This window comes from Antechinus flavipes, chromosome 2, assembly GCF_016432865.1.
Source record: "Antechinus flavipes isolate AdamAnt ecotype Samford, QLD, Australia chromosome 2, AdamAnt_v2, whole genome shotgun sequence".
Classification (NCBI taxonomy): Eukaryota; Metazoa; Chordata; class Mammalia; order Dasyuromorphia; family Dasyuridae; genus Antechinus; species Antechinus flavipes.
Genome location: NC_067399.1, coordinates 400,761,210 through 400,833,298, shown reverse-complemented (window position 1 = coordinate 400,833,298; position 72,089 = coordinate 400,761,210). Strand labels below are relative to the sequence as shown.

Here is a 72,089-nt window from a genome sequence, read left to right as displayed (position 1 = left end):
TTTCCTTTGAGGGGGAAAATCAAGGTGTTCTCATACCCTCTCCCTACTATGAACCCCTGGCTCTGCTCTGGATTCATGAGCTGGCTGACCAAATTGAGTACTACAAGTCCAAAGAGATTGTTCAGAATTTGGAACTCATTGACATAGACATACACTCCAAGATCCTGAGAAGAATCACTTAAAATTTAGTTTTGGCTCCTGTGTGTCTAGGGCCTTTCCCAAAGGGCACAGTGGAAAGTTACCTGATGTACAAAGAAAATTATTCATTTCTCCACAAGAAGAACTGATTAACACAAGAGACATACCAGTGCTGAACAACAAAGACTTAAGCAAGCAGCATTATCTAACTACCGGTAATATTCTCCCAGGATATTGAGACTTAAAATGTCAAAACATATGAAGGAGATTGTGAGACTGCTAAATCAACATTTCATGTTTTATCTCATATTTGCATTGTCTAAGCAATACCTTCAAGGTCCATGTCTTCTGGCAAGCTCAGCCAGGGTTGGGCTCATCCTTCTATTGGAGATCATCTCTGAGAAGTGCTGAAGTAGTTGGCAGGGTGTTATCTGAAGTGCATCTGGCACTTGCAACCTTTCAAACTCAAAAGTCTGCCTTCAAAGTTGAAAACGTTCACTTTAGGATTACTGCTCAGTCACCTATGTTCAAGTAAGAAAGAAGAGATAAGCCTAAGACCCAGGCTAAGGGTCACCTAGACAGTTCATCCTCAGTTATGCACTTTGTAGCCATCATGCTGCTGGAGTGGGAGATATCCCAGAAAAAGGAGAGAGGAGGAGAGGATAAGAGGGAGAGGAAAAAGACCAGAGAGAAGAGAGGGTGGAAAAAGAAGACGGAGTAAAGGGAGGGAGAGATGAAGAGAGAGAAGAAAGGGGAAAGGGAAGAACTAGGAGAATGGAGAAGAGAGTAGGTAAAGGGAGAAAAGAGGAGAGAAACAGAGAGGGAGGAAGACAGAAAGGGGAAAGAGAGACACAGAGAGAGAGAGAGATATCACAGAATGAAGTTGTTTCTTTTCAGGTCCACATAATATATTTGCAATTTCCCATGCAATCATTTTTTAATTATACCATATCATAAAAATGCTTGTTTTATTTCATATATTTAAAATAATTTTTAAAAAAAATCCAGAGGGGCAGCTAGGTAGTACAGTGGATAGAACACCAGCCCTGAAGTCAGGAGGACCTGATTTCAAATCTCAGACATGTAACATGTCCTAGCTGTGTGACCCTGAGCAAGTCACTTAACCCCAATTGCCTCAGGAGGAAAAAAAGATCCATTGCGTGTTTACTGTGATATAGCCTTAACATAGTCTCCCCCACTTTAGTTAATATGGGGCAGTGACAACCCCTAGTCTGCTTCATCTTTCCAAAGTGACAAGCCCTTTATATCACTGGGAAGTTACCAGACTGCAGGCTCATCCCCATATTCCATGATCTATACTCTAATTCAGCCTCCAATACATTAATACTATCTTCTCCAATTTGGAAATGAGACTCTGAAGGATTGTTACTTGAGCTGTCACACAAGCAATAGTTACAGTGCAATTTAAGTGTTTTGACTTTAACTCCAAAACTTGACCTACTATACCAAGCTCAGATAGGGGCTGTGGTAGAGACCCACTAAGATCCCTAATAACTCTGAATTTAAGTGCCCAATAGGAGTACAAAATGTTATGAGGCCATATATGGAATCAAGAATGAAGAAAAGCTTCATTGAAGAGGTAGCATTTGAGATGGGCTTTACAAGATATGAGCAGGTTTCGTGATATCTAGAAATGAATGGGGATAGTGAGTAGGTATTTAAAATAAAAGAAGGAGATGGGAAGTCAATCCAATTTCCAAGGAAAAGAAAGATAGATATGGAGACTTTATCTCAGGATTTACTGAAAACAAGATATACTATGTCCATAACTTTCTCTTATCTACCAACATAGTAACCTAATCAAAGTGTTGGAGTCCAGCTCCAGTGAAAACCAAGAGTGTGAATCTGAAATGAATACCGGAGGCCAGGCAGAAAATATGCTTTGTAGTCTTTGTTTATTAATCGGAGTGCCAGGCTTAATATATCTTTTAGGCTAGTGTTATGACATTACTAGATACCTTTAGTTGACATCATATTCTTCCAGGGTTAATGCACATTCCATACTTTGACATTTCAGTATTCACCTCAACTATAAATGCCAAGATACTTATCAACACAGAACTGTAAGTAGCCTAATTGTGATGCTCATCAACATCAACAGAATTATAAATAATTGTGATGTTTTATCAATACCAAAGTACTTGTTGAAACAGAGTAATAAATAATAGAAATGATCATACTAATGTATTTGTTTCAAGTATGTCTTTAATTCATTGTTATAGGGGTAAATAGCATACTTAAAATGCCTTGTTCCTGTTGCATGCATTCTCCATCAAGATTATCCTGAATTTACCAAATAAGTCTCTACAATTATGAAAGAGATGGTGAGCCAATAATTTGAATCACTTCGCCCTAACAGAAAACAGGTGCCAAGTAACACTTGGACTGGATCCCAACTGTTCATGGACCCATTCAATACTGGCTCTCTACATCTCCCCCTTTGTTATTCAGAAGATGAAGTGTATGAACTTTAGTTCCCATAGCTGACAATGTTTTCAAGACACAAGGGGCTAAGCCAATGAGTATGAGAATAATGCTGGGATAGGGGAGAGGAAAGGAGGCAGCTAGGTGGCATAGTGGATAGAGCACCAGCCCTGAAGTTAGAAGGACCTGAGTTCAAATCTGACCTCAGACACTTAACACTTCCTAGCTATTGTGACCCAGGGCAAATCACTTGACCCCAATTACCTCAGAAAAAAAAAAAAAAGAATAATACGTGCAAGAGGAACAAAATGCAAAAGATTTACAGGATTTATCTGTTTTTAAAATTAAAGCTTTTTATTTTTCAAAACATATGGGTAGACAATTCTTCAACATTAGCCCTTGCAAAAACCTTGTGTTCTGATTTCCTCCCCTTTCCCCCACACCCTTCTCAGATGGCAAGTAATCCAATATATATTTAATATGGTAGAAATATATGTTAAATCCAATATATACATATATTTATACAATTATCATGCTGCACAAGAAAAATCAAATCAAACCAGAAAAAGAGAGAGAGAGAGAGAGAAAATCAAAATAAAATGCAAGTAAACAACAACAAAAAGAGTGAAAATGCTAGGTTGTGAACCACACTCAGCTCTCACAGTTCTCTCTCTGGGTGTAGATGGCTCTCTTCATCACTGAACAATTAGAATTGGTTTAAATAATCTCATTGTTGAAGAGAGCCACATCCCTCAGATTAATCTTTTTTTTTAAGGCTTTTTGCAAGTAACTGTTTTTATTTATTTATTTTTAATACCTTTTTATTGACAGATCTTGAGCCACAGTTTATTATTTTTATTATTTTTAATAATTATATGTTATATATATATTAACTATAATTATAATTTATAATTATAACTTTTTTTTTGACAGAACCCATGCCAAGGTAATTTTTTAACATTATCCCTTGCACTCATTTCTGTTCCGATTTTTCCCCTCCCTCCTTCCACCCCCTCCCCCAGATGGCAAGCAGTCCTATACACATTAAATAGGTCACAGTATATCCTAGATACAATATATATGTGCAGAACTGAACAGTTCTCTTGTTTTTTTTTTTTTTAATTTTTATTTAATAATTACTTTATATTGACACTCGTTTCTGTTCCAACAGTTCTCTTGTTGCACAGGGAGTGTGGTGATTTTCTTCTTTTTAATATAATAGTTCTCTCTGCAAGAGAAGGTTTCTCGAGGAGATTTTCTGGAGGCAGCCTTAGTATCAGTTCAGATCAATAATTACCCCAAATGCAGCCAGTTGGTAAAAGTTCAGGTCTTTTATTGTCTCCAATATAGCCCAGTTAGCTTAGAGGCCTATCCCTCTGCTTGGTTCCAAGAGCTCTTGCGGCTTTGTCCTTTGCTTCTGCCTCTGCTTTCTTCAGCCTCCAATCCAGCTCCAAGTTGAATCTGTCTTGCCTCCAAGAGAGGGCTTCTGGCTCTCAATCTCCCAAAGTGTTCTGTGTCTGCACCAGAGTGCTCCTCTCCAATCCAGCTGAACTCTCTTCCGCCACCAGCCAGCCAGTCAAGTAGAAAATATTGGAATGAATCTCTCTTCACTGGGCTTATATATGACTTTTCTGAGAGAATGGGATTATGGATTTTCTCCCATAGTGCTCTCTGGCCCTAAGAGCTTCAAGGGAGGTGTGAATTCAGATATCTCATACTAAACCCTGAAATCTCCCAAACGTGTAAACTCCAATGAGTAAAAGTGTGAACACAAGCATTGTATCAATTACATTGAGTTAACACTAGGATTCTAACATCTTCCTTGAGTTATCACCTTGTTTCAAGTTGAGTTAACACTAGGATTCCAACAAGGAAGAATTGGATTCAGAAGATAAAAATAACCCGGGAAGAAAAATAAAAATGCGAACAGTTTACATTCATTTCCCAGTGTTCTTTCTTTGGGTGTAGCTGCTTCTGTCCATCCTTGATCAATTGAAACTGAGTTAGATCTTCTCTTTGTCAAAGAAATCCACTTCCATCAGAATACATCCTCATATAATATCGTTGTCAAAGTGTATAATGATCTCCTGGTTCTGCTCATTTCACTTAGCATCAGTTCATGTAAGTCTCTCCCAACCTCTCTGTATTCATCCTGCTGGTCATTTCTTACAGAACAATAATATTCCATAACAGATCATCATAAAGTCTTGTTGTTGCCGTGTATAATGATCTCCTGGTTTTCACTTAACAACAATCTCTCCAGGCCTCTCTGAAATCATCCTGCTGGTCATTTCTTACAGAACAATAATATTCCATAGCATTCATATACCACAACTTATTCAGCCATTCTCTAATTAATGGGCATCCATTTAGTTTCCACTTTCTTGCTATTACAAAAAGGGCTGCCACAAACATTTTTGTACATGAGGATTTATCTTTTTTTTTACCATCCAAATATTTGGTTTGCTATGCTATCAGCATCAATTCCAAGGACACTACTTTTTGCCATGTTTTCTGCCAAGACAACTAATTCAGATATGATCTGTACATTCCAGGAGTTTGTACTCTATTTTGTGGCAAGAAGAAGTGGTGATGGGAGTGGGGGGTAGGGAGGGACATAGAATTTATGCCTAATTAGAGAATGAGACTCCATGTAGCACAGGAAATGGAGAGCTGGCCTTGGAGTCAATAATATTCAAACTCTGACTATTAGTAGTAACTATGAAACAATAACTTAATCCCTCAGTGCACCTAGACAACTCTAGATGCTGAAAAATTAGATCTATGATCTAATACAAAATTTATAATGTCAGGGTTCCACTCTGAGATTTTCTCCACATTGATGAACTTAAACATTCAGAAAATTACTCCTCCTTTCCCTTCTTTTAGCTTCCCCCATTCGCAACAAGGAAGGATAAGCTAAACTCCAAAGGGTGATGTAGATAACAAGTGCTATAAAAGATTTCAGAGAAAGGAGAAATATTAAGAATGATAGTGGTCAAAGAATGCTTCATTAAGGAGAGACTTAAGCTGAAGACCCAAAGAATGAGTGGTATTTGAATTGGCTTGAGATTGGGCAAAGATCGTATAAAAACAAAAGAAGCAAAGGTGGGGATAGAGGCTCAGTAGTATCTTCAAACCTGATAAGATCAGCTTAACTAAGAGCTTATATTGGGGAATGGTCGGTGAGAGATAGCATAATGGACTGGACTTTAGCGTGATAAGAGTTTTAGGTCCAACTCTATTGTTAACTTCTGACAGAGTGATCCTGAATAAGTCAGTTTCCTTCTTTCCTCTCCTAAAAAATAATTAAGATGCTTTATGGCCTCATTTGTCTTTCACTGATCAATAATTCCTTATGTGTTATTTCCCTTTTAATGAATGAAGGCTGTTTGAAAACAGAGATTATCTTTTATCTTTGGATATTCATTTCTTATCATAGTTCCTGGAATTTAGTTAAGTGCTTAATAAATTCAGAACTTGATCTCTCATTATTTATTCATTATTTTTAAGATCTTTTCCATCTCCATGATTCTATCAAAGTGCTCAGTAAACATTGGGATGAATGAGTAGGAAGGATAGATAGGTTTCCTTAGGGGATCTAGATACCAGGCTGAAAAGCTTGAACTTTATTCTATGAGCAATGAGGCATTATGTGCACAGATTTGAACAGGAAAATGATATAATAAAATGAGGGTGTATGGTGACTTAGGGAGATGGTCTAGGGGTTAGGAGACTATGTAGCCAGCTGTTGCAGGCTTGCAGTGATAAGCACCAGGATTAGGATGGAGGGAAAAGGAAGGGAGAGAAATGGACAGATATAAAAGATGGGGATGAAGGATCAAGAGATAGGATGTGACTGGGGGATATACAATGGAAGAAAAGAACATATTGAGGAACAGGTGGATAAGTGCAAAGGAGAAAAGATACCTGGGGAATGTATTTATAAAATTGTTCATTCAACAGATATTTATTGAATATGTGCAAGTCAATGAAGAATAAACCATGGTCTCTGCCCTTGAGTTCATAATAAGGAGGCCATATAGTATAACAAGCAAAAAATCAACTTGAGTTCAGGAGACCTGGTTCCACATCACAAAATTTCAGAGTTGGAAAGAACATCTAAGGTCATTTATTGCAATTTGTGGAAGGAGATAGTAAACTGAACAATACTCAACAAGTAGATCTCCAATTTTTGCTTGTCAACTTCTAGTGAGAGAGAACATCTTATACCCTAAATCAACTCATCCCACTTTTGGAAAGCTCTGGAACCATAAGAGAGCTCTAGGAATTTATCTTTCATATCAATCCTAAAATTTCCCCCTTTACAACTTCCTAGTTCTGCCCTCTGGAACCAAGAAGTATACATAAATCTATCTCTTCTCACTAGAGTCCCTCAGATACTTAGGCTCATAGAACTAGAAGAGAATTCAGAAGTCATCTAGAGCAATGATGTCAAACTCCAATAGAAAAGAAGTATTCAACCACATTCAAGCATCCCTGCAGCTGTATAGTGATTTGTAAAATTATCTATATTCTCCTATATTTTTCTTGTATTTTGTTAGTTTCCAATTATATTTTGATTCAAGTCATGCTAGGAGAGTTGCAGACTTCAGGTTGCCCATAGGCTTCATGTTTGACATTGCTGATCTAAACCATCCTCTTCGTGTAATTCATTCATTTATTTGTTTCTTCACTTCTGGATTGGGATTTTGTTTGGATATTTTTAGGGAGGTTTTGAGACTCTATCTTGCCATACTGGAAATGCAATGGCCATTCATGGTCCCAACCTTACTACAGGAGTTTTGATTTGATTCATTTTTCATTTGAATCTTTTTGTCTCTCTTTAGGCAGATTGCTGCCCCCTCCTCACAAACCTGAGTCCACAAATTAGTGCAAGAGAATGTTTTTCACCCACTGAAGCTCAAAACTCCTGAGCTCAATCAGTCTACCACTCTCAGCCTCCTTGGTAGCAGGTATTACTGATGTGCACAATTATGCCAGGTTCAACTTCAAACTGAGTCCCAAATAGGTGAGATATAGATTGTGTAGATAGCATAAGAGGAGAGATGGGAACTTAGATCTTCTGAACACATAGCCAGGTATCATTCCAGGGTACCTTATTGCTTCTTCCCTCAGTTGAAGATTAAATTTATGTCTTTTTCTCCAGTTCTCTAGTTCCTTCAACCAAAGATGAACTAAAGCATCAAACTGATTGACTGAACCTCATTTGTCTCTTCCCTGTTTAGAGAAGAATTTGCTAATGAAACTGGGAATAATTATATTTACACTAACTGCCTCTCAGAGTTGTAGTGAAAGAAAGTTCTTTAGTTACTATAGAAATATAAGCTATTATTTTTTAGGAGGGAGGAAGTACAGATGCTATCACAAGGACTCTACTCATATTAAGAATCTAATGGTGTCTTGAGGGTCTGCTGTCCAAAGACTAAGAGAAGAGAGTTCTTTGGCTACAAAAACTCATAAGGAACTGTCTATTAAGGCATGAAGGAATTTTAATTTGATTTGGTGGAGGAAAGTGACCACTTTGATTAAAATCACAAATCTTTTAAGTTTGAAAGAAAAGAAGCTATAAATAAATAAACATAAGTAAAAATAAAAGCAGGGTGCTATAAAAGCTAAAAGAGATATGATTCCCATTTGTACCACTTTTAGTTTTGCCAAGTGCCTAAACAACACTTTTTCATCAGCTGCTCACAAAAATTCCACCTTTTTGCTTGTTTTCTTTCTTGTGTTTTTTTTTTTATTTTGGTCTGATTTTTTCTTGTACAACATGACAAATATGGAAATCTATTTAAAAGGATAGCACATATTTAACTTGTATCAGATTGCTTGTTGAATTGGAGATGGGGGAGATAGGGGAAAGAGGGAGAAAAATTTGGAACACAAAGTTTTACAAAATGAATGTTGAAAACTATCTTTACATGTATTTGGAAAAATAAAATACTATTGAGGAAAAAAACACTACAAAATAGTCCATATGGTTAAATCATGAACAGGTAATATAAGATTAGCTCCAGAGTCAGAGGTCCTGAAAATCTCACCTCTAAAAGTTACTATTTAAGTGGCCAGATGACCAGATAACTAACCTCCCTGGACCTTAGTTTCCTCATCTGTCAAATGTGGAAGGTTCCCTAGAAAGCCTCTTAATCTTTTCTAGTTCTAAATCAATTAGCTTGCAGCCATTTTACAGTCAAAGAAACGGAAACTCAGATAATAATTTGTTCAAGATCATATAACTAATATTAGGTGCTGGTTTCAGAATTCAAACCCAGGCCTAAATCCAATGCTTTTTTTTCCCATTATTGCACAACTATGAATCATCTATCTTGCTCTCTACCCTATTCTTTCTCTGCTTTTCCCATTCTCCTCTTATTCTGCTCCACTTTATCCCTTCTCACCTAACCCACTCAAGTTTTCCACTTTGTTCTGGGCTCAATCATCAAATCAATACTACCTTATTATCTTTGTTTCTATTGAAAAGGCAAGCCAATTGATTGCTCTACTTATCAATTCACCATTCCCATGGCTCTCTAGAAATTTTTTTCTCTGGTCATCTTTACCATACTTGTGTTGTCCTCTCTCTAGACAAGAACTATTAGTTCAGTACCTGGGACATAGTAAGCACTTATTAAATGTCTCATTAGTTTATTAATTTTCTTTAGAGCTTATATGAGAACTCAGATTTCAACTCTGATGTGCTCCATACAATAGTTGGAGCCATGCCTGACACAAATTTATTAACTGACTGGGGTCAACTTAAACCAGCTTGTGAGCAATTTGTTAACTTTTTAGTGTGAGCATTTACCTTGGAAATTGGCAAATCTACAAATCAGGGCTTGATTGATTGTTTTGTTGATCATTTAGATTTAAAATAAAATGTTAATAATGAAAATTAAACAACCTGCTTGTTAAATATTTGCTAGTACACCATATCTTTCAATATCATAGTGATAAGAAATCTGAAGGAATTTTAGCAATAGCTCCAGTAATACCATTAGGAATATCACTTGGACCTTCACTGAGGTGAGGCAGAGGTTATAGAATTATTTTATCCCCTCTCTTCACTTGGTCCATAGCATTTCCACATCTGGTTGAAGAGTACTGCAGAAGAATGTTGGAGATGGGAAAAATACCATGAGGCAACTCAGACATGTATTTTGATTTTGAAAAAGAGAGAAATATGGGAGCCCATGCTTATAGATTGATGATAGAGCTAGAAAAAATGACAACAAAATTCATTTGGAAGAACAAAATGTGAAGAATATCAAGGGAATGGGCGGGGAGGGGAATTATAAAGAAAAGTGGCCTAGTAATACCAGACCTCAAACTATATTATAAAGCAGTAATTATCAGAACTATCTGGTGTGGTCCAAGAAAGAGAGTGGTGGATCAGTGGAATAGACTTGATACATAAAATACAGTAGTGAATGCTTATAATAACAGTATCTGATAAGCCCAAACTCCCCAACTTTGGGGATAAGATTCAGTATTTAACAAAAACTGTTTGGAAAACTGGAAATCAATAAGATATAAGTAGGTACAGACCTACTTATATAGGTACAGACTAATATGTAAACCAATATCTCACACCATATATCAAAATAAGTTCTAAATGGGTGCATGATTTAGACATAAAGGGTGACACTATAAGCAAATCAGAAGAGCAAGGAATAGTTTACCTGTAGATGTATGGGAACAAAACAAACAAAAGATAAAGAGCAAAACAAAATGCAAAACATATAATTTTGATTACATTAGATTAAAACAAAACCAATGCAACCAAGATTAAAAGGAAAGCAGAAAACTGGGAAATCATCTTACAAATGTCTCTGATAAAAACAATCACCCTGACTCAGAGATCTCTATATTAACTCTGACCAATCTTTCCAGCCTTCTTTTATAATATTCTCCTTGGTGCACTCTAAATTTTAATCCTACTAGACCATTCTAGGCCAATCAATTAATAAGCATTTATTAAGAACCTACAACATCCCACATACTGTGCTAAACACTGCTGGTATAAAAAGAGGCAAAAGACAGTTTCTAGTCTTAAGGAGCTCATGTTCTAAAGAGAGAGACAAGTGAGAAACTATATACCAACAAGCTATACACAGAACAAATGGGAAATTAAAAGAAGGAAGATATTAGAATTAAGAAGGGTTGGAAAAGGCTTCTTGTAAAAGACAGAATTTTAGTTAGAACTTAAAGGAAACCAGGAGGCAGAGATGCAGAGCAATAGCACTACAGACATGGAATGGATAGCTAGAGAAAATGACCAGACCCCAAAGATAGAACAATGGAAGGTCAGTGTCACTGGATCAAAGAGTATGTGTTGGAGAGTAAGATGTAAAAGAGTGGGTTACATTAGTAAGAACTTTGGCGGTTTTTTTTTTTTGTTTTGTTTTGTTTTGTTTTGTTTTTCTGTTTGCTGGTTTTTTTTTTCCCTTTTGATCTGACTTTGAATACCAAACAGAGGATTTTTATATTTGATTCTGGAAGTGATAGGGAATGTCCCCTATTTTTCTCCTGCCCTCTGCCATATCTTTTACCTTTGCTCACTCTGTCCTCAATAACCTGAAATGTACTCCTGTCCCCATTTTTGCTTACTGATATCCTTTTCCTTCAAAGCCCACTTCCAGCACCTGAAGCCTTCCCTGGCCCCTCAGGTAAGTATTATTGTTCTCTGAAATTTCTCCTTGAGCTTCTCAAAATTCTTGTTGCATTAAATTGGATGCCTTCTGTGCATTCCCTCTTTTATATCACAATTGTGTCTGTGCATTTCTTTCACTGCCTTTAACATCTTGGCAGCAGAGGCTATATCTTATTAATTTTTGTATCTGAAAGTGATACATATGTAAAGAATTGTATAAGATCTAGTTAGTTGATCTCTAAGGTCCCTTTTGGGAAGCTAGGTGGCACAGTGGATAGAGTGCTGGGCCTGGAATTAGGAAGACCCATCTTTCCTGAATCCAAAACTAGCTTTAAACGTTCTCTAGCTGTGTGACTCTGAGCAAGTCACTTCAATCTGTTTACTTGCCTCAGTTTCCTCATTTGTAAAATTAATTGGAAATGGAAACAGCAAACCACTCTAGTATCTCTGTCTAGAAAACCCTAAATGGGACGTGACTGAAAAACAACTGAACAAAAAGTCCCTTTCACCTTCAAAGTCTTTGACTTCATTTTGCTATAAAGCTGAAGGAAGGAAGGGGCAAATGATGAAGTTTAAGCTTTGGTCACCATGCAGTAAATTCCTCTTCCCCTCTGGGGTTTGTTGCTTTCATCTCAGGCTCTCACAGTCCTATTGGCTATGGCAGTGACCATTGTGAGGTAGCTCAGAGTTCTCTCCCCAGATGGAAGGCTACTATGAGGCAGACAAGTGGGATTCACTGCAGACTACTGAGCGTGGGCAAGAGCCCAGGTATCAGCACTCCCAAGTCCAATCAGGGCTGAGTTCCTGGGAAAGTGTTAGGAGTAGCCAGAAGTTTGAGAAAGGGAATGCGCCTTCAAAAGGTAAGCTGGATCTTATTAAACCTCTGAAGAATCTCATGGGCACAATTCCAGTAGGCTTAGGCAGGGTATCAAGACAGTCTCTACAAAGTTAGCCATTTATTTGCACTACCCATTACCCTTTAATAATTATTTCTAGGGGCTATAGCTATAGCCTTCTTGGCATTTACAAAAAAATTGTTCAAAGGTATTTGTTATCACATATGGTAGGCAGGGCTGGTGAGCTGTGGGTAAAGAAGATAGCCCCTGCTTGCAAATACCCTGAGGAGGACAATAAATTCTTTGTTCACTAAGATTGCCTATAGCAATCAGATAAGAGTATGGAGACCAGAGCACCTAGGTTGCCATTTTTTTAGGTGCTGTACCATCTATTCAAACTGCCGCTGTAGTTGATGGCCTGGGAAAGAGGGAGGGCAAAAGAGAGAGAAGAAGAAAGTTTCAAACCTCCTATGAAACACCTTCACAGCAGATCAGAATAGTTCTGAAAGTCTTTTCCTTTGTGACTGTCTTTATGTACTCTTGGATCACGTGTGCCATTGAAAAGGCAAGTGTACTAAATTATGCTACTATTTCTGAGGACTTGAGTTCAGTGAACACCACATGATTTGAGAGATGAAGTCCTGTGTCTCAAGTTCCATGACAACTGTGTCCCTGACCAAGTCTTTTGGACATTAAAGAGCCCATATGCCCTTGTTATTCCCTGATACAATTAACTTAGGATACAGCCAATGGTGTACAGGAACAAAAGGCCTGTATACTGTAGGCAGAGCTTTTTGTCTAAATTTCTTCTGCCACTTACTGTCATTTCATTTCCTTTCTGTGCCCCAATTTTGTTGTCTATAACATGGGAATAACATATTTATACTGTATCTCCAGAACTGAGCAGCTAGGTAGAGCTGCAGATGGAGTGCTGGGCCTGGAATCAGGAAAATGTGGTTCTCATCCTGTCTCAGACACTTATTATTGGGTGACCCTGGGGAAATCACTTAATCCTGTTTCTCTCAGTTTCCTCATCTGTAAGATGGGGTGGAGAAGGAACCACTCCAATATCTTTACCAAGAAAACCCTAAATGGGATCATGAAGGGTTGAATATAACTGAAATGATGTCACAATAAAACCTCCAAATTTTATTGTAAAGAAAGCACTTTGTGTATCCCATAAGTCTATTATAATCCTGTTTCCACAGCCATCATGTCTTCTAAGCTGCTGCTCAGTAGAGGGTCCAGCTCTGATGATACTGACTCTGGAGTTAAGTTAAACCTAAAGAAGATCATTTGTAGTCTGCCCAGCTTTAAAAAATCAGATTCCTTCCAGTGGACCAGGGAATCCAGGAATTTAACGTGAGTAAAATCTCGCAGGTCCACTGTGATACTTGAAGGGGATGTGTTTGGATTACTGGGGATTGCTTAATTAATAATTGCATAACACAGACTCCTTGAGGGCAAGTGGTTTTTTGTTTTGTCTTTGCTTCTATGGGATTATTTATCATTATCATCATAATTATCAATTACATAGCAGAAAACTTCACAAATATTATCTCATTATCCCTGCAATAAGGTGGAGAGATAAGATCCTATAACATGGGAATAGCATATTTATAGTCTACCTTCAAAGATGGGTAGCTGGGCAGAGCTAGAGATTGAGTGCTGGGCCTGGAATCAGGAAAATATGAGTTCTCATCCCATTTTACAAGTTAGGAAACTGAGTCAGACAGTGTTAAATGTCTTACCCACAATTACACAGTCAGTAAGTGTCTAGGGCCATCTTTAAAGTTAGGTCTAGACATGCTCCATACTCTTTCCTTCTTTCTCCATCATCATGATTTTCCTGGCAGCAAGCTCCCCAGGTTCTCCACACAGAAAGAGGCCATCCCAGACACACTATATGTACTCCAGATTTTTGTTACCATTGTTAACCATTAAAGCAAATACATGAAACTAGTGACCAAGAAAAAGAACTTTGGGCTAAAGTATTATGAAAATAGTTAAAACAGCACTAAGTAGTTATTGCCCCACTCTTTCCAACAATAATAATAGTACTGATTTGATGACTCTTCTCAGAACATGAGACGAAAACTGTTAGAATTCTGGGTACGGTACAGTAGTCTTCTTTTACCCTATGCTTTGCTATGTATTCTTTGATTTGGTGATGTTGTCTTTCTTGAATATTATTATTACATGAATAAGACTTTTATCTCTTGGCTCTGGACAATTTCTTGGGCTGTGTTCCATGCCTTTTTTTCCTCATTTTCACTTACTGGCTTCCCTGGCTTCCTTTTAAGATCCATATCAAATCCCATATTTTAATGGAAGTTTTTCCCAAGCCTTCTTTATCCTAATGTTCTCCACAGTTTAATTGTTTCCTTTTTATTCTATATACAGCTTATTTGTACATATCTATTTGCTTGTCTCTTCCATTAGATTGGGGCTGGGACTATCTTTTGACTCTCTTTGTATCCCCAGTGCTTAACATAGTGCTTGGCACATAATAGGCCCTGAATAAATGTGTATGTATCGATTGGCTGAGTTTTACAATGGCGGTACAGAGGATAGAGTACCTGGGGTAGATAGTTGGATGATAGCTCAAGTATGCTCTAGATTTTGCTAAATAGAGGTTTAGGTGAATTTACATTCATTCATTCATCATTAATATCACTCATAATCAGAAAGGTGATCAAACTGAATGGAAAATTCCTCCTAGGGGAAGGGAGGAGAGAGATTGTCCTTGCAAGTGTATGATCATTTCCTATGTAATCTAATATAAGTAGCATAACACAGGTATATTCCATGTTAGATTGGATCTTGAGTTTCTGGTTCTCTCATTCTTACTTAGATTGAATCCTAGGAATTTATACTTATCAAGATGTACATTCCATTGCTCATCACAATGATAGATTTAAACAAGGGAAAATGAAAAAAACAAACATTTCATTATAAGTCAAGAAAAATAATCACATTCCCACATCATCACAACATCCCTTCCCTTTTGCCTCAATGTAATCTGAGATTCTTCCAAACTCATGACTCCTTAGTAGAATCACAAATTCAGTCTTTGTAACCAGAGGGTACTCCATGGTCCAAAGCTGAAAATTTCAGAGATTTCACAGTGCTTCAAGTGGTCATTCCAGGAAAAATGTGCTCCAATTCCGGTTTCAGGAAGCTAGCTTTCATTTGCCAGCCTTGTCTCACTCAAGGTGCTGACTTCATTGTTGTATGCCTTTGAAAGCTGGACAGTGTACCAGGGCCATGCCAGAAAACTGAATTGTCTCAGGAAGATTCTGAAGATCATCCAACAAAATAAGATAGCAGATATTAAAATCCTTTCTCAAAACTGCTAAGTATTCAAACTCTACTGCAAAGAATACAACTCAAATGGGCTGGTCACATTGTTTGAATGCCAGGCACATATTTGTTTAAAAGACTATTTTACAGAGAACTCACATGAGAAAGACAATCACATGATGGTAAGAAATGACCAGCAGGATGAATACAGAGAGGACTGGAGAGATTTACATGAACTGATGCTAAGTGAAATGAGCAGAACAATAATATTCCATAACATTCTATACCACAATTTATTCAGCCATTCTCCAGTTGATGGGCATCCACTCAGTTTCCAGTTTCTGTCCACTACAAAGTGGGCTGTGGGCTGCCATTTTCAAGGCTATTTTTTATCCAAACATCATTTGCTCTATGGGAAGAACCCTGGCTCTCTTGCAGCCACAAGTACTAATGCTCCTCTTAACCCTGGAAGTATGACCAGATCCCCTGCTCTCCTATAGTCACAGTTTAGAATTCTTCTTTGCCTTAGAACTGAGTTTCTGTTCCCTTATGACCAAACACAAATGCTACTTTCCATTCTGGAACAGTGACCCAAAACTGCTGTGGGTCACTGAGTTGTTAATCAGTGCCAGCTGCACCCAGTGCCATCAGAAGGTCTTCTACAGACTGCTTCTGATCAGTTGTCCAAACCTCTCCCCTTTACAGTCTCTAGACTAAGAGTTCCTGAAGCTATTCTGCTGCTGCTGTTGTAGTCACCTCCAAAGCCTGCCCTGGTATAGGTATGCAGCGTTCTGAACAGGCTTTTACCCTGCTGTCACAGACTTACTTGCTAACCCCCTAAATCAGGCTAAGGCATGGAAAATGTTTCACCCTGACCGTTTTTTTTTTTTTTTTTTTGGCTCTACCACTCCAAAATTGTATTTGATATATTATTTTAAAGTTGTTTGGAGGAGAATGTTGAAAAAGTACAGCTGAGTTGCTGTTTTTAATATACAATGTTGGCTCTACCTTGCTTTATCTTTAATTCTTGATAATTCTTTGGATTTTACCAAGTGAAGGATGTTTCTGTCTTCTTCATATCACATCTTAGAATTTTAGGATCATTATTCACCTCCCTACTGAGATATTATATGACCCAAATACTTAATAAAGGATCTGAAGAAATGGCACTTGTTGATTGGCAGCTTACTCCCAGATGAAAAGAGACTAACTTTTAAAAAAATATCTTTTTATTTACAAAACATATGCATGGGTAATTTTTCAACATTGACTTTTGCAAAACCTTCTGTTCCAACTTTTCCCATCCTTTCCACTATCTCCTCCCTTAGATGGCAGGTAGTCCAATACATGTTAAATTTCTTAAAGTATATGTTAAATAAATATATATGTATAAATATTTATACAGTTATCTTGCTGCTCAAGAAAGATTGGGTCTAGAAAGAAGATTTTAAAAAACTTGAGAAGGAAAATAAAAATGCAAGCAAACAATAACAAAAAGAGTGGAAATGCTATATTGTGATCCACACTCATTTCTCTCTCTGGGTGTAGCTGATTCTCTTCATTACTGAATGACTGGATATGGTTTGGATTATCGAAAAGAGACTAACTTTAATATAAAATTCAAATCCAAGAAATAGGCTGGAGAAATGTTGTAAGTAACAAAAAAAGAACTTGACCATAAAAAACTACTACAATGGCAAAGAAAAAACCAGGACACAAATACAGAAGATGACAATGCAAAGCTCAAAGAAAAAGAAATGCTTATTTGGCACAAACCAAACAAGGATTCTTTTTTTCTTTCTTTTTTTTTTTTTTTTAAAATAACTTTTTATTGACAGAACCCATGCCAGGGTAATTTTTTACAACATTATCCCTTGCACTCACTTCTGTTCCGATTTTTCCTCTCTTTCCTTCCACCCCCTCCCCCAGATGGCAAACAGGTCCTATACATGTTAAATAGGTCACAGTATATCCTAGATACAATATACGTGTGCAGAGCTGAACAGTTTTCTTGTTGCACAGGGAGAATTGGATTCAGAAGGTATAAATAACCTAGGAAGAAAAACAAAAATGCAAGCAGTTTATATTCATTTCCCAGTGTTCTTTCTTTGGGTGTAGCTGCTTCTGTCCATCCTTGATCAACTGAAACTGAGTTAGATCTTTTCTTTGTCAAAGAAATCCACTTCCATCAGAATACATCTTCAAACAGTATTGTTGTTGAGGTATATAATGATCTCCTGGTTCTGCTCATTTCACTTAGCATCAGTTCATGTAAGTCTCTCCAGTCCTCTCTGTATTCATCCTGCTGGTCATTTCTTACAGAACAATAATATTCCATAACATTCATATACCACAATTTACTCAACCATTCTCCAATTGATGGGCATCCATTCATTTTCCAGTTTCTAGCCACTACAAACAGGGCTGCCACAAACATTTTGGCACATACAGGTCCCTTTCCCTTCTTTAGTATCTCTTTGGGGTATAAGCCTAGTAGAAACACTGCCGGATCAAAGGGTATGCACAGTTTGATAACTTTTTGGGCATAATTCCAGATTGCTCTCCAGAATGGTTGGATTCGTTCACAACTCCACCAACAATGCATTAGTGTCCCAGTTTTCCCGCATCCCCTCCAACATTCATCATTATTTTTTCCTGTCATCTTAGCCAATCTATATTTTGGAAATGAGGCCTTTATCAGAACCTTTAACTGTGAAAATGTTTTCCCAGTTTGTGGCTTCCCTTCTAATCTTGTTTGCATTAGTTTTGTTCCAACAAGGAGCCTTAAAACAATGGTTCCTAATACCAACAACAATCTTTCCTCATGTTTTTATTTTTTCTAAATCTGATACAATTAACTTCCACTATGTCTTTATCTCACTAATTCATTTTTTTCATGAAAGAATGAGTAAATCTAGTAGAAACTCTTGGGGGGAATTCCACTTAAATTGATAGATATCACTGAACAGATGTAGATTATCTTTTCTTGACCTTCCTCTGACCTGGGGATCTGATAGTATACACTCTTTGGGTCCAACCCTGAGAAGTACTAATTGTCCAGGCACGCAGAGGTCCTCAGACTATGGCTCGAGGCATAGCTGCTGAGGACGATTATCCCCCTCACCTAGGTCTATGAAGTTTCTTTATTTAAAGGCCCACAAAACAAAATTTTTGTTTTCACTATCGTCCGGCCCTCCAACAGTCTGAGGGACAGTGAACTGGCCTCCTATTTAAAAAGTTTGAGAACCCCTGGCAGAGGATCTTAAATTTGGAAAAAATCTTCTGTTTTAACCCCCTTCCACTCCCAACTAGGAATAAAGCAAGAATAACTATCCTGTGTTTTGGTGGAAATATTTATTCATTAGCCCTTTGAATGTATTTGGGAAAAGGAAGAAAGAAGTGTGAGAAGCTAGATAAATTATAAAAGTTTTTTTAAAAGACTTTTCAGAAGCAACAACAGGAAGTGAGCAGAAATGGATAGGGTATGGTTGTAGCCATTGTTGAAGCCAAAAGGCAAATGGCTATCTTTATTGATATCTCTGGAGGGATTAGTTAGAAATTAGATTATTTTTTTTTTTGAAAACTCTTTGAGATGATACCATTTGCATATGAGGTCATAGAATAAGAATAGTCCTTCTTATTACTCCCCTTTTTATTTAAGTTTTTAAATACAAACTTTATTTTTTAGTTTTTAAAAGTTTTTGCTACTGAGTTTGTGGTTTGCATGTTCTGTAAATAAAGAACATTGTGTTGATTTGGGCCATGATTTGCAAAATTGAGTATTGTTGAAAAAAATTGTTAAGATAGTAGAAAGAAGATAAGCTTATATAGTATTTACTATGCACCAAGCATTGTACTATGTTCTTTATAAATACTATCTCATTCAATCCTCGCAGTAACCTTGTATGTTAGGTGGTATTGTTAGCCCCAATTTATGGTTAAAGAAAATGACTTATTCACATTAGTTAGCAAATGTCTGAAGTTGGACTTGAATTCAGGTCCTCTTGATTCTCTGTCCATTCTGTCCACTGTACCAAATAGCTAGCTCTATTACAGTAGTAATGCTAATACTATATTCCACAATTCTGACTCATCTATCAGAAATAATTTAATTGAGCATTTATTTATATCCAAGCTACTTATAGCTTGAGTGTGATTGAAACCAAATTAAAAGGCAACTGGGAAAATATTTAACAAAATTAAAAAAACATACAACAAAATATAGATAATTTTAAAACTAAGTCATTATGCAACCCTCAAGACTCCTTATATATGGTTTAATGGCCTTATTTCTATTTCAGTTTAACACCATTGTTCTATACCAAGATGATTTCAGATCTCATTTATAGCTATCTTAAACAAGGAAAAGATCATAAAAATATACTTTGGGTCAACATTTCAGAATAGCTGAGTAAAGAAGTTATCATTCTTCTAATTCCTGGATTCAAAGGGGCCTGATCTCTTCTATCAATTATTATTGTTGTTCATCTGAGGTTTTCTAAACAAAAATATTGGAGTGGTTTGCCATTTCCTACTCCAGCTTGTTTTACAGATGAGGAAACTGAGGCAAATGGAATTAAGAGACTTGATCACACAGTTAGCAATATCTGAGCCCAGATTTGAACTTGAAGGTAAGTTTTCTTGATTCCATATCTGGTACTGTATCCATTATCCTACCTAATTCTTTCTCAATAAAGGATGGTTTGAGACAATAATCACTTCAGTCAGGTTGAGAGTCAATGGTCATATCTCATATAGAGTTGAAATTAGTAATAGTTTTTATTCTACCTACAGAGAAAAGTCTCAAAAGGTTTTTAGGCTAAAGAATTTTTTTTTAATTCTGAATTTTATTAAAAAATTACTTTTTAATATTCTTCTATAGTACACAGTTTGCTGAACCTGAGAGAAACATCAAGGGTGACAAATAACATTCTAGAATCTGTTAAAACAAATAAATGATTGCCTAATCTGATTTTTAAAAATAAAGGGAAGAAATAAAAATTACTCATATCAAAAATGAAAAAGAAGAATGTACAATAAATAATCAAAGAGAAAATAAAGGAAATTATCAAACTATTTTATCAAATAATGTGTTAACATTATCACTTAGAGAAATTAGGTAAAAATATGAAACATTTATATCCAGTTTATATTTATTTTATAAACTCACCTCAGTGATGTATTTGGTATACATGTATACACACACATGCATGTATGTATATGTATTTATGAATATGTATGTATGTATATAAGGAGAGAGAGACAGAGACAGAGGGAGTGAGAGGGACAGGGGAAAAAGGATAAAGAGAGATAAAAACAGAGACAGAGAAAGAAATGGAGTAGGACTATGCCTGTTTCATTTCATTGAGCCTCACACTATCAATTTCCTTTTAAGATTTGCATATCTTGTACTGACTTTCAGTTTTGAAAGTAATTTCAGTTTCAATATTAATAATTCAAGTAATAAAAACCTGTATGAATTTATCAATAGAAGCCAAAAGGCATTTGACAAAATTCAATACTCATTTCCATTTTAACATAAACTTTAGAAATTGAAGGAATGAGTAAGTTTTCTCATATTATAATAAATGGTATTCATCTAAATCTTAGGAGCAAATGTTATATGTAATATGAGAAGTTAGAGGTTTTCCATTAAGATCAAGAATAAAGCAAGGATGTCCATTATTATTCATGATATTTAACATAATGCTTCAAATGCAAGTTAATACAAGATGACAAGAAAAAGTTGAATATAGAGAAGTATGAAACAAAATTATCCTTTTTTGCCAATGATATGTTGTTGTAGTTAGAGAACCCTAGAAACTGAAGTAAAAAATTAATGAAAATAATTCAGCAAAAATACAGGACATAGGTCCACATAGAAAAAAATCAACATTTCTATATATAGTAAAAATAGCCAACATTTATATGATACATTTATATTGCATAGGCATTGTGAAAAAGTATTTTACAATAATGACTTGGGAGCTAAGTGTTATTATTAGCCCCATTTTACAGTTGAGAAAACTGTGACACAACTGTAGAAGCGATATGTTCAGGGATCATGTCGCTATCTCATCAACAAAAGTCAGAAAAAAGAAATAGGAAGAGAAATTCCATTCAAAAGAATCATATCTACCAAAATTCACTCAGAGACTATATAATCATAAAAGACTTTGTAGAAACATAGATCTAATTAATTAGAGGAACATTAATTGTTTATATGTAGGCTAAATCAATATCATGAAAATAACAAAACTATTAAATAAATTTAATTTTTCACTACCAATCAGATTCCCAAGAGAATTTTTAAGGCTAGATAAATACAAAATGCAGGTGGAAAAAACAAAAAGTAAAAAATATCAAAGGATAATAATGGGGGGAGAGAGTAAGAAAAGATATCTATTAGTAACAGATCTTCAACTGATTATAATGCAGTAATCATTAAAGTAATTTGGTAGAAGGTAAAAAATAAAGAGGTTCAAAAGCAGAACAAATTAGGTATATAGCATGCAGAAAAACAATTGCATAGTGCTTCATTTATATTTATATAGAAGATCGCATAGTGTCTGATAAGTGATGTCTATATTCGTAAATATCTACATATATTTGTGTTGGCAGTTATTATTATTACCACTAATGATATTACTAATAATAATAATAGAGAATAAGAAAAGATTCTCATTACCATGAGAAAAGTCTGTTTTATCAAAATTTCTGGGAAAATGAGACAAAAATTAGCAGAAATTGGGTTTAGACTAACACATCATTCCATATATCAAGATAAGGCCCAGAGAAATACATGATCTAAATATAAAAGGTTCAAATTCATTCATGAAGAAAACCAAGATATCAGGGAAGTGATGTCATGATATACAAATGAGTTGTAGTGGAAGAGAATGGAACATAGTAATTACATCTGAAGATAGAAGAGCTTATAACTAAATGAATGATAGAGAAGATCACACAAGGTAAAATAGACTGTTTTGATTATACAAAATGTAAAAGATTTTGCACACACAATGTAATAATAAAAATGTAATAATGTAACAAAGATTAGAAGGTAACTGGAGAGTTATTGCAAAAACTTTCTAAAGAAATAAAATATTTTAGAAATATATATTATATATATGTATATATAAACATATATCTTAGAGATATATAAGGAGCTGATTCAAAATTATAAGATTAAGTCATTCCCCAGTAGATAAAAGATCAAAAGATATGAAGTTTATAAAGGAAGAAATCTAAATTAATAATCTTATGAAAAAATTACCAATAATTAGAGAATACAAATTAAAATTACTTTAAGGTTCTACTTAAAACCTAACAAAACTGGGGAAAAATTTTTTAAAAAATAAAATGACAAATGTAAGGGAAGGTGGATTATTGGAAAACAAGTATATTAGTATGTTATTGATGTAATTGTGAATTGTACAGTTGTTCTAGAAAGCAATTTGGAACTATGCCCATAAGTTACCAAATTCTTTATACTCTTTGACTTAGCTGTATTACTACTGAGCCTATATCCCAAATAAATCAAAAAGGAAAAGGTTCTTTTTTGTACAAAGATATTCAGAACAACTCTTTTGGTTGTAGTTAAAAATTAGAAACTAAGGGTTATTGGATAATGGCTAACCAAATTGTGGTATATGGGCTGTGATAGAATATTATTCTGCCACAAGTAATGATGAAATGAATAATTTTAGAGGAAACTGGGAAAACCTTATGAACTGATGCAAAAAAAGTGAATAGAACTAGAACAATTTTTAAAATTATAACATAAAGAAAAACAATTTTAAAGCTATTTCTAGTCATAAGAAAAGGTGCTCTAAATCACTATTGATTAGAGAAGTGGAAATTAAGACTACTCTGAGATACCATTACACACCTCTAAGATTGGTTAAGATGACAGGAAAAGATAATAATAAATGTTGGAGGCGTGCGGGGTAACTGGGACACTAAAACATTGTTGATGAAATTATGAAACGATCCAATTATTCTGGAGAGCAATTTGGAATGATGCCCAAAGGGATATCAAACTGTGCATACCCTTTGATGCATCAGTGTTTCTGAATGTGGATCACAATATAGTATTTTCACTTTCTTTGTTATTGTTTGCTGGCTTTTTTTCTTTCTCATTTTTTTCTTTTTGCCTTTTGATCTGATTTTTCTTGTGCAGCATGATAAATGTGGAAATGTTTAGAAAAATTGCACATGTTTAACCTACATTGGATTACTTGCTGTCTAGAGGAGGGACTGGGGGGAAAGGAAGGAGAAAAATTTGGAACACAAGGTTTTGCAAGGGTAAATGTTGAAAACTATACTTGCATATATTTTGAAAATAAAAGGCTATTAAAAATTAAAAAGAAGGAAAAACAATTTTGAAAGGACTTAGAATTTTTATTAACACAATGATCAACACTATAAGTTTAAAAGAATGAAAATGAAACATGGCACTCATGTCATATCAGAGAAATGATGAATTGCGAACATGTCAGAAAAGTGAGAGAGACAGAGAGAAGATTGGGGGAAAGAGGGAGAGGTAGGAGAGAGAAAGAAAGAGAGGTTTGTGGACATGGGTAATGCAGGAATTTGTTTTGCTGGACCACTCAACTGGATATTGAGGGATTTCATATGTTATTGTTTTAAGCTCTCTTAGTGGCAAGGTGGAAATTAGTGAGAGGGCTAGGTTAATTTTTTTTAAGTTTTAGAAATATTACTTTTAAAAAGAAAAGTAGCAAGCTAGAATCCTGAGTTGTCAAGATGTTGGTGTTATCAAAATTGAAAGTTTCATTAGCTTTTTTTGATTGCTACTTGGAATAGAGAATTTGACTTAGATTCTAAGGAAGATCTGAGTTCAAACTTACTAGCTGGGTGACTACAGGCAAGTAATATCACCTTTCCAAGCCCCTCTCTGCATCTTCATTTGTGACATGGGAATGAAAATACCTATAATACCCCACTTTACAGAATTGTTGTGTGGCTCAAATGAGATAACTTAGGTCAAATCCCTCTAGTGGGGTGATCACCTTTTTTTTAATCTTCCTCTGCCATAATGGTTTAATATTACCCTTTGTGTTTCGCAAACTTTACAGCATTATATAATTGTCACTTACTGTTTGAATCATATTGATTCAAACTGTGAGCACTGTTGAATCATATTGAGATTGTGGTCTATATCACTCTTAGGTCTTTTCACAACAAAAATTATGGAATATTCTAGGATTCCGAGTTGGAAGAATCCTTGGAGATCCTTTAGTCACCTTTATTGAAACCTACAGAGATTGTAGATTTTATCAAGATCAGACATTGTAGTTAACTAAAAGATCTAGAATTTAATTCAAATAACATTTATTAAATGCTTACTTTGCATGAGACACAGTACAAAGTACTAAGGATACAAGGTAATGAATAAAACCATCCTTGTCTTGAAGGAACGTCTATTCTATTGGGAGGCTATAACAAATATAATAACAATAGAGTAATTCCATGGGAATTCTATGGGGAAAAATTCTATTGGAAAAAAATTTGGAATTAAGGACCTGGGTTCAAATCCAAATTCTATTACTTTACCATGTGTGTTATCTTGGAGAAGAATCTTCCCTTCTTTGGAAATCAGCTTGCTCTTGTGTAAAATGAAAGGATTGAATAGGATGAGCTTTAAAGTGCCTTCCATCTCTAAGTCTATAAACTTGTGAAATAAATAAAAAACAATTTGAAGAAGTAGAGAATATCAACAACCAAGAGATTTGGAAAAGGTTTTGTATAAGAGGTACTTGATACCTGAGATTAGTATTGAAAGAAACCAAGTGGAGGTGAGGAGACAGAGTGTTTCTGATATGAAGGATATAGCTCATGCAAAGACATGAAACCAGAAGATAGAATGCTAAATTTATAAAGAAATTCTCAGTCCAATTTGACTAGAATGTAACATGGGTAAAAGGGAATAATATGAAGCAAGGATGGAAAGGTATATTGGAACCAAATTATTGAGGGAATTTCATACCAAAAAAAGATAGAGATCCTAAAAGCAATAAAGAGTCTCTATACTTTATTTGTTTATTCATTTGAGCAAGGAAGGGTCCTGCTCAGATTGACACTTAGGGAAATTATTTTGGCAAATAGGGAGGCCCTGAATTGGAATAACTACAGCCTATATACAGGAAGACCAATCAGATATGTATATTTGCATTTCCTATTTGATCAGAATTATGGTAATAGTATCTTATGTTTATCTTATTTCTCCATCTGTATTTGCCACAATGTAGAATGCTAGATATTGAATAAACTCTGGAGGCCATTCTTTGTCTCATTTACTACCTAGTTTTAATCACTGAATGGATGTGTTGAAGACTAGCTTAAAAAACCCAAGATCTCCCTTTGCATCCAGCACTGTTTCCAATCATCCTGATCTATATCTGGTCACTGGACTCAGATGCCTGTGGAGGAGAAAATAAGGCTAGTGATCTTGCACAACCTTCCCTTCCTTAAATCCAATTCACTTGCCTGTCATGGCATTATCTCCCTGATGTCGAGGTCATCTTTGAGAAAGAAGGAGAAAAAAAACAGTTCAGTACTTGTTTTTTTTGTTGTTGTTTTGTTTTGTTTTTTGTTTTTTAGTGGATCGTGGTTTCTTTATTATTTTTTTAAAATAACTTTTTATTGATAGAACCCATGCCAGGGTAATTTTTTACAGCATTATCCCTTGCATTCACTTCTGTTCCAATTTTTCCCCTCCCTTCCTTTACCCCCTCCCCTAGATGGCAAGTAGTCCTTTACATGTTGAATACGTTACAATATATCCTAGATACAATATATGTGTGCAGAACTGAACAGTTTTCTTGTTGCACAGGGAGAATTGAATTCAGAAGGTATAAATAACCCGGGAAGAAAAACAAAAATGCAAGCAGTTTGTATTCATTTCCCAGTGTTCTTTCTTTGGGTAGTACTAGTTTTTAATGACAGATATTAAGGGTTTCAACTAGGGTAGGAGTTTGCCTTCCCATTCCAACCACAGCCTGCAGTTTGCTCATCTGCATCTTCAGAAGTTTCCCATGCCTTCTTTCAGCAACCCAATAGTGCAGAGCAAGTGATGACTTCTGGTGGGGCCATCACTTAACCCACTTAGTCTGCTCTCCACTGGTTTCCACTCAGCATTGTTGCACAGAGCCCAAGGGCACTGCTGGTCAAAATTGCAGAATTATTCCAACTACTTTATGCTTCTGGCTAGAGTCTCCAAAGAAGAAGAAGGATGCCAAAAATAATGGAGGTAGTCACAGGATTGTACTGGAGCCAGCTTAAACTGGCTAGTGAGAGTCAATTGTTACATTTTCATTGTGAGCATTTGCATCTTGGAAATAGGAAAAGACCAAAAATCAGAGTTTGATTTATTATTTTGCTTTAGACTTAAAAAAGTGATTAAGAGAATGTTATTAATGAAGTTTAAACTCAAAGTGGATCATGAATACTTATATTCTGAGAGCCAATTATTTAATATTTACCAGCACATTCCTGGTAGTGCAATTAACAAAATTTAGCACCTTGTTGGGTAGGAAGGTTGAGGGAGAGGTAGGAAGGTAATGATACAAGGTAACTAGAAGAATCTGGTGGATCAGTAGAGGAGGGAAACTGTAGCCACATAAAGAGAACATTTACAGAGCGAAATTCAGTGAGATAAATGTACAGAGGGGAACACATGTAGGGAGCCTGTATCTAGTCAGCATATATGAGATGGTACATACAATATGATTAAGTTAACATTTATTAGGAAACCAGTGTGATCAGAACACATGTATAAAAAAGAAACTCATGACTTATGGGGATCATAGATTTAAAGCTAAAATGGACTTCAGAGGATATTTAGTCCAACTCCCCCTCATTTTACAAACAGGGAAACTGAGGCTGAAAGGGCTTAAAAGACTTGCCCAAGGTCCAAAAGTGGTAAGCAGCAAAGGCAGGGTTTCATCTCAAATCTTCTGATTCTACTTTGACACTGTTTTCTATTCTGATACTAGAAGATCACCAATGTTTTCTGGCTCCACTATTCTGGTTACTTCTGGTGATTTCCAGGCATAACGTGGTGAAATTCTTTTCTGCTTGTTCCCATCTTTCTATAATGCCACAATATATTTGTGCAATTGATTCCTTGAACCAAATCATAAAACTTTACATTTATCTCCATTAAATGTTTTGATCCGATCTGTCATTATAAACTTTCTAAGTACTTTAAGAATCCAATTCTGTTTCAGTTCAAATCCCATCTTCTTTAAGAGATCTTCCTCACCCTTTCTCTACCCTACTCACGTTCCTCTGACTCTTGCTTATACCTTCTCTCTGAGATTTCCTTCCATTTACTCTATATAATTTGTACATATACAGTTATTTGTATCTTGTCTCTCCCACTGGAATGTGAGCTCCTTGAAGGCAGGAATTATGTCTGCCTTTCTCTGTATTGCTAGGAATTTAGCACAATGCTTGGCACTAGTAAATGTTGACTTGACTGTTATTCCTTCTATTAGTCATTCTTACCAATTTAAAGTATTTGTAAAGAAATTATTCTTCCCGGGAACTTTGGAAGGATTTGGCTGAATGCTGTCATATAGTAAAATGAAATAATCCTGACTATTGCTCAGTTGGGCAATTATGTAGGTGGAACAAATTAATGGGGCAGAGTCATGGTCATTGGATGTTTTACAAATCATCCATGCATCCATTAGATAGAGATAGATAGACACAGAGACAGACAGAGACAGACAGAAATAGACAGAGAGACAGAGTCAGAGAGATACAATGAAATGATGGCCAAGACAAAAAGACGTCCTTTGGGTTTGGGTCAGGTAGAGAAGGTTCCTCTTGATCTGATTTTCTAACAAAAAAGGCCACTCTGTCACATACTCCAAATGGGAACATGGCAAAGTTTTATTGCTTGTGCAGTGAATGGCAAAAAAAAACCCACTAGATTAGGAGTCAGGAAATATGGATTAGAACCTTGGGTTAGCCATTTAGTAAGTAAATATTGAGACAGAAGGTTATGTGGTATAATATTCAGTTCAGCAAACCATAACCAAGAACCAAATTAGACTTTCAGCCTATTTTTGTACAACCCTAAGAGCTAAAAAAAAAATGTTGTCACATTTTTAAATGTGATAAAACTTTATTTTAAAAAACATTATTAGGCCTGTGGAATTTAGTCCTCAGGAGGTAGTTTAACAATCCTCTGTATAAAACATTGTCACATTTTTTCTTTTATTTATTAATATTTTCCCCAGTTATATTCAAAAACAATATTTTTATATATGTTTTTAAATTTTTTGAGTTTAGGTTCTCTCCTTTATCCCAACCCACAATTAAGAAACCACTTGTGAAGTTAGCCAAAACATTTTCATAAAATCCAAATTGTGAAAAAAAAATTACATCACTCACCCTAATGAAAATTAAAACCCTCAAGAAAAACTAAGTTAAAAAGAGAAAAAGAGAACAAGAGAAAGAATGTTTCAATCTGTATTCAGACTCAATTAGTTCCTTCTCTGGGCATGGATAGGATTTTTCATAATAAATCCTTCAGAGTAGACATGGATGATTGTATTACTGAAAATAGCAAAGTCATTCATAGCTGGTCATCCCAGAACATTGCTATTACTTTGTACACAGTACATTTCGCTTTGCTTGAGTTCATGGAGGACTTTCCAGGTGTTTTTTTTTTTTTTTCCTGAGAGAATTCTGCTCATCATTTCCGATAGAAGAATAATATTCCATCATAAACACATACTACAGCTTATCATGCCACTATCCCAATTGATGGGCACCCCCTCAATGTCCTCTTTTTTTTTTTTTTTGTCTTGAGAAGAGAGTTATTATGAATATCTTTTGTACATATAGGTCATTTTCATTTTTTTTTTAATCTCTTTTTTTTCAGGCCAAGTAGTGGTATTGTTAGGTCAAAGAATATGCATGAATTTATAACCCTTTGGGTACAAATCATATCTTTTGTTCATTTATCAATTAGGACATGGCTCTTATGTTTTATAAATTTGACTCAATTTCCTTTATTTTGAGAAATAAGAACTTATCAGAGAAACTTGCTTTGAGATTCTTTTTACAATTGCTAGTGCTAATTGTATTCCTCGCTCTCTAGTTATTCTCTCTCTCTCCTCTCTGTCCCTCCTCAAAAGTGTTTTGATACCTACCACTTTCCCCCCCCCATATGCCCTCTCTTTTTGTCATCCTCTCCCCTTTCCCATATTCCATTCCTCTCCTATTTTCCTGCAGGGTAAGATAGATTTTTATACTCCTACTGAGTATGTATATTATTTCCTCTTTGAGGCAATTCTAATGAGAATAAGATTCACTTTCTCAACCTCTCCTCTCTTCTTCCCCTCCATTGTAACAGCTTTTTCGTGCCTCTTTTTTTATGGCAGATAATTTGCTCCATTCTACTTCTCCCTTTCCCTTTCCAAATAACATTCCTCTCTCACCCCTTAATTTTATTTTTTTTAGATATTATCCCTTCATATTCAACACACGTGCCCTCTGTCTATATACACTCCTTCTAACTCATAATAATGAGAAAGTTCTAATGAGTTAAAAGTATCACCTTCCCATGTAGGAATGCAAACAGATAAACCTTATTAAGTCACTTATGATATCACTTTCCTGGTTACCTCTTTATGCTTCTCCAGAGTCCTATATTTGAAAACCAAATATTCCATTCAGCTCTGGTCTAAATGTTTGAAAATCCTCTATTTCACTGAATGACCACTTTTTCTTCTGAAGGATTATACTCAGTTTTGCTGGGTAGGTGATTCTTGGTTGTAATTCTAATTCCATTGCTCTCTGGAATATCATAGAGGTCCTGCCCTGGGTCCAGGTCTGGGCTGTGGCCATGGTCTGGGCTGTGCTGGTACAGCCTGAGCAAAGCTCCTACTCTGGTTCCACAGACTTTTTCTGCTGAGCTTGTGGGTTCCTTGTTAGTGTCTCTGGCCTAAGAGGTCTGAAAGCCACCAGTACTGACATTAATTCAGAAGTCTGACTGGGGTCAGATCTGGATCTGAGGCTGGGGTCTGAGCTGTGATGCTCTGTTATTGCTTGCACCAGCAATAGACTCCTGCTCTGATGTCACAGACCTTTTCTGCTGACTTTCTAAGTTGCCTTCAGCTTGAAAATGTTCTACTCCATACTTTGGGATGTTCTGATGCTCTAAAAATTTGTTCAGAGTCATTGTTTAATTTGGAGTGGTTTTAGGGGAGAGGTTGGGTGAGTCCCTACCTTTACTTCTCCATCTTTGCTCTACCTCCACTGTAACAATTTTTAGTGCATCTGGAACCAGAGGACATTGGTTCAAAACCTGGCTCTTGTACATACCTTAAACAAGTCACTTAATTCCTCTGGACCTCACTTTCCTCAGTTGTAAAACAAAAAGGTCATTATTAGATCATTTTTAACATCCTTTCCAGCTTCATATACTATGATCTTTATGAAATCTCACTTCTGTGCCCTATTATGGAAGCATACTGGATTTCTAAAAGATGATACACAAAGACTATGAGATTTAACTAACCTGTAAGAAATCAGAGTATCTTCTTCCTGAACCAGGATAGAGCAACAAATGTTGCTGTATTTTGGCTACGAGCCTCCCACTAGATTCCTTCTGTGGTCCTGGGTCTCCCTGCACTGTATCTGCACAGTGCTGCAACCCCATCTCCCTCCACTATCCTACTGAGACTTTTCTTGAAATTCTTCCAAAATTTCTTTTGCTGGCTACACCCAAAGAAAGAACACTGGGAAATGAATGTAAACTGCTTACATTTTTGTTTTTCTTCCCGGGTTATTTTTACCTTCTGAATCCAATTCTCCCTGTGCAACAAGAGAGATGTTCGGTTCTGCATACATATATTGGATATACTGTAACCTATTTAACATGTACAGGACTGCTTGCCATGGGGGGGGGGGGGGGGTGGAGGGAGGGAGGGGAAAAATCGGAACAGAAGTGAGTGCAAGGGATAATGTTGTAAAAAATTACCCTGGCATGGGTTCTGTCAATAAAAAGTTATTTTAAAAAATATATATATTCTGCTGGAAATTTGTTACACTCCAAATATTTGTGGATTCTGCCACTCCAAAACCCATTGATTCTGTCACTCCAAAAACCTTGATCTAGTGTTGATCTGAGGGACACAAGGCAGAGATCAAAGACCTTTCTAACTTTCCACCATCTTGGCTCCTCCCACCCAAATTATCTTCTTCCTGAGGACCAGTCTAGTTAAGTATAGAGAGGCACCAGGAGCTGGTAAGTAGGCAATGAGTTCTTTGACCATGGTGACCCATAAAGTTAAATAAATTGATTAAAAGAGGATGTAAGTTTTTATTAATCAATTTAAATGAAGAATAGAGAGAAGTCTTAGGATAAGGTATCTTGCCTTCATAATACAATGTGCCCATTGTTAACACTCTTTGAGTTAAAGGCAATTAATGCCATGAAAAAATACAACCTCTTGTTTCCATATTAAAGTAACAACAGGTTGTTTGCTGAAGCAAGACTCATTTAATAACAAGTTACACAGAAAGGTTGGGAATCAGTCAGTTGAGGAAGGATATCAGACCAAAGCAAAAACAGGGAAAGTCCCAGGCAAGATCAATCATGTCTCCTTTCATGCTAAGAGCTTCATTTTCTCCCATTCCTAATGATAGCTGATATGCTAAATTGATAACTACACTATGTCAAGTCAGACCTAAATACCATATCATGTTCTACATACAATTTCACTAACTATCTTGGCTAGCTATTTGCCATTTGCTCTGCTTCACTTTCACCTGAATCAGCAGGCCTCCTGAAATCACACCTTGGGTGATTTCATCCATTCAGTTTTGACCTACCTGTTCAAAATGAGCATTGGCACAGTACCTTGTGCTGAATGGGGAGTCAGACTGTACAGCCCCCAGGGCATGCTTCATATCCCACCCAGTGGTCCACTCCAGCCCTCTCCTGGTCATCTGGCCTGCCAGTGCTGCTTCATCACCAGCGTCCCAACATCTACTCCATTAAGCTTTGGACCCCTGCCAGGAGGTCATATGGCCCTGACTAGGGAGAGCCATTATATTTGTCCAGTTCCAGACTCTTAACACAATGCTTCCCGGACATTTTCTTGACATGTGTATACATTCCTCACTTCTCCTTGCCCCAACTTTCACTTATTCTAGGTAATTAAATCAATCCTGCTACTATTTCTAGAAAACAGTGAGTCAGTTGATTACTCTTTGGCCCTCTTTACCATCCCTGTGATTTCATAAACTAAAACACTCTTCCCTAGAAATAAAACACCTCCTTAAATGTGAATTCCTTTAGAGCAAGGACTATTTTGACTTTATCAGAATCCCCAAAGCTTAGCACAGTGCCTAACATAAAATAAATGCTTATTGGCTAACTAATTGATATATTTCCCTCTACTATTAAGCTTCTTGTGGGCAGGAACTTTCCTGTACTTGTAGTTGTGTCCCCAGCATTTAGAATGTGAAAATTCATTTAATAAATTATTTTTTTTATTAGCGTGGTATGACGAAGCACTTGGACTTAAAGTCAGAACACCTGGATTTATTTTTGGTTTTGTTAGTAGAATTTATTTTTGATAGCAACTTGTTTTTTCCAATTACATGTAAAGAAAACTTTTGACATTCATTTTTTATAAAATTTTGAATTCCAAATTTTCTCTTTCTCTTTTTTTCTTCCGCCTTTCCTAGATGTGAAGCAATTGGATATAAGTTAAATATGAGAGAACCTAGATTTGAATTCCAGATTTGCCATTAGGCAACTCACTTCTCAGTGTTTAAGCTAAATGATCTTTCAAGTTCCTTATAATTCTATATTCTTTGATTTCCCCCTTTAAAATTTCAAAAGGTAAAATGTTTATTGGTTTATATGTACAATTTTGACCAGCAGAGGGTGAAGGGAGGAACTCATTTTTTTATTCTTTTCTGTTCTCTTCTTATTCTCTGTACTTTCCTCCATCGTCTTCCTACCTTAGTCCAGTTTGGGGTTGCCTGTGCTACAGCTATGAGGGAGAAAGAAGCTCTAAGACTTTTAACCCAATCATTAGCATAGAACCCAGATTTTCCAAGAAAGGATGTTGGAGCTAAAATACCCCGCCTAAATAATTCTTTTATTTTGTCTCTTTGGTGCCAGAGCTAATTGACAGGAACCTCTTTTTAAATTTTACAGATGCTTTATGCACATCTCCACACTAACTCTCTTGTGTTTCCCTCTCTCTCTCCTCAGAGGATTTCAGGCCTTGACCCATCTATTCAAAGCAAATATTGGCACAGGTCTTCTGGGGCTGCCTCTAGCCATGAAGAATGCAGGCATCATAGTAAGTGGGGGTTATAAAAATTGGGCTTAGTATCACCCATTTGGCAGGAGATGAGAGGGTTTTCAAACTATTAAATTATTTAGAAATTGGAAGGCTTTGGGGGGCTATGTTTTGCCACATCAACTTTGTTTATTAGAATAATAATCAAGAGGAATACTTAATAGCTTCCCAATAATGCCATATTTTTCCAATGCTACATTGTGATGTGGAGGTAATCCTGAGCTCTCAAATCTCTAGTGGGCCATAAACTCTGTACTATAAATCCTGCAGCCTGGAAGAAACATTTTGAATTTAGGCAGGATAATGAACCTTTGTCCATTGGAGGAGGATCTGCTTAGTTAAGTTGTAGAAGTTAATCATTTAAGCTGGTTGACACAGCAACTCTTAAAGATGCTAAAAGATCAAAAGATTGAAATTTTCCTTCCTAAAAAGAATACACACACTGATGAAATCACGGATTCTTCAAATTTTCAAGCAAATAACACTTTTTGTAACAAAACACTTTTGTATCTACCACCTCATTTTGTCCTCAGAAAATCTTTGTGAGAATGGTGGTTGTCAGTGTGGTTTTCCCCATTTTTAAATGTGAGAGTTAAGGTTCAGAGAGTAGAAGGAACTCGTTGAATGTTATAGAGTGAGGTAGTGTCAAAGTCAGGAATCCAAGGCCAGGACTTTTCCCATTCTATCATTCTGCTACCCTATCCCAGCTTGGATCATTTAGGCTGACTGACACAGCAACTCTTAAAGATGCTAAGAGATCAAAAGATTGAAATTTTCCTTACTAAAAAGAATACACACACTGATGAAATCACGGATTCTTCAAATTTTCAAGCAAATAACACTTTTTGTAACAAAACACTTTTGTATCTACCACCTCATTTTGTCCTCAGAAAATCTTTGTGAGAATGGTGGTTGTCAGTGTGATTTTTCCCATTTTTAAATGTGAGAGTTAAGGTGCAGAGAGTAGAAGGAACTCGTTGAATGTTATAGAGTGAGGAAACTTCTACCAATGTAGATTAACTTGCTCTTCAAGTACCAATTATATCCTTGGAGAGTTGCATGGCACTCTTGAGAGGTTTTGTGACTTGCCCAGAGTCATACAGCCAATATGAATCAGAAGGAGGATTTGAATTTTAAGCCTATACATTGCACTGTAGAATTAAAAAATTCTTTCACCATAGCACGTGAAGTATACATGGGAATAAAAGCCATTTTGGAGAGAATTTATTCTTTTTTTTTTATTTAAAATACTGGAATACTTCAAGGATGCAAAATTTTATTAATGCAGACATATCTTACCCTTATTCAATTCAATTCAATATAGTTATTAAATGTCTGTTATGTGCTAATGGGCAGGTAGAGAGTGGGAAGGCTCATCTTCCTGAGTTCACATGTGGCTTCAGATACTTGGCAGCTTCGTAACCTTAGGCAAGACTTGACCCCTGTTTGCCTCAGTTCTTCATTTGTAAAAGGAGTCAGAGAAGGAAATGGCAAACCACTTAAGTATCTTTGCCAAAGAAAACCAACATTATGTGCTAAATATGATGCTAAGAGCTAAGAGTCAAAACTTTTGGAGTCTTTGGCCTCAAACAGTTTACATTATATATTCAGAGAAGGAAGTTCCTCTATCTATTGATAGCTTGATCATTATTAGTTGCTGCAGCCAAATAATAACAATAATAATGATGATCATCATTATTTTGTGGCCAACCTTAGAATAATGAACTGCCTTGCATTTAACTAATTTTGCCCTTAGAACAGAGACAAGGGCTCCTCTCTAGACAACAGACACAGCCCATCCCTGAATTTATATTCAAAACAATGATACAATCTTCCAGAGTTTGCATTCCAGTGGCTGATCTTTGAGAATCTAAAGTCATCTCAAAGCCATGGTAAGGCACCAGAGCAGGATTTTACATATAGGATCAAGACCTGAAGTCCTCTGAGGATATATATAGAGAAACACAAGAGAATGTTTTACTGTGTAGACTTATTCAGATCACTTTTACATAAGATGTCTTGATCTTTAAATATACATCCATTATTTCTTTTGTTTCAATGATAAATAAATTTAAATTTCATTTCCTGCTCACTGAGATTTCTTTTTCCTTTTTTGATCCTATTAGTATAGGGAATTTTCCAGTGAGGAAACTTCTACCAATGTAGATTAACTTGCTCTTCAAGTACCAATTATATCTTTGGAGAGTCGCATGGCACTCTTGAGAGGTTATGTGACTTGCCCAGAGTCATACAGCCAAGATGAATCAGAAGCAGGATTTGAATTTTAAGTCTTCCTGATTCCATGGAATTCCATGTTGGTATTCACTGTATTATACAATACTTTTGTAATAAATACATTTGTTCACTAGGTAATGACTAGTTTTGATCATAAAAATTCTTAAAGGTCTGCTAAGCCATAGAAAGATCACAAACTAATGAAATCACAGATTTTCTTATGTGTGATTTATTGCTTTGGGATCCCTGTAATTTCTTTATTTAAGTTAATTTCTCAGTATTCTAGGTAACTGTATAAGACTATGCAGTTACTGATCTGCTTTTGCAAAGGGAATTTGCTCACTTAAGAGATTCCATATGCCAGTGAAATCAAAGACCATGTGTGAGCTTGCATGCACATGTACACATATGTAATGGATCTCTCTAATTTTTAGCAATGGAAAGGTTTTGGTTTGGGAAACACTCAATTGACTCATCAAACTTAAATGTCAAGTTAGTATCAGAGACAGACAAAAGGAAGCCAGGATTTTTCCACCTCAATCCGGGGTTCTTTTCACCCACATTGAGCTGTTTCTCATAATTTTTTCTCATAATTTCTCATAAATTTAATATTTAATCTTAATAGTCCCATTTATTGATCGGTTTCAAACATGCAAAATTCCAATGGCCAAAGAAGTCTGGGTACAACCTTATGGTAGCCCACCACTGACTCTGACGGGTATGGGAGTTGTTAGGACAGAATTCTCTCTCTTTTACTTGTTTGAATCCTTTTGGTTATCAAATTTGTCATTGTTTTCTAGGATATTAAATAGGAGTAGGAATATTCAATCAATTATCATAGCACCTACTGTGTTACCAGTCCTTTGTCTATAATGCTGGAGAAATTGAGGCAAGATAAAGATTAGAGTTTTTAATATTATATTTGAAATGGAGAGATTTACTGGGGCCAAATGGATCCATGCTTTGGTCCCAGGACTGAGTGAGACTATTGTCTCCAAGAATCCAGCAGCAATGTGAGTTCTCAATGACAAATATATATATATATATATATATATATAAAGTATATACACACACACACACACACACACACACACACACACACACACACACGGGGTGGAGTCACAACACTGAGAGCGGGAACACGGGACTAACAATCCGGTTCTGACAGGGTCAGGGGAGGCATAGGAGACATCTGATAAATTAGGATTACAAAATGGGGAGAGGCATCCAACATTCTGATGATGTCTAAAATGATCTTTCTATTTATCTGGATCATCATGATTAGAAGGGAGGGGTGGTATTGCAGGATTGACCAGAGCAATTAGGAACTGAGGCAGAACAATTTAGGGAAACTGAGTCAGGATAATTAGGGAAAATTAACCAGGATAATAAAAGAGAACTGTGGCACAACAGCCAAGGACTAGATATACAAAGAAAGGCAAAAAAAGGTCCCTATTTCTCAAAGATCTCAGTCTAATAGAGGAGAAAAAAATTCTAATAACTATGTACAAACTACATATCTCATATGTGTGTGTGTGTGTATATATATATATGCATATGTGTGTATACATATATATATATGTGTATATATATACACCTCTTTATCCATATATATGGAGGATATATATAAATATCCTCCATATATATGTGTGTGTGATTCCAATTTATCATATGGAAGTGTTATGTGTGTATGTGTTTTTATATACACACTAAAAAATAAATTGGAGGTAGTCTCAGAGAGAAGCCACTAAAATTAAGACACTAAGATGCTTCCAGAAGATAAAACTTTAACTGAGACATTGAGTCTAGCTAAGACAGGCGGAATGAAAGATGAGAAGGGAAAGAATTCAGCTATGGAGAACAGCCAATGAAAAGACAGGATTAGGAGAAGGTATGTTGGGTTTGAGGAGCAATAAGAAAGGAGGCCATATTATTGGATGACAAAATTGTGGAGGGAGTAAGGTATAAGGAGACTGGAAAAAGTAGAAGGTGGCCATGTTTTGGCTTTAAATGCCAAATAGAAGAGTTTATATTTAATCTGGAGCTAATTAGAAACTATTGAAGTTTATTGAAGTGGGGTGTGATATGGTCAGCCTTGTGTTTTAGAAAGATTCATTTAATAAGTGAGTGAAGGATGGATTTGGAGTAGGGTAAAATTTGAGATAGGGAGAGCAACTATTAGACTATTATAAAAATCTAGGTGTAAGGTGATAAAGGCCTGGAACCAGGCTAGTGGCAATTTCAGAAAAGAGGAGGCATATTTGAGATATATTATGAAGGTAGAAATGATCAGTCATTGGATATAGGAGTGAAGAGTGAGAATGAAGAGTCAATGATGATCCTTTCATTATGAGCTTCAGTCAGAGAGGATGGTGATGCCTTCAACAATAATAGAGAAGGAAGAAAGAAGTCCTGAGGGGAAAGATAAATTGAGTAATTCTTTTTCCATCTTTACTGCCTCTTTATTGCCATGTCTCCTTCCCTAGGGTTATATTTTAAAACTTTGTTCCTCCCCAGCCATCGCTGGATTTTGATAATTTACAAATGAGATCTCTCCTTTCTTTCCCATCTTTTTTCCCCAGGTGGGTCCTCTCAGTTTGATGATGTTAGGTGTCATGATTGTACACTGTATGGGCATTCTGGTGAAGTGTGCTCACCACTTCTGCCACAGGTAAATCCTGTTTATCCCTGTTCTTATATGAAAGTAAGAATATAGAAAATAACATCTGCAAGGAATTTTAGAGCTAAACTGTTCACAACTTTTTTTTTTATATTTGAGCATTTATTTTATTTTATTTTTATTTTTTAATAGCTTTTTATTTACAAGTTATACGTATAGGCAATTTTACAGCATTGATAATTGCCAAACCTTTTGTTTCAATTTTTCCCCTCCTTCCCCCTACCCTCTCCCCTAGATGGCAGGATGACCAGTATATATATTATATTAAATATATTTATTAATATTAAATATATTAAAGTGTAAATCAGATACACAATAAGTATACATGACCAGGCCGTTATTTTGCTGTACAAAAAGAATCAGACTCTGAAATATTGTACAATTAGCCTGTGAAGGAAATCCAAAATGCAGGGGGCAAAAATATAGGGATTGGGAATTCAATGTAATGGTTCTTAGTCATCTCCCAGAATTCTTTTGCTGGGCGTAACTGGTTCAGTTCATTACTGCTCCATTGGAACTGATTTGGTTTATCTCATTGCTGAAGATGGCCAGGTCTATCAGAATTGATCATCATATAGTATTGTTGTTGAAGTATATAATGATCTCCTGGCCCTGCTCGTTTCACTCAGCATCAGTTCATGTAAGTCTCTCCAGGCCTTTCTGAAATCATCCTGTTGGTCATGTCTTACCGCTGTTCATAACTTTTGACATAGAGATAGCTAGATATGAAACCTAAGGGAGTCAGTTATGGGTTTTCTCCCATAGTGCTCTCTGGCCCAAAGAGCTTCAAGGGAGGTATGAATTCATAAAGTTACAAAGTTTACTTTGTGAAACTCCCATACTTGTGAACTCCAATGAGTAAAGATGTGAACACAAGCCTTGTATTAATTAGTTCTACTTAGTAACTTGTTTCAGGTTCTGGCCCAAAACATCTTCTTATAAGATTAGATCAACTCTAATTAGTTAGCAGTTTGTAAAGATTCCAACATCTCCCCCTTTTGTTTTAGAACATACGGTGGTCATGACCTCCCTGATTTCTCAAGGAGGTGAGAACCTCACCTAAAAGGTGATCACACCTTCCCTGACACCTCAGGAAGGGAGATGAAAACACCAAAGGAAATAGGAAATCAAATCAGATTAGCGGGTTTCTGAAGGGGTACACATAAATCCATCAATATGGGCCAGAACTTTGTAACAGATATACATGGTATACATAAATACATAAATTCAATATGGGAGCCATTATACATAATTTACATAAGCACATAGCAATATAACACAGGCTAGTAGTAATGTAACAAATAACATGAATCATCCTGAAAATTTACACATGTCCATAAGTCCTAGAAACAGTCCAATAGGATTCCATTGTCCATTAGTTCATGTGCCATGAATCCAATAGTTCCTGTAAGCTTTGAAGTACTGAAAAAGGTCTCATCAACAATTTTTCATCTCAAGGAATCCAATGATTCTTGCTAGTTTTTCAAGAACTGAAACAGTCTCATCTTGTCTTAGGAAATCCAATGATTCCTGAAGATTTTAAAAGTCCTTTTAACAGTCTCATTGTCAGCCATCTGACTCTCCATCTGTGGAAATATAAGCAGATCCTCTTCCCCAAGCGGTTAACCTAATTCCCTTCTATTTACCAAATTTGGGATTTCTCCTCATCATCTGGTAATTACATTGGAGTTGTTTGCATTGGATATTGTCTTGTTGGATATTGACATGGGTGGATCAAGGGGGAGGGATTATAGGTTTTCTCCCATAGTGCTCTTTGGCCCAAAGAGCTTCAAGGGAGGTGTGAATTCATAAAGTTACAAAGTTTACTCCCATATTTGTGAACTCCAATGAGTAAAGGTGTGAACACAAGCCTTGTATTAATTAGTTCTACTTAGTACCTTGTTTCAGGTTCTGGCCCAAAACACCTTCTTGTAAGATTAGATCAACTCTAATTAGTTAGCAGTTTGTAAAGATTCCAACAGTCAGTGATAAAAAGAAGGGTTTCATATAAATCAAAATAGCTATAATAGCACTCTTTGTACTGAAATTGGAACTATAGTAAATCCCTATGGATTAGGGAATAGTTTAGCGAGTTAAAATATATCAATATTATGTAATAGTTCTGTTATAAGAAATGACAAATGAATACAAGGAAGCATGGAAATGTGCCTATGAACTAATGCATTGTGAACCAAGCAGAGCCAAGAAACAATTTATGCAATGACTACAACAATGTAGATAGAACAACAAAACAATAGAAATGGAAGGTTGTGAAAATTCAGTTGATTGGGACAGCTAGGTGGTTCAGTGGATAGAGAGAGCACCAGCCCTGAAGTCAGGAGGACCTGAGTTCAAATTTGACCTCAGACACTTAACACTTCCTAGATAAGTGACCCTGGACAAGTCACTTAACCCCAATTGCTTCAACAACAATAAAGAAAGAAAGAAAGAAAGAAAGAAAGAAAGAAAGAAAGAAAGAAAGAAAGAAAGAAAGAAAGAAAGAAAGAAATTCCAGTTGACCAAGGCTGGTTCCAAAAGGGAACCTGCTTTCTTTGTTGGAGGCAGGAGTGGGGTAGTCAATGGATTTGAAATGCTGCATAAAATATCACTTTTTCAATGTATTGATTACTTTTGTTGAACTGCAGTCTAATTATGAGTGAATTAATGGTTTGCTCCCTAGGTTTGCTTATCATTAATTGATTAAATTTTCACTAACTTATTAAAATGGCTACTCATTTAGTCTGCACTCACTCCTACAGGATAATCTGATTGATGGAAAACTCCCTCAAGAGGCCCAGAGTTAATATCACACAGTCTCCCAAGTACCTTCTAAACATTTCCCTTTTAATATCCATCTCTCTAAATTTATTTGATGCCACTGGACAAAGAAATCTATTTTCTTCATAACACCTAATATACTGAAAAAAAAAATGTATTTGTAGATGGTGTTTTCCTAGAAACACTTAGTAAGTATCCAAAGCAGGATTCAAACTCAGGGTGTGCAGTATTCTATGCATTCTGCCAATTAATTCCTCAATTTTGGAAAATTTTCAGTTGTGATTATATTTTGCATTTGCCAGGGATACTATAGAAAGGATTCTTGTTTGAGTAAGAGTTGGGCTGGATGAACTTTCAAAAAGTCCTCCTTAGTTCCAAGATTTCATGGTCCCTAAGAGTCCAGGGCTGTAGACTTCTAAATCTAGGCTCTTTCTCTCCTGATTTACAGGCTCTGGCTAAAGTAGTTGACAGCTAATGTCTATTTATGTCTCCTTCCAGATTGCAAAAACCCTTTGTGGATTATGGAGATACTGTGATGTATGGGCTGGAAGCCAGTCCTTTCCTCTGGCTTCGGTCCCACTCTTTGTGGGCAAGGTAATATCTTGTCTCCTCACCTGTAAAAGGATAACATGCGTTAAAGCCCACTGAGAGTCCTGCTTAGCCTCTTGATCTAAGGAAGGATCATTAGTGTCTATTATCTAGAAAATGAGATGGTGATCTGGACTTTTTGTCCTGGGAAGCCTTTCAGTTTTCTGGGAGGAATTGTTGTCTTTTTCTTATCGTACTATCAAGGAGTTGTTTTCCCATGTATGAACTAAGCAAATTGAAAACCTCAAAGAAGTATTTTCATATAACAAATAATAACTATTATTACTAAGAAGATGAACGTGGTATTAATAATACTTATATATTGTACCAAAATCCATTTTTAAGATTTTGACAATAACAGATATAAAAACAATGCCAATTATTATTAATATTAATGTCAGAGCAGCATGAAATAACTGGAAAGAGCACTGTATTTGGTTTCATAACTCTGCTCTGCTACTTAAAGTAACCTGTGTGACCTTGGACTTTTCCTCTTGTGGGTCTCAGTTTCCTCCTCTCTAAAATGAAAAGATGAAATTAAATGATTCTTTAAGTCCTTTCCTTTTCTAAATTTTGTGACTTCGTATTTATAATAATAACAAATTAATAAATGGACACATTTAGTTAAAAAGTATCCAAGTAAAACCCAGTGAAATATTAAGAAAATACAAGACCATCCCTCCAAGGCAACTCTAGAAAGATAAACATTTCTCTGTGCAAAAGAGAGGGGAAGTGATGGATGTTCTAAGAGCTCAAGACAAACATGTGAAAAATTTTAATTGATATTTTGGAAAGAAATAGATGTAGATTTACAGAACAAAAGTAAAACAGTAAAAAAAAATTATTTTATTACTATTCAGTTATTTCAGTCATAACCTACTCCTCATGACCTTATTTGGGATTTTCCTGACAAAGATCTGGAGTAATTTGCTATTTTCTTCTTCAGCTTGTTTTACACATGAAGAAACAAACTGAGAGAAAGGGTTAGGTGGACGTGCTTAAAATCACTCAGCTAGTAAGTGTCTGAGGCCACGTTTGAAAACAGGAAGATAGGAAGATGAGACTTTGTGACTCTAGGCTCAGCACTCTTATCCAATAAGTCACATCTAGGCCAACCCCCCACACTATTGGATTTATTGAATTTAATTGAAAGTCATTTACCCATAGAAAGAGCCTATGAAATGGTTAATATTCACCCTTCCTGGTGGATCCACATTAAATCAATTTACAACATGTAACAAATGGCTGAATCATAAAGATTTGCTTGCAGAGAGGTTTAGAGTGATGATTCAAAAAGAGGTGTTGGACACTAGAGATTATAGAAAAAATTATCTTTAAGGAGCCTGGATTTATCATTGGAGACATATTATGTCTCAGCATATTATGCACAAAAGAAACTATGCCACAGATCATTGCAGGCTGCAGTTTAACCCCTACTCAATGTCCTAGAAGACATAATTAGGTGACCCGAATTATGCAACAAGCGCCTGCTATCTTTCATAAGCTAACAAAGAGCAAATTATAAATACCCCAAAATATGCCAGAGAATTTAACCAATAAACTATTGGGAATATAGAACATTACGATAAGTGAAACCATTGTACATAATTGTCCTGACCTACCATTGATCAATAAAAATATAAGGCTATTGTTTACAGCAAACACTCACAACTCCAAAAAACTTTCAAAATATAAAGACTTACTGGAAGAAACAAAAACTCCTGGGAATAAACTAGAGTACATGTCATCCTTTTCATCCTGCTTATCACTCAAATTACCCTGACAATGCTTTCAGTGAAACTGAGCTTGCCTGCTAGGATTTTTCATTCTTTAAAAAAAAAAAAAAAAAGTCATTCTATGCATTGGTGCAATAACCGACAGAGCATTTTATGTAAAACTAATAACAGGATAACAATTTGTCCAAGGATAATTTCTATCTAAATTCTATCAGAATTGAACATCATCATCATGATCATCAATAATGACAATAAAACTGCACTTTAAGGCTCATAGAAAGATGTTCCTCACCCTAACCTTGGGAGATAATTAATGCAAGTATTAATTAAGTGTTCTTTCCATTTCAGAGAGTTGTACCAATTTGTCCAGTCACACAGTTAGTATGTGATGAAATTAGGCTTTGAGTCTAGACACTTAATATTGCAGCTGGAGCACTTTCCTCATCAGCTACAATGCAAACTCATTTCTGACTCCAAACTCAAAGCTTTGCCATTGTCCAGAACTTGAACTCTGGGTCTTTTTTCCATTCTGCCAAATGGATCCTCCCAGATTAGGAGTATTTCTTTTTCTTTGGAATTTTGCTGAATTAATAGTTTTAGTTCAGGAGTCAACAAAAGTCAACAAACTATAGCATCGGCTCATTTAAAGGGAAGGAATCAGAGCCATGACAATCCCATAACCACTGCTGATTCCCTGGGGGAGCTGTATCCTGGGCTGTCTGGGCTCTCCTTGGATAAGCATTCCACGTGGGCAGAACAAGTCTTTTGGGTTTCCTGTCTCTTCTTTTAGTGGTTTCGTCTCATCAATAGCCCCATGACAGCCCCTGATACTGAGCACACTGTGAGAGCATGTGTCAAAGTTGGTCGATGCACCAGGGTAGGTATCATGGAAAAACACAGTAGTGATATGATTACTGAACTGTTTTCCTTCAAATTCCTTTTTAAGCTGTAAACACATATAGGGACAGATATATGGCACAGTGGCGAGAGCAACGGCCAGGAAGTCAAGAGGACCTGAGTTCAAATTTAGCCTCAGACACTTATATACTTCCTAGTTGTGTGACCCTGGGCAAGTTACTTAACCCCAATTGCCTCAGCAAAACACACACACACACATACATATACACTACACGCTATGTAAATGAGAATTAAAAGCAGGTAGCAAGAAACTTTGGATAAAAGGTTGGATTTTGAGACTTGGGTTCAAGTCCTGTGACACACTTGTATCTGTGGACAAACCACACAAACTTCTTGGTACCCAAGGCAGTTCTCTAAGGTTTGCATCATACAAGGGAAGAAAGTGCTAAGTTTGGAGTCCGAGGATGTGGGATTGGATCCTGCCAATGCCATTTACTACCTATGTGACTTTGAACAAATGCGTTTCTCCGGGCCTCAGGTTCCTCATAGGAAAAATGAGAGGGGTCCCTTCCAGTTCTGAAACTGTGATCCCAAACCCATAAATTAGAGATTAATTGATTAATAGAGAAATTATCCAATACCAGTGGTTTCTACACAATAGAAATCACAAATTCAGACCCCTAAATTAATTAATGTGCATTTTATTATTATTTATACAGTATATTAATCATATTAATATTTAATATGTATTTATTGTATTAATGTTTTATATGTTATATATTCTATATTAATATAAATATTTAATATATATTTATTATATCTGACACATAAGCATTTTATAAGCATATATTAAGTATATTAAATTATATTCCACAAAAGGAAAAACATTAAAAAACAAACATAATTTTGAGGATAACTTTTTTCTTCTTCTTTTCAGGGTATCTTAATACTAGAAGAACCTCTAAGGTCCCCCACACTCACTTCCTGCTTTTCTTTAAGTGTTGATCTTTTAGGTTATATAACAAGATAACCAGACTGCTCCCTGGACTTAATGGTTCCTAATCAGAACAGAGCTTTTGATCTTGGATATTCTTTAAAGACTTTTTCCTGCATTGTAGGACTTCTAATAGCCTCCATGAAGTGACTCTGGAACTTCATGCATGTAGTTCTCAAGAAGAAAAGGCTCCTATTATCAAATGAGATATTTGCAAAATGTTTAGCAAGTGTCTGACATGTAGAGGCACTTAATAAATGCTTATTTCTTCCCTCATTCCCAAATCCAGAAATTCTGTTTGGCTATGAGATAGGAAAGAGTGAGAACAAGCAACCTGGAAAGAATCATAGAGAGGCCTGTTGAAATGTGTATCAGAGTTCAATTTAAAGCTGATTAGGAGTGTCCAAAAAAAGCTTTGATCTGATGGATCCAGCTTGTTATGAAGTTAGGGCTTTAGAGGGATCTGGGAGCTCCATTTGGACATCACTGTGATACAACTGACAACCTTTCTGCTTAGTCAAATGTCTTCTGACCCCAAGACACCCCAATAATCTTTTTTTTTTAATGTAAGGGAATGTTATGGCAATAAAGGCCCAAATCACATCCTCCATTCTTGTTTCACCTTGCTGCTCATTGATGGCAGCTGGAAGATCTGAGAAGTAGGAGGATTTTTAATAGACCATATACACAAAACTCCATTTTCGAAGGAGGAAACTGAAGCATAGAAAGTGACTTGCCTGAAGTTGCTTCTAGTGAATATGAGGGAAAGGGATGTGAAGGGGTGAAGATGAACAGAGGAAGCTTAATTGGGAATCTAAAAGCATGTGGGGGAAAAAATGTGCAAATAAGAAGGCTCTAAACTGAAAAAGCTTCTTAAATTTCCTCTTCAAAAACAGCAGGGGGAATGATTGTTCTCTTGTCTGTTCCTCCCACCTCCCAGGCATCTCGTGAGGTCTTTGCTAATCATTACACAGCTGGGTTTCTGCAGTGTATATTTTTTGTTTCTGGCTGACAACTTCAAGCAGGTAAAGCTATGACAGAGGAGAAAGGGAGAGTGGTGGGGTACAAAGAGATCTTCTCTTATGCACATCTTTCAAATGGAGCAAAGGTGAAAACAGGCAAAACTGGGATTAGGACCAGAAAGGTAACTTGCCTAGAATGTAAAGCACGGAAAGCAACATAACTGACTTGTTATAAATATTTATCTTTCTTATCCCAGAAATCACCAAAGCCAAAAGAGATTTCTTAGTTTCCTAAGTCAACGTGCACATATTACAGGGGAAGCTCAAAACCTTCTGGGACAGTTACACAGTTCTAGCAAGTGAAAGGACCCAGAATTGGGCATTTGTAGCACTTTCACCCCTTACCATCTTAGAGCAGTAATAGAAATGCCTGAAGGATAGCACACTTGGGATATCTGAATATTGCCCTATCTCTAAATGAGATTGCAAGGAATCTTCCACAGATCCACAAATGCCTTTTATAACAATCCTTCAAGGTAATCCCATGCTAATTTTTTTAGTTATGCCTTTTTTAGACTAAAAGCCAGGATTTGTTTTTTTCTCATCTACCCTATATCCTTTTGTTGTCATTTGCATATTCTTCTGTGAAATATGTTTTTTTTTCCTTTTTCTTCTCCCCGATTTAGGTGGCAGAAACTGCTTCCATCAGCAACAGATGCCTGCAAAATGAGACAACTATGGGAATGCTGCCTTCTCTTAATCTGCACCTCTACATGCTCACCTTCCTACCCTTTGTGATCCTTCTGGTATTTTTCCACAACCTCCTGATGCTGACCATCTTCTCCACTGTAGGCAACATTGCCATCTTGGGGAGTGTGGCCTTGATCTTCAGTTACATTACACAGGTGCTTTCTGTAGGCTTCTTTTAAGAGAGAACAAGTCAGGTGGGCTAGAAGTCACAAATAAACATTACCCATTATATAGGATGGATCTCTGGGAGTGGAAAGGGAGAAGATGACAAGGGGAAGAAAAAGTAGATAATAAAAAACCAAAATATATTAATATGGATTTCAGGAAGAATCATGATTAGGATATGTAGCAATATTCTCATGAGCAGTTGGGGGGAAACCAAAGAATTATGGAAAGTTAGAACCAGAAGTCATCTTAGAATAGAGACTACATATACTACATGCATGGACATTTCTATCATAGAAATTCTTTCAGTTGTAAAATAAAGGGATTGGACTAGATGTACCCTAAGGTCTTTTTCAGCTCTAAAATCCTGTTTTGATCCTAAGATTATAGAGCTAGAGATAGGCAAGATTTCTGAAATTTCCTCATTCTGTAGTTGTGGAAACTGAGACCTAGGGAAATTAAGCAACTTTGAAACACAATTGATAACCTCTTAACTCAAGTATCTGATGCCTTAAATCTTTCTCCATCTTAACCTCCAAATAACTATCAAAGTGATTTTGTTTAATTTACCTGCCTGACCTTGTTAATCCTTTCTATTCAACAAATTCTAACAGCTCCCTATTTACCTGTAAGATCAAACATTCTTCTGTTTGATGATTAAAGTCCTGAACATGACTGCATCCAACCTTGCCATGCTTATTACACAATTATGCTTCATGCACATTGATCAACCAAACTGATCTTCTCTTGTTTCTTATGCATAGTCCCATCTCCAAACCTTAGCATTAACTTTCTCCCATGTCTAGAATTTGTTTGTCTCATTTCTACTTTTTAAAACTGTCAAAGTTTAATGAAAGTACCACCTTTTACATAGCTAATCCTCCCAACTGTTGGTAACTCCCCAATCCCCAATTATCTTGTATTTATTAGAGTTAAATGTGTCTATCTGTCTTTCTGTCTGCCTGCCTATATCTGTATCTATGAATGTCTGTCCACCTATTTACTTGTCTGTCAATCTATCTGTCCATCTGCCTGCCTGTCTATGTCTGTCTTGTCTATTTGTCTTTTTGTCTACATGTGTTTATCTGTTTTCCTATCTATCTATGTGTACACACACACATATACATGACATTCCAATTAGATTGTAATTAGAAATTCTCCCTGTGCAACAAGAGAACTGTTCGGTTCTGCAAACATATATTGTATCTAGGATATATTGCAACATATCTAACATATATACCATCTAGGGGAGGGGGTGGAGGGAGGAAGGGGAAAAATTGAAACAGAAGCAAGCGAGTGCAAGGGATAATGTTGTAAAAAAAATTACCCTGGCATGGGTTCTGTCATTATAAAGTTATTATTAAATAAAATAAAATTTAAAAAAAAAGATTGTAATTGGAAGGCATTCTCACTTTTAACTTTGAATCCTTAGTTTCTAGCACATAGTAGGTATTTAATATATACTTGTTGATTGTTGAGTGACTTGCCCAATTGATTACTTAAATGATAAGCTGAAGTTTGACTTAACATTTCCCAATATCTTCCCTGTTACCAACCATCCCCCCCCAAAAAAAAACCCTTAAATTTATATTCTGATGTAATAGAGTAACTTGTCATAATCTATTCTTTTTTTTTTTTTTTGGTAGGACATACCAAATCCTAAGAACCTTCCTTGGTCAGCAAATTGGCAGACGTATAGCTTGTTCTTTGGTACAGCCATATTTTCACTTGAAGGCATTGGTGTGGTAAGGTTTAAACTGGAATTGGAATTGATTGTTCAATGCATATTTATATCCTCCTTTTGAGGAATTCAATGTTTCAGAGCCTAGGTAGGCCTATTATCGGAAATGTTAAATAAATGTATATGTAAAATATGTATCATATACACATACATGTACATTATAAATATTGTATTGATAAATTTATACATAATCTAAATTTATATAACAGTAAAAAGATATAATTATGTAGTTGGTATAATTTTACTTTATATATTTATCTTTATATGTATATATATATTTTATATTATTTGGTAGCAAAGAAGTGAAAACAAAGTGGTTGCTCATTAATTAGGGAATGGCTGAGCAAACGCTGGTATAAATATTACTATAAAATAACAAATAATGAATCTGAGAAATTCTGAGACATAGGGATTAATATATGGCTGTATTGTGAGCATGAAATATAGAAATGTCTTCTCATGTTAGAAGATTGATGCATTAGGATGATGTCAGAGCTGCACAAGTTAATAGTGATTTTATTGGTACTCCTGAATTGTGATTAAGGGTCAATTAAAAATTCTTCTTAGAGTTCTTTGACATTTCCAGTTTAATATTTTTCCTCACAAGAATCTAGCACTGCCTAAAAACTCCCTTGGTCTCTCTAGAAGGCTGGAAACTAGAGTTCTCTGAGAAATCAGTATTGTCTAGGAAATCCCACCCTACCCTCAGCCCTATGGCTATCTCCCTCAATGGCCACCATGTTCTTGGGCTAAGAAGTTATACCAAATCTGTAACCCTAAAATCAGGTTCTCTGAACTACCTTGGAGTTGTAAAGTTCTACCACTGCCTTATGCTGCCATCTGTTGGACTATGGAGATATAAGAGACTGTGGGATTGCAATGTGTTTTTGTTCCAAGGTCGCCATTAGTGGATCCCAAAGGGAAGGGAATAAGGGAAGAAAATAAGCATTTATTAAGCACCTACCTTGGCAGACTATCTTTGCCAAGAAAACCTAAATGGAACCCTAAATGGATTACAAAGAGTTGGACAAGACTGAACAACAATTATGTACCAGGTACACTCTGTTACACACTTTACAAATATTATCTCATTTGATCTTCCCTGTGAGAGAGGTGCTGTTATTACCCCCATTTTACAACTGGGGAAGTTGATGCTGGAAAATGGTTAATTGACTTGCTCAGAGTCATACACCCCTTATTAATCCCATTTTACTAAAGCAACCAATAAACTGACTTGCTTGGGGTTACATAAGCTAGTATACATTTGACTTCATTTGATCTGAACTTCCAGATTCCAGTCCAAGATTTTATCCTCTATCACTTAACTGCCTAGCAAAGGCTGGGAACATATTCTCTGGTCCCAAGGCTGCCCCTAGCTCTCTTTGTCTCAGATCTGTGATGTACTCTCTTAGGGTCTCTCATGGGGCAGCTAGCTGGCTCAATGGTTAGAGCACCAAGCCTGAAATCAGGAAGACCTGAGGTCAAATCTTTTCTCAAGACACTAAACACATCCTGGACAAATCTCTTAACCCCAATTGCCTCATCAAAAACAAACAAAAAAACTTAGCATCTATCTGAAAAAGAGAAAGATACCATAGAAAACCATGGAGAGCCTTCAGTCTATCAATTAATCCCCATATAATAACTTTTAAAAATGCCTGTTCTCCAGCAAATAGACCCATACTCTCATTTACCTTCTCAATGGCTACCCTCTCCTGGTTTTCCTATCTGACCCCTTCTTCTGTCTCCTTTGCTAGAATCTCGTCCAGACTACGTCCACTAACGACAGGTATCCCACAGGATTCCTTTCTTCATCATATATATTATTTTACTTGGTGATGCTTCCATCACCAAGTAATTGGATTTAATTACCATCTCAATGCTAATGATTCTCAAATCTACTTTTCCTGCTCCAGTCTTTCTGCTGACCTCCAATCTTGTATCTCCAAATGCCTTTCAGATATCTCAAATTAAATGTCCTGTAGAAATTTTAAATTCATTATATTCAAAGCAGATCTCATGTCTCCCCCTAAATCTCCATACCCCCTAACCTACTATGCATCTTATTAATATGCAAGGCAACACTATTCTCAGTCACTCAGGTTTGATACCTAGGAGTCATCCTAACATCTTTTCTTCCTCTCTGCCCCCTTTCATGAAAATTCATGCAAACAAACTCTCATGCAAACCTGTTGGTTTTGCCTTTATGGATCTCATTTTTGCAACCTCTCTCAAATAAACTCCTTGGGCACTGGCCTCTTTTAAGTACAGTCTCCCACCTCCTCATATTTAGATTACTGCAAAAGGTTTATAGTGGCTCTTCTTGCCTCAAATGTCTCCTCATTCTAATCCATTCTCCATTCAGCCACTAAAGTGAGTTTTTTAAAGTGCATATCTGATTATGACATCCATTATTTGATAGATTCCAATGATTTCCAATATCCTCCAAGAGCATAAAATCCTCTGTTTGGCATTCAAAACACTTCATAAGAACTGCACATGTTTAACCTATCTTGGATTATTTGCTGTGTAGGGGAGGATAAAGGTGGGGAAGGAAGGAAAAAAATTTGGAACACAAGGTTTTACAAGGGTGAATGTTGAAAACAATCTTTGCATGTATTTTGAAAAATAAAAAGCTAAAATGGAGTAGAGCCAAGAGAACATTGCACACAGCAACAACAAGATTATGTCATAGATCCACTGTGATGGACTTGGCTCTTTTCAACAATGTGGTGATTCAGGCCAATTCCAACAGACTTGTGATGGAGAGAGCCTTCTGCATCCAGAGAGAAGACTATGAGGACTGAATGTGGATCACAATAGAGTATTTTTATCTTTTTTATTATTGTTTGTTTGCTTTGTTCTTTTTCATTTTTTCCCCTTTTGATCTGATTTTTCTTGTGCAGCATAATTGTGGAAATACGTATAGATGGATGGAGATGGTATCTTCCATCCCAAGTCTATTGGAATTGTCTTGGATCACTCCATTGTTGAGAAGAGCCATCCATGTCTGTCATAATTGATCATCACATAATCTTGCTGTTACTATGTACAATGTTCTGCAGGTTCTGCTAACTTCACTTAGCATCACTTCATGTAACTCTCCAAGCCTTTCTGAAATCAGCCTGCTCATCATTTCTTATAGAACAATAATATTCCATTACATTCACATACCATATCTTATTCAGTCATAATACTGAACTGAGTATTACTGAGTTCAACTGAGGGGTACCTACTCAGTTTCCAGTTCCTTACCACTACAAAAAGAGCTGCTAGAAACATTTTTACATGTGGGTCCTTCTCCCTCTCCTAAATCTTTTTAATTTCAGTGTTTTTCCTTTTTTAATTATTTCCTATTTATCCTGCAAATTGCTTCTTTTCTTATTTGTTTCTATGTTGTCTCCCCATTAGATTGTAAGCTCCTTGAGGGCAGACACTTCTGTTGCCTCTTTCTGTGTCCTTAGTGCTTTGCATAATACTGGCATAGAGCAAGTGTTTCATGTTTATTGATTATTTTAGTAATATCTACACTGGAAGATACAAAAGATTCACCACCCCATAGAATCATCAAACCTATAGGTTTCCTAGTCACCTTCCTGAATAATCACTTACATAAGGAAATATGTAAAGTCCTTACTGAAGTTGTGGGTGGGAAAAATAGAAACAGAAAAACAGACTGCATACTTGACCATATGTGGAAAACGAATAGACAAAAAATCTGGTAGATGCTTAGAGAACATCAATAAGCATTTATTAAGTGCCTATGAAATGCTATGGCACTGCATGGGATGAATTTCATTTTTTAACTCTAGACAGTTGCAAAATGAGTTTAATTGGCTATATTGATATTCAATATTTCTCATAAAATATTTTTAATGATTATAGAGGTAGAACAGGCAGCTAGGTGGCATAGTGGATAGAATGCTTGGACTGGTTAGGAAGACTCATCTTCCTGAGTTCAAATCTGATTTCACTTACTAGCTGTGTGAGTCTGCAAGTCTCTTAGCCCTGTTTGCCTCAGTTTACTTATCTGTTAACTGAGCTGGAGAAGGAAATGGTAAACCACACCAATATCTGTGCCAAGAAAACTCCAAATGGGATTACAAAAATCAGACATGATTGAAAATGCCTAAGCAGGAAGAGGTGGAATATTCAGCTATATTTGACACTGTATCTGGGTCCTCCTGTAAGCAAAACTTAAGTAATACTTTTACAATTTGAGAGAGCTAGGCGTCTGTGACCTTGGTAAATGGAACTATATCATGGTGCAATCCAAGGAAGACTGTTGGTGCTAGAGAATAGGTAGGTACAATTACCTTGATGTTCTCCAGACCCAAGTGACTAGAGTTTCTGCTTTTATTAGTTTAAAAAAATTCAAGCCTTTTCCAAGTATTTGCAAAGTATAATAAGCAGGAAGTACAAGTCCAGTAACTCAAAATTTCAATTATCCATCTTGAAGCTTATAAAAATAGGAAACTGGCAAATGCTGGCAAGAAACAAAAGTATCTGTAACCCTGCATGTCTAAGTTGTTTCCTGAGTTGCAGCATTGTTGTGAATCCTAAAATGTTTCATCTCAGGGTGACTATCTGGTATCACAGAATAGAAATATCATCTGAGGAAGAAATAGTTCTTAATCTAGACAAAATATCCACTGTATTTGTAGGATGTAACTTGTGTCCCCCTTAATCCTCCCTCTTCTCTTAACGTGTTTCTCCTTTCTCCTAACCCCATCCTCTCCTATTTACCTACTGGTAACTTACATTTTTATACACAACTGAATGTATATATTTAAATTCTTCCTTCTTTGAACCAATTCCAATCAGTGAGGTTCAAGCAATGCTGTAATGCTGTGATCTAAAACCACTCCCCTCATCATTTCTTACAGCACAATAGTATTCCATCACAATCATATGCCACAACTTATTCAGTCATTCTCCAGTTAATAAACATGTTTTCAATATCAATTGTTTGCAACCTCAAAAAGAGTTATTTGTATACATGTAGGTCTTTTTCCTTTTCCTTTGATCCCTTTGGGATACAGACCTAGTAGTACTATTGCTGGTTCCACTGGCATGCACAATTTTATAGTCCTTTGGACATAGTTCCAAATTGCTCCCGAGAATGATTAAAACAATTCAAAACTCCATCAATAATCCAGTAATGTTTTCTATTTTTCCCTCATCTCCTCTAGCATTTGTCATTTCTGATAGGTTCAAGATGGTACCTCAGAGTTGTATTAATTTGCATTTCTCATTTTTCTTCCCGGGTTATTTTTACCTTCTAAATCCAATTCTCGCTGTGCAACAAGAGAACTGTTCAGTTCTGCAAACATATATTGTTATCTAGGATATACTGCAACATATCTAACATATATAAAACTGCTTGCCATCTAGGGGAGGGGGTGGAGGGAAGGAGGGGAAAAATCGGAACAGAAACGAGTGCAAGGGATAATGTTGTAAAAAAAATTACCTTGGCATGGATTCTGTCAATATAAAGTAATTATTAAATAAAAATTAAAAAAAAATTTGCATTTCTCTAATCAAATGAGATTAAGAGCATTTTTCAAAATTATAAATAGCTTTGATTTCTTCTGAAAACTGCCTGTTCATATCCTCTAACCATTTGTCAATTGGGGAATAGATCTTATTTTTTATAAATCTGACTCAGTTCTATATTCAGTATATATTTCAGAAATGAAATATTTATCAAAGAAACTTGCTCTAAATTTTTTTTTAATTACTTCATTGTCTCTGGTAACTTTTAGCAAAATGTCAGACATGACTGAAAAATGACAAGAAGTTCCTCAGGATTATCTCTTTCAATTAAATATATTTTTGCTTTTATTATATTTGAAGTCATGATTACAACCTCTGCCTTTTTTACTTCAGCTGAAGCTTGTTAGATTCTGTTCCACCCCTTTATTTTTACTGTGTGTCTTGTGTGTTACAATGCCTGTGACATTGAGAACATGCTTATCAGTTTTACTCTGTATATCTTTCTGTTTCAAATGTGTCTCTTATAAACAACATATTGTTGGATTCTGGTTTCTAATCTTTCTGCTCTCTGCTTTCACTTTTAGGGGTAAGCTTATCCCACCCTCATCCCATGATTAGTAATTATTTCTCTCCATCTCATTTTCTTTTGTTTCTTCCCCTCTCTTTTATCCTGTCCCTCCTCAAAAGTCTATTTTGCTTCTAGCCACTATCCCTCTTAATCCTCCCTCCTCTTTACCATCCTTCTGTCTTTCTCTTAACCCCATCTTCTCCTATTTCCTTATTGATAACTTACATTTCTATACACACTTGAGTGTGTGTTTATATTTTTTCTTCTTTGAACTAATCCCAATGGTAGTATGGTTCTAGCAATGCCTATCACCTCCACTCCCTTTTATTTTCCCCTCTATTATAAAAGTTCTTTCCTGTGCACCTCTTTCATGTGAGAAAAATTTCCCCATTCTACCCCTCCCCCCTTCTCCCAGTGCATCCCTCTCTAAATATCATGGAATCACAGTCAGGATCAAGCAATATTTGATGGCTTTCACATTAAAGGAGTAAAAGACTTAGACTATCATATTGAAAAGGTAAGGAGCTAGGATTACAACCAAAAATCATCTACCAACAAAATTGTGTACAAACCACAGAAAAATTGAGTATAATCCATCCAGAAAAAAAATGAATATTTAATGAAATAAAGGACTTTTGAGCAATTCTGATGAAAAGACCAAAAACAAATAGAATATCTGACATTCAAACAGAAGACAAATTAGAAGCATAAAAAGGTAAACATGAAGAAACATGATGTCTTAATATAGTTAAATTGTTTATATTCCTATATAAGAAGAGATCCATGTAACTCTATCCTTATTAGGACAGTTAACAGGAATTTATATAAACAAAGGGCACAAGTGTGAGTCAATTATGTTAGAATGATTTCCAAAAAAATAATTTAACAACTGAATCGACTATGGTGGCAGGGAAGACTAAGACGTAAACTCAGAAAAAGACAACAATGTGAAAACTGCCCCAGAGAGATAATGCCTGAAAGAACCCTATCTATGACTTCAGCATAGGACCTAAGGAATAACCCAAGGTATGGCAGTATTGGGATTTGCTATCCCAAACTCCTGCTAAGGGAGTCATATCCCAAAAAGAACAAGCACTTCAACAACAGGGGTCTAGAACATCTAGCCAGTGGCTAAGTTAACTTATAATGTATGGTGATAATTAATGAAATGATACAGAGAGTAAATAGGTATCTACAGGTACCATAGTGTATATGGGAGAAGACCATAAATTAATTATAATATATACATGAATACAACTTATTAAAAGTATAAATTAATAATCTTTGTTGGTAATGGAACTTACCATTTAGACCACAAATCTAAGCAAAAATTAAAATTTATTGTATTCAAATTTACATTTATACTGTTATGATATTTCCTGTTCATGAAAAGATAGTTTGTATAAATATACAGTATTTGGAATAATCTATAGAAATATAAATTTTCTAACTGGTGCAAATTCCATGAAGTATTGGAATAGTTCCCTTAATCTTTTTGAGTAAGTGGAGGACATTTATTTCAAGAGCTAGGCTTGGTTATAGGGCTGTTATTGGGAAAGCAAAGGGGAGCAAAAACTTGAAGGGCTAAGACAACACAGTGCTCTAGTTTTCCTTCCCTTACTCTGGGGAAATGGCATCAAAAATACCTGGAGTCTTTAGAAACCAAGTCTAATCTGAAACAACTAATAAACTAGACAGTAGCAGTAGGTTAAAGAAAAATAGAAAAACAATATACTCTCCTACCAATTTCCTATTCCCTTCAAGCCACAAGAATGAGGCAAGAAACAGTGTGGCAAGAAACAGGAGCCTCTGCCAAAAATCTTCAATAGTAACTCAGTTTGGGAGTTTCTATACATTTTTTAGGAATGGTTGTGAAAAACTGCATGAAATAGGAGATAGAGTTGATCTTGAAACCAATACCACCTAGATTGAAATCTCACCTTTGACATATAATGACTATATCAAGTCAATCTCAGGTAACTTTCTTAGACTCATGAGTTGAAAACAAAGTGCTGACATGCATTGATAGAAGGAATTTCCTTACCTGGGAGTTCCCTATACTAGTGAAATCACAGGTTTAGTTCTTAACCAATTCCTCTAGAACTGGTTATTCATTCAAGAATTAATTTTTTTTCTTTTTAATAAAGATTTTTCTCTTAACATTGTAACTGCATACTCATAAATTGGGAATCTATACCAATAGAGTATGAATTACTGAGATATGAACATACATACATGTGTATATGTGTATATGTGTATGTATATATATATATATAGAGGTTTCTTAGCTGGGAACTATGTATGACTGAAGTAAGTAATAAAATGTCCCAATTATACTCAGGCTCTTTCCATCATTAGGGTTATAAATCTGTATTATTTCTTTCAAGATCTTTTCCAGCTCTAAAACTGAAATTTTATGATTCAAGTGACCTTATATTTCTTTTACCCTTCTCTGTCCACCTTTATGCAGATTCTCCCTCTTGAAAATCAAATGAAGTATCCTAGTCACTATACTCTGATCCTGTATATGGTTATGCCCATCATCATTATTCTTTATGTCAGCCTGGGAACTCTGGGTTACATGAAATTTGGAGAAAACATTCAAGCCAGCATAACCCTCAACCTACCCAATTGCTGGTATGTCCTAAAGTAGGAAGGGGGGAAGATTGTAAGAATGAAGTCAAGTAATGTGTTCTGTGTTGCAGTTGGGTTTTTCTCACTGAAAAAAAGAGGAATTCATTGATCAACCCTGAACAGATCACTTTACCTGTCTGGGACTCAGTTTCCTCAAATGTAAAGTGAGAGAATTGGACCAGATGACTCCCAAGGTTTCTTCTGGCTCTAAATCTATGATTTTATAAACAGATTGATGTAAGAAAACAATAAGTCCACAGGTCCACTTCTAGTCAATATTTTATAAATAACCGAAATAAAGACAGAGGTAGAATGCTTGTCACACTTTAGATGGCACAAATAAAAATTGCACAACAGAATTGGGATCCAAACTAGATCTTAACAGATCTCCATTTGGTATTTTATGAAAAATGGATTATAGACAAGAAAGGGAGACCAATTAAGAGACTATTGTAATAATCCAAGGAAGAGTGAGTACCCAGAATAGTGTGGGCAACAAAGTCATATGCTTTAGAGAAGTTAAAAAAGGTGAGCACAAAGGTAGAGATCATCAGATTTGATAACCAATAGATCATTGTTGATTTTGAAGAAAGCAATTGCATTTGAGATAAGGTTAAAAGCCAGCTTGCTTGGGGGAGATTGTAAATAGGGAAAGATTAAGATTAGAGAAAGGGGGAATAACTGAGAGGCCAATCTGCTGGAAAAGAAATAAAAAAATGGGATCAAGGACATAGAGGTCTATCTTGAAAAGTTGAAGGACGATCTTATAAATAGAGTAAAACAAAAGCTTTGAAGAAAGAGAAAGTAATTGTAAATGGTTTTTATTGTCTCACTAAAGTATGAGGCAAGTCACTCAGCTGAGAGGTGATGGGATAGGAGTAAGGAAGGGGTATGGGTGGTCTGAGGAAGGAAAGTTTGTAGTATTATCTGTGGGGAGTGGGATAGATGATCAGTTAGTGAAAGGATTGCTTTGGGGTTCTGAAGCCCTCCTTGAGATCAGATAATGTAAATTTTGTAGTGAAACTGGGTGAGCAAAATTATCTGACTTCCTTTGGTTCTATTCAGTCTATTCCAAAATTTGGGATGGAGAAAAATTGATAGAAATAATCCAAGAATAAGTGTGATAAGAACATAGGAGTAAAGGAAGGAGAGGAAATGGCTAATTGTAAGGTTTATATAGGTAAAGAAAGTGAAGTCAGATCAGGGTCATGAACCTGAGAAAGTGCAAAGGTGTGGAGGGATTGAAAAAGAAAATGAGGTTAAGGAATAGATTTAAGAAGGTATAAGGCATAAAGATGGAAAGATAGGAGGTTATGCCCAGATAGAAGAATGACAGAAGTTTGTTGTTGTTTTTAAATATGAAAACAAATATGAAACACTTAAGGCAAGATCTAGGAGGTGATCAGTTTAGGTTTTTTTTGGCCTGGTGATTTCAGAATGGGGTAGGGCTATGAAAAATATTTATTGGGAGTTAGATCACCTCCTTTACTCTGTGTTTCACTTCTAGTTCTGGGTTCTTTCTATGCTACTATCAACATCTTCCTATAAAGTTAACACAATTCACATTTATCTCAATCTAGATTATGGAAGCCAATTTTTTCTAGCTCCCATGTCATGCTATCTGTCTTTCTCAGGGAGTTCAGTACCCAGATTCTCCCCTCCTCTCCAACTGCCAACATTATTTATTGTATTATCTTGCCAAGTAACCCTGTCCCATTCTGAAATCACCTAACAGGCCTAAGCTTTCTTGCATGGGAGAAGTTTTTAGATAATAATTATATGTTTAGATATGTGTTCCTTATGTCTTCTCCTTATTCCTACATTTGCTCCTTTCATGACACATTCAATTTGTCACCTTCCCTTTATGGTTAGCTTGCTCTGGATACACTTTAGGCTGTTGAAACTTAAAATGTGATGCCCAGAACTGGATACAGTGCTCCCATCACTGATCTGATCAGGTTTTGGTCGTTGGAACTAGCCTATCTCTTGCTTGGGATATTAGAACTCCTATTGATTCAGCCTTAATACTAGAAGCCAGAGTTCCAGAAAGCCTGGAAAGACTTACACGAACTGATGTTAAATGAAGTGAGCAGAACAAAGAGAATATTGTACACAGTGACAACAAGATTGTATGATGATAAACTGTGATGGACTTGTGTCTTTTCAACATTGAGAATCATTCAAAGCAATTCCAATAGACTTGTGATGGAAAGTGCCATCCGCATCCAGAGAAAGAACTATGGAGACTGAATGTGGATCAAAGCATAGTATTTTCATCTCTTTTTCTGGTTATGTTCGTTTGTGTTTGTATGTGGTTTTTTTTCCTCATGTTTTTTTCCCTTTCAACTCAATTTTTCGTGTGCAGCATGACAAATATGGAAATATGTTTAGAAGAATTGCACTTGTTTAATCTATATTGGATTGCTTTTGCAATCTTGGAGAAGTAGGAAGCAAAAAAGGGAGAGGGAGAAAAATTTGGAACACAAAATTTTGCAAAAGTGAATGTTGGAAACTATCTTTGGGGGCAGCTAAGTGGCGCAAGGGATAGAGCACCAGCCCTGAAGTCAGGAGGACCTGAGTTCAAATGAACTCAAAACACTTAACACTTTCTGGCTATGTGACCCTGGGCAAGTCACTTAACTCGAATTACTTTGGCAAAAAGAAAGAAGAAAGTAGGAAAGAAAGAAAACTATCTTTGCATGTATTTGGAAAAATAAAATACTATTAAAAAAAAAAAAAAAGACTAGAAGCTAGATCTCCAGACTCCTAGTCTACTTAGGTGTCTGAAAAACTTTGCTATTTTTCCAAGGCCATCAATGACACTAATAATTCCATTTATACCACCCCTTTACAATGAGTCTATATGAGCCTTTATAATCCTTTAGGGCAAATATGTTAGGATCTTGAGAGGATTTTCTGAAATAAGATATCTGGATTCTATCTTCAGGTTATATCAGTCTGTCAAGATGCTCTACTCCATTGGGATTTTTTTCACCTATGCGCTGCAATTCTACATTCCTGCAGAGATTATCATCCCCCATGTCATCTCCTGGGTACCAGAACAGTGGGAATTGTTGGTTGACTTATCTGTCCGTGGAATCATGGTTTGTATGACATGTGAGTAGAAAACAGTATACTTTTTTTAATAAGGTGATTGCTTCACATCAGCTGAGTATTAGTCTCTGTAAAATGAAAGGATTAGACTATATGACTCCAAAGCTCCTACCAGCAAAGGTATATTCTATAGTTTTGATATTTGTATGAATATTAGGTTGGAGTGGTAGTATGACCATTTAGGAAGCAAGTGCAATAGTTTATAGAAATATTCTGGGGGCAAGGAGATGGTGGTGGGATACAAGAACCTAAACTGTAGTATGGTGAGGCTTGAGAGAAGAAATTCGAAGAAATTTGTGGATCTGGAATCAACATAATATAGCAATGAAATAGATTTGAGATATCTATGGGCAGACCAACTAGAAAGATCTAATAATTAATAGGTAGGACTGAAATTCAGGAGGTAAAGTAGGAGCTGACATAAAGATTTAACAATTTCTGCATAAAGATAAAGGAGTGTAGCAAAAGAAAAAAGAAATGAGTTCAGACATCCTCAGAAGCCTTGTTTTGTTGTTGGTGTTCAGTCATTTCAGTCCTGTCCAATTCTTTATGATCTCATCCATAATTTTCCTTTTTCCTTGAGAAACTTTAAAATATATCAAGGTTTACTTTGTTTTTTCACTTAGGCAGCTAGCTCTTGCAAATCTGGGTTCATTTTTTTGGCCATAGATACTTTCTAGTTGTATTGTTGTTTTTCAGTCATTTTTCAGATGTCTGACTCTTTTACACCTTTTAGGGGTTTGTTGGCAGAGATACCAACACAACTGTTTGGGAGCACTTGATCACTGGTGTCAAAATTTGCAAAGAGATTAGAGTCTGAAGATTGGAGGGGAAAAAAAAGGCCACTTAATTCAGCAGTCAAGGAAACCTTTAAGAAAGTTGTTTCAAGGACTTATGATGAAAAAATATAATCCATACCCAGAGAAAGAACTATGGTATCAGAATACAGGCTGAAGCATTCTTTTAAACTTTTTTTTGAAGGGTTTTTTGGGGGGAGAGAGAAAATCTATGTTTCCTTTTGCAACATGATTTTTATGGAAATATTTTATACAAGAAAGTAGTTTCATTTGAGTGAGCCACATTAGAAAACTGATTACAAGAAGCTGAAGAATAAGTACTAAGTAAATAGAGTCAATAAATGTAGATACTTTCTATTATCTTGACAGTGAAAGGGAGGAGATATAGTATGATAGATTGATAAATGGGTTTTAAGTTGAATGAAATTTTATTTTTAAGATTAGGAAAACGAGCATGTTTATAGGCACTGGGGAAGCAGTTGAAGGGAAGAGATTGAAAATAGAGGTAGTAAGACTATATGATGATCAATTCTGATGGATGTGGGTCTCTTCAGCAATGAGATGATTCAAATCAGTTCCAATTGTTCGATGATGAAGAGAGCCATATACATCCAGAGAGAGAACTGTGAGAACTGAGAGTGGACCACAGCATTTTTACTCTTTCTATTGATGTTTGCTTACATTTTGTTTTCTTAGTTTTTTCCCTTCCTTCTTGATCTTTCTTGTACAGCAAGAATAAGTGCATAAATATGCATACATATATTGGATTTAACATATTTAATGTGTTAGACTACCTTCCATCTAGAGGGAAGGATGGGAAAATTTGAGAAAGAAGGTTCTGCAAGGGTCAGTGTTGAAAAATTACCCATATATATGTTTTGTAAATAAAAAGCTTTAATTAAAAAAAAAAAAAAAAAGTAGAGGTAGTGACCTTTTTGCAAATTGAACTCTTAAATCCATGTAGTAGATTATAGAGATCATTGTTGCAGGGACTAGGAAGCATTTGCCTTTTCTTTATATCCCTTTTCTGTTAGCTCTCCCAAGTAGAGCAAATAGAAAGGGTGGCATTAGATCAATCTGTTTAGCTCTTAATCAATAGAAAACAGTTAATGTAATGCATACATATGATCTCTTTTTCTTCAAAAAAAAATCAGGTATTTGGAATTGGGAACCCACTCCAGGCTCTGTAGTAGTCCTGAGAAGAAAGAGTGATAGATATTAAATGGGAAAAAAATGACAAGGGGCAGAAATATGATTTCTTCCTACTTATGGGCTAATTTAACTTTAAAGAAGCTCAAAGCTGTTAGAGCTGGGAGTGGCTATTAGAACATAAACTATAAAATACCAGAGCTGGTAGAATTCTTAAAAGAGACTAAAAGAACAGAACAAGAAGGGACTAATGAAACTATCTGGTCTAATCCCCTTATTTAAATATGCAGTAAGTGGACTGCACATAGATTCTGGTGGTTGAAGAGGATAACAGAATTACCACTTTCAGATGGAGTTTAAGAGCAATTTAATTTTGGTCCCCCAGTCAAGCAGCACAAAAGTTACAGTCAAATCAGGATGCAAAAATAACACAAGGAAGCACAACAAACTCAGCTGAGTAAGAGGGGAATCAGTTATGTTAGTGGCTCACAGAACAATGTTATTTTCAGTGTTATGGAACAACGAACTCTTCTTGTTAACTGGTGGTTTCTCTTAAAACTGAGTTGTTTCTGATGAATAAGTAAGTGCATGTGTTGAATTTTTGTGGTCTTTAAATTAATACCCTGGACCAAAGCACTGATTGCTCCATCCAAGATTTAGCTCTGAAGTGAACTATATGGTTAACTCTCTGAGAGTGTGGTGTTTTTCTTCTTTAAAATGATAATGGTTCTCTGGGGAGCAGGTTTTTCGGGGAGGTTTTCTGGAGTCAGCCTTAGTTTCAGTTACAAGTAATAATCACCCAAATGCAGCCAGGTGCTAAAAAATGCAAATGTTTATTTTCTCTTTCCAAAATAGCCTGGTTAGTCGAGGCCTATTTTTCTGCTTGGTTCTAAGAGCTCTTGCAGCTTTGTCCTTTGCTTCTGCCTCTGCTTTCTTCAGCCTCCAGCCAGCAAACGTGATGAAATGAATCTCTCTTGCCTCCCAGAGAGGGCTTGTGGGCTTCCTCCCAGAGTGCTCCTCTCTAACCCCTGGGAATGTTCCAAAGTAACTAACTAACCTGAAGCTAAGAGCCTCTTTATATATGATCTCCCAAAGGTTGACTCCTCTTGGAGGCATACCTAAGGGAGGTGTGAATTCGGATATCTCATACTAAACCCTGAAATCTCCCAAACGTGTGAACTCCAATAAGTACTTAAATACATTAGTGAGCTAGAGGATTTGCTAAGTACCATGATAAATTAGCACTTTGTAAGGATTCCAACATGAAAGTACATTTATCTCTGTTCCACTTGTTGAAGGAGTCTTCCCCTAAGGATTCTCATCTGACTTGTGGAATGGAATACAATAGCCTCTCTTCCTAAAAAAAAAGCACAATTTTTTTTTTTTTTCCTGTTGAATGAGTCTGAATATCTTGCAATGCCAAGAAACAGGTGTGAGGAAGACTGTAACAGCCAATTCTTATGCCTTTTCAAGTCCAGCTTTTAGATGATGACTTTGGGTATTTTTTTTTGCTTGGATAATCCTGAATCTCTGCAATTTTCCTCTTACAGATATATTTGCCATGATGATTCCCCAAATGGAGCTGATTATTGCACTGCTGGGTTCTGCAAGTTGTTGTGTCCTGGCTCTAATCATCCCACCACTTCTAGAGATCTGTACCTATTACATGGATGGTTTAAGCTCCTTCACCGTTATTAAGGATGTCTTTATCAGTACCATGGGCATTCTTGGGTGTATAATGGGAACCTACCAAGCTTTCTATGAAATAATCGACCAGACCTTTTTCAGTTCTTCACAAAATTCCACCAGGGTCTTTGTATAACTATCTACTTTTAATTGAACATCTCTCTATACTACGATTTTAAGTGTTATTATACACACCTCACTCTTGAATTCCTGCTGTGTCTGTGTTTTTTCCTCTTCTAGATCAAGCTTAAAACTTAAGACACAATAACGAGATAAAGCAATAGAACTATGGGAGTATGAAGCCTATAACAATTGATGCCTATAATCTTAAGTGAGGTATCTACTTCCTCCTATTCTGAGGATACCTTCATTTAAAATACATAAGCAGACTCTTAGTCATGCTCTAGATGCCAGTATGGTTTCCCCATATGAGTCTTGTAACTGAATGTGGAGGTCATAACATTTTGATTTATTATCAGTAAATGTCTGATGTGTATATCTTCTTTAGAAGGTATACCTATATAAAAAATTTCTTGGGCAAAAAGGGGTTGCAAGTAGAAAAGTTTAAGAAGCCCTGCTTTAAATGATATTCTGAATGGGCATTCCTTAACTGGTCCTTTTTTAAAAACAGTATTTTATTTTTCCAAATGCATGCAAAGATAATTTTCAACATTCATCTTTGCATGCATTTGGAAAAATTTTTCTAAATTTTTCTCTTCCTCTCCTATCTTCCCCCTTCCCAACATAGTAAGCAATCTGATATAGGTTAAACATGTGCAGTTCTTCTAAACATATTTCCATACTCTCATGCAGTGCAAGAAAAAAAAAAATCAAAAGGGAGGAAAAAAACACAAGGGAAAAAACCATACAAATAATAACAAAAATGAAAATACTATGCTTTGATCCACATTCCGTCTCCACAGATCCCCATTCAGTCTCCATAGGTCTTTCTGAATGAGGATGACATTTTGCATTTCAAGTCTATTGAAATTGCCTTGAATCGACACAGTTGAAAAGAGCCAAGTCCATCACACTTAACTGATCCTTCTAATGCAGACACAAAGTCACCTCTCGTGACAGAAAAGAGAAAACAAATCAGACAAGTCTTTGTGTCAGAGGAGAGTAAGGGTAATTTCTGGGTGACTTTTCCTGAGCTATATTTCTGTACCCCTGGGAAAGTTTTATACTGTGCTGAAAGCTGCCTCAGATCTTAGGAATAAACTATGCCAAAGGCATGTATAACTATCATGTGGGTGATGACATCTGTATCATTAAAAATCATTTCTGAGTCCTTCCCCTTTTTTTTTCGAGTATGTATATAGCAGACACCAGAGTACCTTAGCACTCATAACGGCTGTCAGCATGAGGTCAAGCTCCAGGAAATCCTATTAAGATTTTAGTGCAGGCTTGTGTTATCTGAGGTCCAATCCAGCTATTTCACAGAAGATCATCACCAGAAGATTGGCCACAGGGAAGATTAGCTTGAATGACTATAGTCATGAAAAACCGAGGTCTGTTAAAGTATGGAAGATTTGGAATCTTCATGGGTGAAGAAAATACAAAGTGATAACATCACATGAGCCTCCAAGAAAGGATATACTGAAGTATCAACTTTCAGGATGTTGAGGAATCCAGGTGGCTTATTGTATTCAGCATTGGATTTAGAGGATGGAAAACCTGAATTCAAATCTCTTGCGACTTTGGGCAAATGACTTAACCTCTGTCTGCTTCAGTTTCCTCAACTGTAAAATAGGAGATGAGCACCTTCCTTGCAGGATTGTTGTGGACATCAAATGAATATTTGTAAAGCACTTAGCACATTCCTGGTACAAAATCAATGCTATATTAATGCTATTAACATTGCTATGCGCTTGAGTCTCATTTTCCCCACCACCCTTCCTGCAACCTCCAATCTCGTCCTCACCCGAGTAAGAAGCTATTTGCGTAAGATGTCCAAGACACAAAGGAGAAAAAGAGACAAATGAGTTAGGAAGAAAAATCCAGAACTTCTAGATTTAAAAATACAAGTAGTGAGAAAGAATCCAAGTACCAAAGAGCCACAGTATCACATTCTATTTAGTAGCTACCATTATAAAGATATTTAAGAAGGCAAAAGAGAGACTTGCAGACAAAAATAACTTATGTAATGAAACTGAAAAAGATCCTTTTATACAGGGGAAAAAAACCCTTTAAGAGGGTTTTCCAAACATTCCTGATGAAAAGACCAAAGCTTCATAGAAACTTTGAAGTTGAACAGAAGTTAAGAAACACTGAAAAGGTAAATATGAATGAGCATGAGCAATGATAAAATAAAGATAAATAGCTTACATTTAAATATGGAAAGAAGATGGCAGAGTAAAGGCAGGGACTCACCCAAGCTCTCCCCGAAATCCCTTCAAATACCTTTAATGATTCCAAACAAATTTTAGAGCTCCAGAACACACAAAAAGATGGGGTAGAACAATTTTTCAGTCAAAGATAACTTAGATCAGAAAAGATCTGCTGCACCAGGATGGGAGTCCAGTGCATAGATCCAGTGCCCATATCAATGCAGCCCTGACCCCAGCCCAGGAGCGAGCAAAGCAGAGCGAGCCTTGTTGTTTCTGAATCAGTGGCAACACTGGCAGTTTCCATTTCTCTCAGACCACCAAAGACAATTTGGAAGGTCAGCATGAAAACTTTGTCTCACTAGGATGAGAGAAGGCTTTGGAAAATCAGCGGTGGCAACCATAGAGGCAGTGTTGACAGTCTCAGAAGATTCAGCCCAGAAATGGTAGAGAGTCAAGGAGTTGGTCAGCAAGAGATCTCTTTATTAGCCCTGAGGAAGGCCCCTGTTGCTTTAGAAAATTAGAACTTAAAAGCCAGAGAGAAGCAGGGACTTTCCTCACAGTGCCAAGGCAGAAAAGAGTGCTTGAAGTCATTCAACTACATTTCTCCTTGGAAGAACTGAAACAGAAAGATCTCTGAAGACAGCTGCACACAAAACCTCTGAAGCTTGGGACAGTGTACCCTCTACCTTGGAAATAGAGCCCTACTTTAAGGAAGAGTTAAAAGCCAAGTAATGGGCTGGGAAAATGAGCAACAAAAAAAAATTCTAACCATAGAAAGTTACTATGGTGATAAGGAAGATGAAAACATGCACTCAGAAAAAAATAAAAGTCAAAGCTCCTACATCCAAAGTCTCCAAGAAAAAGATTTCGTCTCAGGCCATGGAAAAGTCCAACGGATTTTGAAAATCAAGTGAGAGAGATAGAGGGAAAATTGGGAAGAGAAATGAGAGTGATGCAAAAGGAAATACAAAAAGCTAATGAGGAAAAGATGCCTTAAAAATTACCTTAAAAATTAAAATTGGCTAAATAGGAAAAGAGGTTGAAAATTAGAATTGACCAAATGGAATGACTTTATGAGAAAGAAACAATAAAATAAAACCAAAAAAATGAAAAAATATAAAACAATGTGAACTATGTCATTGGAAAAACAACTAACCTGGAAAATAGATCCAGGAGAGATCATTTAAAAATTATTAGTCTAGGGGCAGTGAGGTGGCACAGTGGATAGAGCACCAACCCTGAAGTCAGGAAGATCTGAGTTCAAATCTAGTCTCAGACACTTAACACTTCCTAGCTGGGTGATCCTGGGCAAGTCACTTAACGCCAATTATCTCAGTTTAAAAAAAAATTAGTCTATCTGAAAACCATGATCAAAAAAAGGAGCCTGGACATTATCTTTCAAGAAATTATCAAGGAAAACTATTCTGAAATTCTAGAAGCAGAAGGTAAAACAAATTGAAAGAACCCACTGATTATCTCTTGAAAGACATCTCATGATGAAAACTCCTAGGAATATTATAGCCAAATTCTGGAATTCTCAGATCAAGAAGAAAATATTTCAAGCATCATGAAAAAACACTTCAAGTATAATGGAGCCACAGTAAAGATAACACAAGATTTAGCAACCTCTATATTAAAGAATTGGAGGTCTTAGAACATAATATTCCAGAAAGCAATGGAGAGAGAATTACAACCAAGAATCACTTAGGCAGCAAAAATGAGCATAACTCTTCAGAGGAAAGGGTAGAAATTCAATGAAATAGAAGACTTTCAAGCATTTGTTACGAAAAGATGGAAGCTGAATAGAAAATTTGCTTTTCAAAGACAAGATGCAAAAGAAGCATAAGAAGATAATCAGGAAAGGGGAATCATAAGGGCTTTAATAAGTTTTGTCTGCTCACATTCCTATTTGGTAGGATGATACATGTAACTCATTAGAACCTCATTATTGTGGCATTTAGGAGTATATATATAGAGATAGATATAGGTATAGAAGGCACAGGTGAGTTGAATATGAAGAGATAATATCTAAAAAAAATAAAAGGAGAAAAAGGAAAGAGGAAAGGAAAGGGAGAGGTTGAATGGCATAAATTAACTGCAAGAAGAGACAAGAAAATGCTTTTACAGTAGAAGAGCAGGGAAGGACAACTGAACCTCACATCAGAATTAGCTCAAAAAAGAAATAGTTTACACACCCAATATGGGTATAGAAATCTATCTTACCCTACAGCAAAGTTAGGAGAAGAGAATGTGAGAGACACCTGGGAAGGGTGATAAGAACTGGTTGTGTCTAAATACAGACTGAGACATTTTTTAACTTGATTTTTTTTCTTGAGTTTTTTTTTTTTTTTTGAGATCTGTTTTCTTTTGCAACATGACTTCTATGGAAATGTTGCATAATTTCACACGTGCTTTCTCAAAAAGGGGAGGGTAGGGAGAAAAAGGAATCTGAAATTCAAAGTTTTAAAAATAAAAGTTGTTGCACATATAATTGGGGGAAATTAAAATATTAAATAGAAATAAATATGGAGCCCCTATCATCAGGGACAAGAGAAACTGTCTAATTAGACAAGATCTGGTAGTTGTTCTATTATGTCTTGATCATCTTAAGAAAGAGAAGGGAAGAGGAAAACACTGGGGTAAAAAAAAGATGAAAGAGGAAGATTGGGGAAGTTTATCTCACATTATCAATGTATAAGTAGACATCCATACAAATAAAAGAGACAGGGAATACCTACCACTTCAACCTCACTCTTTTGCACTGATCAAAGAAGGCAAGAATATGTATACACAAACCTAAGCATTGAAGCGAAAAGATTTCACTCAAAAAGGAAATAGGATGGAAGGAAGGGAAGACAGAATGGAGAATTAGAGGAATAGAATAAGAGGATTAGACCTAAGCAAAAGAAACTATTAAGAATGTGTAATAGTATAGCTTTTTGAGGTAGCAAAGAATGGGAGTGAGAGGAGGTGCCCATAATTTGGGAATTGACTATATTATGGTACATGTGATGAAATGCTAGTGTACTAGAAGAAATTAAGAGAATAATTTCAAAGATACCTAGGAAGATTATTATGAACATATAATGCAAACTATGAACAAAACTAGAATGATAAAATGCTAAAGATAAAGTTTTGACAGATTTGTTAGCTCTGATTCCAGACTAATCATTTTTTGGATACAACCAATGAATAAATTTGTTTTGCTTGCCCAGGATCACACAGCTAGGAAGTGTCTGAGACCAAATTTGACCTTGGGTGGTCCTGATTTCAGGGCTTGTGCTCTATCCACTGCACCACTTAGCTCCCTCATTTTGCTTTCCTCTCTATGCTTCTATCATGTTTGTTTTTCTTTCATTCATTCTTGGTGTAAGGGGAGGAGCATACAGAGAGGAAGAAAAAGATTTTTGATGACTGAAAAAATTTTTAAGCATAACTATGTACCACGCACATAGCATTTTCTGCACTGACACACTATGATACAAAGAAAGGTAAAATAATATACATTCTAATGCAGGAAACATAAATATCCAAGTATATGTAAGACATACACAGCATAGATGAAAGGTAATTTGAGGAAAGTATTTGCAGCTAATGAGACCATCCAAAAGATAGGATCAAACTGAATCCTAAAGAAAGGGATATTGAGACAATGGTGAAGAGAAAAAGCATTTTAAGTTGTCAGAGATAATTGGGCAGAGTTGATTTTTCAGAAAGCCACTGATAGCTCCAAAGCTGTCTGTGATCTACATGTTGAATTTGGTACCATTCAAAATAAAGAGGTTGACCTTGATCTGTAACAAAAACAATGTTTTTGAAGATGAATATGAATGTTGCTAGAATCACTTTGTCACAAGGGAAATGACTTAGGGATTAGGACTATATGGTAGGGTGATAACCTTCTGGGTAATAGGGGAAAGCAAAAGTAATGCAGAGACAGCCATGATATTTTACATCGTGGAAAACAAGTTGTTTACATCACATAGTTTTGTCATTCTCACTCTACCATTCCTTGTAATAGTTGCTGCAGAAAATATCTTGATTCATTTAGACCAAGGCTCCTTAAATTTTTTTTTCACTCATGACCCCTTTTTGCCCAAGAAATTTTTATGTGACCCCAAGTAGGTAGGTATATAAACTTGATATGCAAATCAAACATTTACTTATAATTAATCTTAATTTTGCAACTCCTACATTCGATTACCACAGTTTAAGAAGTTGGGACTTAGACATTTGAGCATAATCCATGAGGACCTGGTTATCATGTAGGGAAGAAACAGCTTATGTAGACAACACTTGTGAGAATTTAGAAGACATGGCTGACTTTGATGTCTCCTAATATGTGTGTTCATTTAGCAAGTGTCCCTTATCTTGTGTGGGGCATATAGCCAAGGGGCAGAGAATAAGATCAGTGAGACATGGTTTCTGCTTTCAAAGATCTTAACTTTTAGTAGGAAAAGAGAGATGACTCTGAACGGTGTATTTCCACATAATTAATTTCCCTTGCAATTACATATCTTATTTTGTACATTTTAAACATTATTCTGAGAAGGGATCCACAGGCTTCAGATCACCAAAGGAGTCCAGGGAACAAAAATGGTTAATCTCTTAAGCAGAACATTGCAGACATCTCTTATTTTACATCTCCGTACCTCCCCAACACCTTAAAAAAAAGTTATAGTACCCTAACTTTTATCTTCATGCTTTTTTTTCACAAGCACTCACCTTCTAGCTTTGCAATAATACAAATCCATACTAGCATACGTTCTCCCATACCCCTGCATGGCCTGTAGAGGGCTTGTGATCTTGAGATATGAATTTATATAGGCATATTAGCATATTACAAAACTATTTTTTAGTTTGAGAATTTGGATAAGAAACTAATTTCTCATCTGGCTTTGGGGCCTGAGTTTCATTCCTATTAGTGACTCAACCAGTACAAACTTGTATTAGAAATTATTTATGGAGCAGTCATTTTCTCATTCAGTCATGTCTTAATTGTGACTCCATTTGGGGTTTTCTTGGCAGAATGCTGGAGTAATTTGCCATTTCTTTCTTAGCTCACTTTACAGA

General features: G+C 36.0%; 1 protein-coding gene across 2 annotated transcripts; it reads left to right on the top strand.

Annotated features, from left to right (window-relative positions):
- Nucleotides 1-11,992: 11,992 nt before the first annotated feature.
- Nucleotides 11,993-64,893, top strand: LOC127550108 (proton-coupled amino acid transporter 1-like). 2 transcript variants are annotated; one of them, XM_051978740.1, is made up of 11 exons: nt 11,993-12,114; nt 13,299-13,452; nt 33,665-33,755; nt 38,573-38,661; nt 41,947-42,042; nt 46,565-46,649; nt 47,273-47,491; nt 49,148-49,246; nt 57,777-57,943; nt 60,888-61,057; nt 64,551-64,893. In XM_051978740.1, exons 2-11 carry the CDS (start codon nt 13,304-13,306, stop codon nt 64,820-64,822), a joined length of 1,437 nt encoding a protein of 478 aa, XP_051834700.1. In that variant the 5' UTR covers nt 11,993-12,114; nt 13,299-13,303; the 3' UTR covers nt 64,823-64,893. The 2 variants fall into 2 exon arrangements, with proteins under 2 accessions (XP_051834700.1, XP_051834701.1); XM_051978741.1 differs by lacking the exons at nt 11,993-12,114; nt 33,665-33,755 and having other exon boundaries at nt 13,366-13,452.
- The last annotated feature ends 7,196 nt before the right edge of the window (nt 64,894-72,089 follow it).

Coding starts and splice junctions, on each gene's coding strand:
- LOC127550108 (XM_051978740.1), top strand. CDS start 13,304: ATGTCTTCTAAGCTGCTGCTCAGTAGAGGGTCCAGCTCTGATGATACT. Junction 13,453..33,664: donor AGGGAATCCAGGAATTTAAC/GTGAGTAAAATC, acceptor CTCTCTCCTCAG/AGGATTTCAGGCCTTGACCC. Junction 33,756..38,572: donor TGAAGAATGCAGGCATCATA/GTAAGTGGGGGT, acceptor TTTTTTCCCCAG/GTGGGTCCTCTCAGTTTGAT.